The sequence below is a fragment of the Triticum aestivum genome, chromosome 3B (genome assembly GCF_018294505.1).
Source record: "Triticum aestivum cultivar Chinese Spring chromosome 3B, IWGSC CS RefSeq v2.1, whole genome shotgun sequence".
Classification (NCBI taxonomy): Eukaryota; Viridiplantae; Streptophyta; class Magnoliopsida; order Poales; family Poaceae; genus Triticum; species Triticum aestivum.
Genome location: NC_057801.1, coordinates 784970898 through 785042986, shown reverse-complemented (window position 1 = coordinate 785042986; position 72089 = coordinate 784970898). Strand labels below are relative to the sequence as shown.

General features: G+C 46.1%; 2 protein-coding genes and 1 long non-coding RNA gene across 4 annotated transcripts; all 3 read right to left on the bottom strand.

Moving 5' to 3' along the window:
* Positions 1-8127: 8127 nt before the first annotated feature.
* Positions 8128-8705, bottom strand: LOC123067903 (glucan endo-1,3-beta-glucosidase, acidic isoform). Its single transcript, XM_044490489.1, has 2 exons — positions 8546-8705; positions 8128-8450 (listed from the first exon to the last, which is right to left on the bottom strand). The coding sequence occupies exons 1-2, from the start codon at positions 8616-8618 to the stop codon at positions 8128-8130; spliced, it is 396 nt and encodes a 131-aa protein (XP_044346424.1). The 5' UTR covers positions 8619-8705.
* Positions 8706-56734: 48029 nt separating this feature from the next.
* On the bottom strand, positions 56735-57916 carry LOC123066564 (uncharacterized). The gene is made up of 2 exons (XR_006431373.1): positions 57678-57916; positions 56735-56964 (listed from the first exon to the last, which is right to left on the bottom strand). It is a non-coding gene; the product is annotated as an uncharacterized lncRNA (long non-coding RNA).
* Positions 57917-58052: 136 nt separating this feature from the next.
* On the bottom strand, positions 58053-60660 carry LOC123066562 (uncharacterized). 2 transcript variants are annotated; one of them, XM_044489615.1, is made up of 5 exons: positions 60248-60660; positions 60067-60160; positions 59437-59646; positions 58899-58963; positions 58053-58819 (listed from the first exon to the last, which is right to left on the bottom strand). In XM_044489615.1, exons 1-5 carry the CDS (start codon positions 60272-60274, stop codon positions 58787-58789), a joined length of 429 nt encoding a protein of 142 aa, XP_044345550.1. In that variant the 5' UTR covers positions 60275-60660; the 3' UTR covers positions 58053-58786. The 2 variants fall into 2 exon arrangements, with proteins under 2 accessions (XP_044345550.1, XP_044345551.1); XM_044489616.1 differs by having other exon boundaries at positions 58061-58819; positions 58899-58940.
* Positions 60661-72089: the final 11429 nt, after the last annotated feature.

The following is a 72089-nucleotide window of genomic DNA, read 5'->3' as shown; positions in this document are numbered from 1 at the left end:
TGTGGGTTCTCCCATGGCTACTAAATTGTGTGCACCACCTCTGAGGAGGTTATTGGCAACTATAGTTTGCTGCATCCATCGTGCTTACACACTGGCCAACCAACTCTCCGTTTAGGGAAAGTAGTGGCTGAACCCCAGCTCGGTGCACTCACGCTACACCCAAGCAATAAAACATACCAACACATTTCAAAAAATTCTGAAATTTTATGGAAATGATTATGAAAAAATGTTATTGTTGCAAAATTTGGTGGTCAAGTGACATCCGAGGAACTCTGCACAACAATAAAATAAAATTACAAGTTTTGCTCAAATAGTGCACGTATTATTTGAGTAATTTTCAGTCATTTTGTTTTTTCATACAGATCTCTCCGATGTCATTTGACCACCAAACTTTGCAAACATCAATAACATTTTTTATATCATCATTCCCACAAAATTTCTGATTTTAAAAAAATGTTTTGCTATGTTTTCTTGCATGCGAGTATCCAGGCCCGGCCCTGAGGCAGCCGCCCCAGGCCGTCGGTGCCAGTGGGGCATCAAAATGCTGAAGTTTACATATTGTCCTTGACGAATTCCTCCTTTTCCTTTTTGTTGCAGTTTCCTTCCATAATCTATGGTTTTCTTCTTTAATGTACGATCCTATTTAGTAGGTTACTGTTTAATCCTAATTTTCTTCCTTAGGGCATGTACAATGGTGCTATCTTAGGAGTGCCATGTATGATAAATGATGAGGTGAAGGAGAGAGAAAGGCTTGTCTTCTCTTATTTAAGAGAAGACAGGAGATGATCTCTTAGCACAATATGTCTCATCATGTTTTTAGGAATAACTAGTTATTGAAGATAAAGGCTAAGACATAACCCATTGTAGACGTTTTTTTTGTCATATCTAAATTACATGCAAGACTTAAGATAAGACTATCTTATCAACCGTTGTACATGCCTTCACTAGCACATGCACGATTTGGGAAACATGTATCAATTATTGTATGCGATTAATTAAGTGTAGTCATGAATAAAAAGCTTTTGATTTCCTCCCTTTAATCCATGCGACTACTAGCTACAACCATGTGAACAGACGCCAAAAGCAAGGCAACGGATCGCCCCCTGCGTGGCAATTGATATTCATCTCCTGTGCGTGCATGGCGCCGCCGCCTAGTATTAGAGCAAGCCTGAGTCAGAGGAGTACATGACTGCCGGAGATAACCACGCCGCTGCCTCCCATGTGACCATGCTAATTCTCCGGTGACGATTTACAAAGACCAGGGAAAAAAATTACAAGTTACAAAGAAGAGAAGGTATGGCTCTTATCTCTATTTATACTGGTAGTTTATCCCCTATGAGATTTTACCATGATGATTGATCAAAATATATAAATGATTATCAACATTGCCTCTTCACTGTCGCAACTGGATGCTGATAATTGTTTTATTAGATAGTGTTTATACATTGGCATTATTGGGGTTATTAATTTTTTTCAGTTCGGCGGCATGCTGACAGTTGAAATGAAGGAATAACACGAGAGGCTTTACAAATCAAAGCAGTGATCATGGGCATTTAAATCATCTGCTAGTCTTGCCGATGGACCCGCTTCTAGATTGTGATTCAAAAATTAGGTTAATCTTTAGTAAAGAAAGTGACTTATAAGAGAAAAAAAACTATATTTTATTTGGTTGACAATTCAACATATTTTCTCGTATTTTTTCTATGTTCATGTTAAGGACTTTGAGATTGGGATCAAGGTCAAGTTTGATAGGGTGAAGTGGCCTATTAGATCCCCGGCTTACCATTAGAAAGAAAGTTTAGCCGCCGACATCAATGTGTTAAGCATATAGGATATATTCTAAGAATGTCACTAAGTAGAGTGAATTATGAAACTCCAGCATTTAGGCCCGGATAGAATGGGTTCTCAAGCTTGGAATCATTTAGCCTAACCTTTAACAAAGTCAGCATCTTTTCATCACAAGAGTGCATTTCATCTTCTTGGAATTTCGGAACTAGAATCCAAAGAAACAGGTTTCGCGCCTCCCCGGCAAAAGCAGAAGAAGTTGTTACCAGATTCAAGTAGTTTTACCCCGGCCCCCCTTAATCTCAGGACCGGCCCTGGGAGTAGCGTGGGTACACTGAGCTGGTGTGTACAACAACCATTCTCCTCCCACTATTAATGAATGGAATGAGACAAATTTCTTGTCTCGGTTTCAAAAGAAAAGCACCTGCAAGCTTAGATAACTCAGTCGCTCACTTGATTCCCCACAACCAACCAAGCAACCTGTAGTGATAAAAGCAACAAAAAAGTGAGCGGTGAGCAGCAAGGCAAGTCCATTTCTTGAGTAGAGCGTGGTCTCTCTTACTAATTCATGGCTTCTCACACATCACAATCCACGGCTGAGATGGTCAAGTCTGCCATTGTTGGGGAAGGAGTAAGCTGGATATTTTCTAGTATTGCAGCTACCAGGCAAACCAAGGACAAACCAGATTTAGAAGCAACAAGAAGTGGTGGCCTAGAGAGGCTAGAGATGGCGCGCATCAAAATGGAGGCCGCCCTCCAGACGTCCAACAAGTGGCAAATCACTGACACCTCGCTACTCCATTGGCGAAAGAAGCTGAAGTGCGCTGCCCAGGACTGCGACGATGCAGCACACAGATGCAGGCAACTTTCTCGTGAAGAGGACGAGGCGGAGCAGGTGGTAAGGAAATCCTCATTTCCTAGACGGGTTGCTCATGCCACCAAGGCATTCATCTCCTCTCGTGTTGGCTGCAACAATGATCATTCCTCTGCGGGTAGTGCCACCGCGGCGGCCATCAGAAGATTTGAGTGGTACGCGGAAGGTGCCGGAGAATTCATCAGGTACATGCAACTCGGCGGAACACCGCATCAGCACTTATTCTTCGACCCTCTCATTGGGCATATCTTCGCCGGCAAAAGACTGATGTATGAGTTGTTGCATCCGGGACGACAATATCACTTCTTCGGCATACGACCGATGAGTTCCGAGGAGCGAGGGCTGGAGGCCATGCTATCCTTCGTGTATGAAGATTACAAGATGCCAGAGAAGAGTTTTTGCTTGGGATTGATGATGCGCCTTTCGAAGAGTACAAACATAATTGGAACTACCGTCAGGTGCTTGCAACTGGTGAACCCTCACTTCAAGTCCACGGCCGATGCCATCATCAAAGAGATCACCCAGCTGCCGACGCAAGATTTCTCCTTGGTGCCGGCAGAAGTTAAGAATACCCACACAGAGTACTGGAACAACATCCAACGAACTTTGACTGGATTTTTTCGCCCAGATCCATTATGTTGTCAAGGATACAATCATGAGAACGTGCCTTCTTGTTCTGGTGGCGTCCATGCCAATGGCGACAACGGAAACAAATATATGCTTTCAAGCAAACTTCCAGAACCGGTATGCCAAATGTTTTTGCAACATCACATCTCACTTTCCGAGTATAATAACCTGCTGCCGCTGGGACCAACCACAATATCTGGCGATGAGGACACTCCTTCTCCACATAATTTCCCACCTTTGAAGTTAGGAATCTTATTCATGCCTCATGACTCCCTAGGGGAAGGCTCCAAGTCTGCTGGCAAGGGCTCTGTGATAGAGGTGGTAGATGGAGAGAAGCAAGGCCTTACACATGTGAATGCTCACCCAGAACAACTTGCTGAGATCTTGCTTCCCAAGGCGATAACTCATCTTTATCATAACACTCAGGCTACGACATACCACATATGTTGGACGTCTAACCATGGCAGTGCACGCCTGTTGGTGGAGAAGACAGGTATACTCCAAGGATGCGGTGCCATCAGATCGACACGACGAGGTAAAAAAATTAAGAGTATGAGTACTAGGGTGCATTATCAGGTGCAGCAGATTGAACAAATAAGGGAAGTGCACTGGAAAAAGCTAGTCGGAGATTTCCTCAAATTATGGGCGGTGCGTTCCTCGGAGAGGCTGCAGAGCTTGTTTTCAGCATGGACCGACCAGTACTGAGGCAAGGAGTGCACTGGACTTTACTGGTCTCATTTAACATGTTGTTTGTTGAGTTGTGTTCTCTGGAGTACCGTTGTGGAAAATAATTCATTTCATATAGTGGAATAATATACAGATCAAATATGCGGTTGTTGGACTGTTGTTGTGATGTGCTAATTTAAAATCTATTGTGCACAATTCGCTAAAAAGATAAAAAGTTTCAAACAAACACTGAAGTAGGTAAACTTAATTTGGCAAATGCGATGACCATAATCCACCTTAACTCAAAACATAACCTACATCATGAATTGATTATTAGTTTTAAGTATAACCAGCTTAGCTTATTGATCAATTTTCTGCAGGGATACAACCTACAACCAATGGTGAAAACACATCATAGTGCCCGATAGCAAGTAGGGGTGTGGCCTGCTTTACTAAACTATGTGCCTCTTTTGTTCATGGCTAAAGCGTGCGTGCTGGAAAAAGCTCAGTAGTTTTAGCCACCATTGAACGTTCCACAATTGTTGGGACCATCCTTTTTTGAAGCTCATACTGTAGAACAATTGTTGTATGGTATTTTGATTTTATAATCAATCAAAAACATATTTACAAATGGAACAAAAGTAAATAAAAGAGGAGGAATCCTCTATCCCATTCCAGGCCTTTCTAACATAGTGAACCTAATTAACCAGAGAATACTTTTCACGGTGTTCATTCTAGATGATCACTAACCAAAGAATCCTGGAGCAGCGTGCCAACTTCGTCGGGGAGGAATAGCCAGGGATTTCCTCAAATTATGGGTTGTGCTATCCTCAGAGAGGTTGCAGAGCTCGTTTTCAGCATGGATCGACCGATACTGATGGAAGCAATGCAGTGCACTAGTGCTTCATGGCCTTTTGAGGATTAATTTCATAGGAATCCGTCCTAGTTCTTTCCATGATTTTCGTTTAAAATTCACGTGGAACCGGATTCAACAAATCTGTCATAGATGGCACGCTGCTTCGTGATAAAGTTGGGGTTTGCCGCGGCCATGGCTGCCACAGCCTCCCCGCGCGTGCACTCGCCGTAAATCTGGCCTTCCGCCAGCCGGTGCTGCTCCAGGAGAAACATGTTGTACCGATGTTCCTCCTGCGCCAGCTGGAACACCGACAAAGGCGCCAGCGCAGGCTGCACCTCCGCCATGGCGGCATTGACACTACCACACTCAGCCCCTATGGCGACGGCGCCCGCCGTCGGCATAGGCCTGATTCCCGTCGGGATAGGCCTATGCCGTCCGCCCCCGTCGGCAACATATACATCGGCGTACCCCGGGATGCCATCGGCATAGATGCTATCCCGACGGCGTTCGTACATCTGTGCCGACGGCAACGTTCCACGCCTAACGGTGGATGCCGCCGCCGCCGTCAAGTGCTGCCCAACTAGAAGGCGCCACGTGGCAGAACTATGCCGACGACCAGGCCATCAGCATAGATTCATAGCTCTACCACGTGGCGCTCGCAGGTGCCTCTTGGGGCAGGACTATGCTGACGGCCTAGCCGTCGGCGTATATTCAAACCTACACGGACGGCCTGGCCGTCGGCATGGTCCTGCCACGTGTCGATCACTGGTAGCTCCTGGGGCAGTACTATGCCGACGGCTAGGCCATCGGCGTAGATTCAAATATGCGCCGACGCCATGTGTCGCTCACTGGTAGCTCGCAGCACCCCTATGCCGACGGCTAAGCCGTCGGTGTAGTTTTTGTCTGTTTTTTTTTTCTTTTTTATGTTTCAAATCAATTTAGTTCAAATCATATCAAATAGCAATTATATAGCAGAATCACAGCACCAGCATCACAACCAAAACAGCACCACCATCAAACAACATCACAACCAAAACAGTACCAGCATCACAACCAACATCACATGGTCACAACGAGCAACATAAGCATCTAGCTAAGATCACAAGTCACCCGAAGCCGAAGTAGCAGAACATACACACAAGTCATATGTAAGCAACATAAGCATATGAGCATAACATCCGAAGCCAAAATAGACTCTCACAGCCGAATAGCTTAAGCGCCACTACGTCCACGACCACCGCAAAGGTTGGCACCGCCAAGTCCGCGAAATCTGAGGTCGTCACTGCTACCCCTAGCGCTACTGCCAAGACCGCCACCGCCTTGGTGGATCGGAGTGGCCGGGCTCCGTGACTCGAGAGGGATGCAAATACCGGCACCACCACCAACAGTAGATCCATCGGTTTCGTGGATGTTTGAAAAGAAAAGTTAAGGGGATATATAATTGTGTTGAATAAATGGTAAGCAGCACTGTTGAATAGTTTGGGCCTGTACTAACCGGTGTAGTCCCCGGTTGCTGTGCCAGAAACTCCTCATAGGTAAGCAGCACGACAGCCGGTCTAGGTGGTGGTGGATCCATTTGAGGAACCGTGCCGGTCGCCATGCACTCAATAACTCGCTGCATCATGCGAGTGTTGTGCTCCTGCGCTGCCTTAACTCTCGCGTGCCACGCCATAGTACTTGGCATCGCCAGGCTTGGGCTTCCTACACACGTATGGGCGATCTCCCACGCCTCCATGTGTGAGAGCGGCTACTTCAGTGTCTCCTCCTGCAACAGCAAACAGAGGTTAGTCATACATAACAAAGTGACCGTAAAAAGAAGAAGAAGAATGTTTAATGAGGTTAGTCATACATGAAGTGTCTTGTGGAGAAAGTGGTTCCGGTTTTCCTGAGCATGTACTCCCTCCTTTCCTCGGTTAGCCTTGTTTTTTATGCTCTTACCTGCCCAGGCTTCATCCTGACCACACCACATATCCACCAATGCCGCCCAGGACTCGTCTTTTCCATAACACCAATTTGGACAGACCTACATAATGAAAGCATAATGGCATGTCAACATGAAACGATGAAATCTACCACAAACATCGGAATGAAAAATCTTTTATACTTACTGCCAAGTACTCGTGCCTCTTCAAGGTAATGCCCATCCTCCGCGCTTCGTCCTTGGTCATATTCACACCAAGAGCATTGTGATAGTATGTCGAGATGGCCACCCAGCGCACCTCGTACTGCATCTGGCGGGCCTTCTTCTTGGCTTGGTGCAACACGATCTCGTCGGCAGTGGCCTTATGCTCCTGAAGAACTCGATAGTATTTCTACAACATATATGAAACCAGAATGGAAGAAGCCATGAGTTAAATCATTCATGAAACCAGAATGGACTTGTGCTCCTAAAGAGAACTCACCCAAAAATTAGTGATCACGGCCTTAGCATGGCTCTCATAGTCCGCGTGGGGGCCCGCTACCCAGTGGTCCAGCTCGTGGCCAAAACCAGGCGGTCCGGGTGCCTGACTGGATCCGGATAGTACAGCCCCGGCAAGTATATCTTCAGCAAGACGGTGATGAGGCCGTTCGGAATACGGGCCCCTTTAGGATATGTCCAATTGCTGCAAAAGAATGAAATATTAGCATGTGACAAGCAAAATAAAGAAAAATATAAGCATGTGACAAGCAAAGGAATAAAATTATTATAAAGTGGCACTTACTCTTTCCCCATGGGCTCAATGAGCCAGTTCTGGTCCTCGGTGGCAGGAATCTGCTTTGGGAGTTTTGCATTACCATGCAGCCACCCCTTGTTGTTGCCAACCCCCTCACCGCCAGCACCATCATCCCCGCCACCACCATCAGCCCCCCCACCACCATCCTCCTCGCATGCCTCCTCCTCCTCCTCGCCCCCCCCCCTCCCCAACCTCCTCCTCGTCCTCGCCACCATCTCAAACCTCCTCCTCCTCCTCGCCCCCATCCCGAACCTCCTCCTCCTCCTAAACCTCCTCCTTCTCCTCGTCAGAGGGTACCTCACCAGAGGAGGGTACCTCACTAGAGGAGGGCCTCTAAGACAACGCCCCTAAGTCGGTGAGGATGCGCTCTTTCTGGCCGCGACACCCTGTAGTGGCTCCCCCCCCCCCCCCCCCCCCCGCGCCCTCTAGGGCTCTCCCCCCGCCCCCTCCTCCCTCTACGGTCATTGAATGCGCCGTCGGAGGGCGGCGAGGAGGACACGAGCATGCTCATCTTGACCGCGGTGGACACCTTGACGTCCTCGCGGCGACGTCAAGGTGTCCACCGCGGTCGCGACGTCAAGGTGTCCACCGCGGTCAAGATGACCCTAGAGGATGTTCCGCGTGTCACCGCCATCCACCTTGTTGCCGGCCGCGACGTACTTGACGCGGACGCTCGGGTAGGCGAGCACGTTGTCCCGGACCCAGCCGGCCGCCGCTGCAGGGTCGGAGGCGAGGGCGGCGAGGTCGCCGTTGCCCACGTCCATGATGAGGATGATGCCGGTGCCATCGAGCGCCCGGAGCGTCTCGGGGTCCGGCGCGTAGATGCGCATGGCGCCGATGCCCTGGCACTGGTAGAACTGCACCACGTCGGCCGGCGACGGCAGGTTGTCGCCGAGCATCCCGTTGCAGACGCCGATGGATTGCACCTCTGCACACGATCGATAACATTGCGAATAATCAGTCATAGACTCCTAGCTAGTCTGACACTGGTGATCAACGGAGTCGTGCTGGTTGGTTGCTTACCGGTAAGGATGGGTGCGAAGACTCCGACGACCAACGCCACGGCGAGCGCCGAGGCAGCATTTTGCCGTGCCATATTCGAGCAGCTGACTGACTCTCCTTAGGTAGCTACGAAACAGTTGGAGCACGTACTCTACTCCTTTTGCATGCAACTGTACCAAGCAGACGCGGCCTATATATACATACCGGATTCGAAGAAGTTTGGCGAGTTGCAAGTTCGTAGTTGGTCAATTCTAGTTCCCGACTTCAAAGCCGGTTCCACTCTATAGGTAGCCAGGTGCCCCCTGAGGTGTGTGGCGCGACCGTGCGTACATGTACATGAGTTCCAAACTTCCATCTGTCCAACGCAACCAGCTGCCTTTGAGACCCCTTCCTCAAAAAAAAAAAAAAAAAAAGAAAAAAAAAGAAGGTGCCTTTGAGATCCTGCACCAGTCGCGCCCTGAAGACTTGTCACGTTTCTTATTTTCCCACCTCATCGATCCGTTCGTAACGCAACTTTTTTCTAACACAGTACATACATAGACGATCATAATTCATACATATGCACATATATCTTTATCTTTGCCTAATAATAAAGTGTCTATCATTTCTGGCGGTCCGTCCAAAACAATACCCCCGAAGTTCTTATAAAGTACCCGCTATGCCATCCATTAGTGAAGAAACCGATTCGATTTTTCAGATGAAAAGTCACCGTCCTATTTCGCTGTTTTATAGAGGTGAGACCGATATAAGCCACAGATCCACAAGCAGCAGAGTACTTGACGCATATCTCCTTCGATCCCCATCTTCCACACTTTTTAACTCGCTTTTTTCACGCATGCCCTCCCCCATGTATGCGCTTTTGGGCCGGCCCATGTGCGGGGCTTCTGTCCTCTATATTTTTTTTCATTCTGTTTTGTTGCCTTTTCTTTTCTCATTCTGTTTTCTTTCTTCTTTAAGTTAATTCGGGATTTTCAATATTTCCAGTTTGAGTTTTCAAAAAAAAATGTTCGAGAAATCATAAAATATACATAAATTCAAATAATATTTACGAAATCATAACATTTTTGCAGATTCAAAGAGTATTGGTGGTTTTGCAAAACTGTTTGCAAATTATTAAAAAATCATGATTTGGAAAAAATGGTCGGGAAATAAAATCATGTTCATGATTTTGGAAAAATGATTATATATTCAAAACATATTCAGGAATCTGAAAAAAATATCAATCAAATTTTAGAAATGTTCACAAAACTAAAAATAAACAATTTTTAAAATTTTGTCCCTATTGTAAAAAAGTTCATCGATTCAAAAAAAATTGTTTAGTCAAAAAATGTTAATGAATTCGAAAATAGTCATTCATTTAAAAACTGTTCGTAAACAAAACTAATGTTCATTATTTTTTTCAGAAAATCCAAAATTTCAAAAAAAATGTTGTCGATTCGAAAAATTGTTCCACCAATTCAAAAGTCTTTTATGTCTAGGATTTGATTCATTTTTTGAAAGTCTTTATATTTCTTGGCGTTGGCAGTAGTTCGTGGTCGATGAGATTTGTTTTTAAAGTTTTAAACATTCCCTTCCACAACAAAGCGACAAGTGGGGCATGCATTGGTGAGCTCATAGCCTTGGGATTTACCACGTCGAATGTATTGTGATCATGTGGACATCGCAACCATCATCTGCGAGGGTGAGAAAAAAAGTAAGTGGCAACATGGTGAGCCACTGTGTTAAAATAGAGTATGCTCATATATCAGGGTATTGAGTCATACTTATTTGGTTAGCGCATAATTTTTTTTGTCTCTTGTTCCAACGCACGGGTAACATAATGACAAGTGTGTTATGCACCGGCAAGCTCATAGCCTTGGGATTTACCACGCCGAATGCATTACGCTCACGTGGACATTGCGATCATCATCGGCTAGGATGAGAAAAAAAGTAAGTGGCAACATGGTGAGCCACTGTGTTGAAATAGATGCTCATATATCAGTGTATTGAGTCAGTCATATTTGGTTAGTGCATAATTTTTTTTGTCTTCCTTTGCAACTCATGGGCATATTTGCTAGTTCATACCTATAAATGCGCGCACGTACGTCCTATCCATATGAGCACATCCGAGAGACTGAGGCGGCACATCATCTTGTGATTGATGAAGTCATCACAACCGTCTTCATAGTCGACGGTAACGTCTCCTTCCACTAAATGCACATCACGAGATGGTTTAGAATAAATCCAGAAAATACGAGCATCAGCGTCAAGTCTACGACTTGAACACTGATGGATGGGAATACCATTGTTCCCGTAATCATCCAACCAAATGAGTTGTCCATGTTGTTTTCCATTTTAGTCTTGTGACCCGGACGTACGTGTACACCGGGTATGTATGTAGGCAAGGACGTAATACCGGTCCAAAGTTGTGGGTTGTCCAAAATATGGTGCTTCAAGAGCTGTTTTTTGCTGACTAAAAAGGTTTGTAAAAGCCTAACCGCTTGCATGGCAAAATGTTCACCGATAAGAGAGATCATTTCATTTGGTTTCTTGGGAAAAACTGGCATCACAAGTGCAAAGGCGGAAGAGATTTGCATTTGTATAACTTGGCCCTGTTGGGGAAACATGGTTGGCGTTTCATGACAAATCCGAATACCCTATGTGCCAGAATTGTGATATAAAGATAATTTTCACATTGTGATTTTATGCAAGCGTGTGTACCCAATCACCCTCAGCAACTTGGAGGGCTATTGTTGCTAGGTGCCAGGCATTGCAGGCGGGGCTCATATAGAGAGTTAGGGACGACTCAAACATCGATGCGTGAATGGACAAAGATAACCTCCACTTTAACCATATCTCCCCTGATCCCCTGATCGTCGAAGCACTTTCCGTTTGTGGAAGCTTTATCTTCACAAGTCTTGGGGGGTTCAAGAAAGTGGTGATAGAAAACGATTTCATGGAAGCTTTATCATCGAAGCACCTGTTTTTTTTAGAGATAGGAGAGCTAGCTAGTAGTTTTGATTCTTTTGTTATTCAACATGTGATGCGGTCAGCTAATGGTCCAGCACACTTGTGCGACAAGCATGCTTGCAGTTTGCCTGTGTGTGAAAGCTAGCTGCTCGAGACACTTAGCTTCCTGACTAGTAGCCTTCGTTTGAATAAACTCTAAATATTTCCGTCGAAATATTACCAAAAAGTATTGTATGTTTACATACATAAGGTCATCTAATTCATGGTAACACATTGCCAAACTATTGTCTGTTTCACGTACTGTCACAGTAGTGGCATACCACACTTCCTTAGCAGCATGTCCCATCTGTCATATATATATATATATATATATATATATATATATATATATATATATATATATATATATATATATATATATATATATATACTTTTGTCAAATCTTATTACAGTTGTGACCTAATTTATTCATCACACTTTTTATGGCATGCCACAACTTAGTAACAAAAGTGCGGTAAAGTTCGGTTAACAACCAAACATGTCCATAGCGCACACCTAGAGTGAGCAAGTGAAGTAAATGTGTTGACCCAAAACAAGCTCCCCGCAGACACTGGTTTTTAAAAGCTTCTAGAATCTTCTGGACAGTTATTTCGTCTTTTTCATCCTTTGTTATTTCCTTTTACAGTTTTTCGTTATATCATTTTCATTTTTGTTATCGTATTTTTTATCATTTTATCATTATTTTTATTTTAAAAATTCATGAACATTTAATTCTTTTGGTTTTATAAATTTCATAAAATACGAAATATTTTAAAATTTTAAAATCAATGATGTTTTTAAATTTGGGAAAAACTAAATTCCTGAGAAAACCAAATTCATAATTTTTTTCAAATCCATAAACACTATAAAATTTGTGAATATTTTTATCAAATCCGTAAATTTTATTTAAAAGTATGTTTTCTTTGATCTATAAAATACCGGAACTTGGTTTCTTCTTTTAATATGGTGAGCAAACCCACGCGCTGGCACCCGCTATAGGCCTGACCCACTTACAAGTTTGGTGATTTGTTTCATGATTGTCATAGAGGTAGCTACTTGGGTTGAGCTGAATGGTCTTTGTTTTCTTTCCTAAAAACAGGCGACTGCATCCATTAAAAAAAGAAAAATGCGAAAACTGTTTGTGAACTTTGAAAAAATGTTCCAAGATCTAACCAAATTTCACTAATTTTCTAATATATTCAATAATAAAAAAGTGTACAAAAATTTAATATATATACATGGAAAATATATTAAAATATTCTAGACTGTTGAAAGTGTTCTGGAATTTTAACAAATGTTCATGAATTTAAAAATACACATGGATTCAAAAAAGCTCATGAATTTTAAGAAGTTCACGAATAGAAAAAAGTGCATGTGTTTTAAAAAGGTTCATCATTTGAAAATGGAATAAAATAAATAAATGGGGAATAAAAAAGGAAGAGACCAAAAGTAAACTTATGAAACCTGTAAACAAAAGAGGAAACAACACTATTTCTATATCTACATGGGCTGGCCTATTCCGGCCGCTGGAGGAACGTGATTGCTGTCTGTTCCGTGCTCTTCCTGCATACTGAGATAAGAGAAAAAGCTCTTCCCTTCTCCCACCACTGTTTTTTTCTCTAGAATAAACAAGTAGGCCGTTTTGGTGTCCAGGCTCATCTGCACCCGGTTAGAAAAAAATCATAAAAATTTGAAAACAAATTCCAAAAAACAATTGTGCGGTAGAGAATTTGTTGCGTGAGGCCCGCTCCAAATTTCAAGTCATTTGGACATCTGAGAAGCTCTCGGCAAAAAAGAAAAATCAGGCCAAAACAGTATATGAACAGTAAATATTTTTACAGACCCCCAATTTGTCTTTTTTGTTGAGAGCTCCTCAGATGTTCAAATGATGTGAAAATTGGAGCGGACCTCACGCATCAAATTGTCTACCACACAAAAAAATTGGAATTTTTTGAATTTTTCTACTATTTGTTTTGGGTTTTTTCGTGAGGGCTGGTGCAGATGAGCTCGGGTGCAGATATGGATTTTCGAGAATAAACGAAATTTATTAATCAAAATGCTATGTTATAATCATTGATGATTGTACTAGCGAGCTTCTAGGCACGTTAGCAGACCTACGTGGTGAGTGATTCAAGGTGAAGGCGGATATTGTTGAGGTCCTTACTGGCGGTGGCAAATTCAGTGGCGCCGCGGTCTCTCTCTGTACGAATTGAGCGAAGGAGAGAATAGAGCACACACGTGAGCATTTTCTTACCAGTTTTCTCTCCCCGACGGCGATAGCCTAGGGTTTCGACATACTCCGGCGCCGCGGCCGGATCTTACCTTCTTTTCCCCGATCGAACCTGCTGGTGATCCCCTGGACTCGGGCTGATCAAGGGAGGCCCCTCGTGACCTTACCCGGCCTTGGTTATAGTGGTTTCTCCGGCAGATCGATCTAGGGTTTTCGTTGGCGGCGACTAGACTGCTCGGTTCATGGCGTCGGGATCAAGCTCGCAGGGGCGGCATGGCAAGTAGACGACGGAGGAGCTGCTAGCCAGGTTGAATTTGCAGGAGGAGGAAGATGATGATTTCGTGTGGGAGGAGGAGTTGCCGGATCTGGGGGCGCCGGCGAAGTGGCTAGCCATAGCCAGGGTACACACTACAAGGACTTTCAGCCCTAATGCTCTTTATGGGGACATGCGTGCAGCCTGGAATCCAGCGAAAACGGTGGTCTGGAGGAAGGTGAAGGACAACTTGTTCACATCGCAGTTTGGTTGTCTAGGGGATTGGAATAAGGCCATGCTAGAGGGGCCATGGCTTTTCAGAGACCAAGCAGTGATTTTGGTGGAGTATGATGGGTTCAAAAACCCTGATAGCATCAAGTTGGATAAGTTGGCAGTTTGGGCACAAATCCATCGTTTACCTGACAACTTTTTGATCGAGCCTGCAGTCAGGGGGATGGCATCGCGAATTGGCGAGGTGGAAGAAGTGCAGCTCAAGCTACCGGCAGGTTTCTTTGGTGAATTTGTCCGGGTGAGGGTGAAAATCGATATCAACGCAAAAATTAAGAGGTTTGTCACTGGAAAGAAGGGGGATGAACGAGTTAGATATCAAGTAAAATACGAGAAATTACCCGTCTTTTGCTTTAACTGTGGTGAATGCGGGCATTGGCACGAGGAGTGTGGTGATGGTGTTCATGATGAGACAAAGTTTGAGTGGGGTGACTTTGTTCTGGCTGACAATATTCGCTTCAGGCAACCTGGCAGAGGTGGTTTTGGTAACCAGAGGGGACGAGGCGGCCCAAGGAATGCAGGAGGAAGAGGTAGGGGGCGAGAGCAGTATAACCCCAATCAAAGTTGGCGCTTCAATGCATATCAGAATGAACCTCGCAGGGAGGCGGGGAGGCAGGATGAAGGAGAGGACAATGCAATGACCACAGAAGTATCGAGGCCAAGCGAGCCCAAGGGTATGATCGAGGAACCGACTGCTGCAACGCTGGGGGTAGTGGTGGCAAGTAACAAGAGGCAATCTTCGGACAAGAACCATCCAGAGACAGTTCAGTCGAGCGATGATGGAGAAGGGGACGTGGTCCCAGTGAGCTCTACAGCTCTTGTAATCTCTGGAAAGCCGGATGGGGTTCCACCGATGCCGCCTGTATATGTGTCTCCAAGGAAAGAGGTGAAGCGACGGAAGAAAGATGTTGGCAATAAAGGAGCCCTGTTTAAGGAGCTGTCTGATGCAGGGACACCGAGTATGGTGACAGATGGAGTGGAACGTGGCAAGGACCAGTATGATGGATCGGCGGGGTCCTCCGAGGAGTGCCGCCGGACGCAATGAGTTCATTTTGTTGGAACTGTCGCGGCGCGGGTAAAGCCGCGACAGTTCGTGAGCTTCGCGACTTTGCGAAGAAATTTACCCCTACCGTGTTGTGTATTGTTGAAACTCAAGTAAAGGGTGCACGTGTAGAAGCTTTAGCTAACACTTTGGGCTATGATAATGCCTATGCGATAGATAGTCAAGGAAGAAGTGGAGGAATAGGGATTTTTTGGAATAATACAATAAATGTTGAGATCTTGGGTGATTCTGTTTATCATATTGATGCAAAGGTGGTAGAGGAAGGGAAAGACCCATGGAGGTTGACATGCGTGTATGGCAAGGCCCAGACACAACTGAGACACCAAACATGGGATCTCCTAAAGGGGTTGGCGTCTTTTAGCAACCTCCCTTGGCTGTGTTTGGGCGATTTTAACGAAGTTTTACGTCCGGATGAACATGAGGGAGCTGCTAATCGGAGTAATGCACAAATACAAGGTTTCCGGGATGCGGTTGACGTTTGTATGTTGATGGACTTGGGCTATCATGGCAGATTTTGGACCTTTGAGAAAAAAGTGACCGGGGGATCCTACACCCACGTGAGGCTTGACAGAGCGATGGCCACAGCTGATTGGGCGGCAGTTTTCCCTATGGCCAAGGTTACAAACTTAACTTCGGCGTCCTCGGATCATGGACCAATACTCGTACAGTTTGAAGAGGTTTTACCACGCCCTAAACCGAGCTTCCGGTACGAAGTGATGTGGGAGTCACATGAATCATGGCGTGACACTATCAGCTCAGGATGGAGCGAACTGCAAGTGGATCAAGGAGTTGAGGGGATTCGCAGAAAATTGGAGCTTCTGTCAAAGAACCTCTCGGCATGGGAGGATGCAACTTTTGGAAGTGTTAGGAAGGAGATCAAGAAGGCAAAAGCGGAGCTAGAGAGGCTTCGGAGTGTTCCGTCTAGGACTGCTCCAAATCACCTTGAGCAAAAGTTGAATGAACGACTGGTTGAGCTCTATCATAGGGAGGAGTTAATGTGGAGACAAAGATCACGCATACAGTGGCTGACTGCGGGTGATCGCAAGACAAATTTTTTTCACATGAGAGAAAATATGCGGCGTAGGAAGAATATGATTCGAGCTCTACACAATGCGCTGGGTATAAGAGTAGAGGACAAGGCTGAGATGAAACAACTTGTGACAGATTTCTATAAAACCTTGTACACGACGGAAGGTGTACAGGGGGTAGATGATGTATTACAACATGTGCCTCGGAAAGTGACACCAGAGATGAATGCTTCGCTTTTCGCTCCTTACACAAATGAGGAAGTAAAGCAGGCCCTGTTTCAGATGTTTCCTACGAAGGCACCGGGGCCAGATGGTTTTCCTGCACACTTCTATCAGCGCCACTGGGACATTTGTGGGGATGAAGTAACTAAAGTGGTGCTTCGGATCGTCCGTGGAGAGGAGACTGCTGCAAGCATTAATGATACGGTACTCGTGTTGATACCCAAGGTACAAAATCCCACTCTACTTACCCAGTTTAGGCCTATCAGCCTTTGCAATGTGATTTATAAAATAGCTTCTAAAGTGGTGTCGAATAGATTGAAGTTGATATTGCCAGATATTATCTCAAAGGAGCAATCAGCCTTTGTTCCCGGGAGGTTGATCACGGATAATATTATTTGTGCGTATGAATGTTTGCACTTCATGAAGAGAAACAGATCCAAGACAAACAACTTTTGTGCACTTAAGCTTGATATGATGAAGGCATATGACAGACTAGAGTGGCCTTATCTAAAGGCAATTATGGTTAAGCTTGGCTTTGCACCAGATTGGATCCATACAGTTATGAGCATGATCACTTCTGTTTCATTCTCGGTCTTGTTTAATGGAGAAAGATTAGAGAGCTTCTCACCTTCCAGGGGTATCAGGCAGGGAGATCCTATTTCCCCTTACTTATTCTTGATTGCAGCGGAGGGCCTTTCGTGCCTTTTAAAACACAGTTCTCAGTCATTAGTGCTCGGTGGCATAAAGGTGGCGCCCACGGCTCCGGTAGTGAACCACCTTTTGTTTGCAGATGACAGCCTGCTGCTTTTCAAGTCTAGTGTCCAGGGGGCAAATGAGGTTTCAAACCTACTTGATGCATATTGCTTGGCTTCGGGCCAAAGGGTAAACTATGATAAATCGTCCATATTTTTCAGTAAGGGATGCCCGGAGACCCTTAGGGTGGAGATAAAGAATATACTTAATGTGCAGAATGAGTCTTTGAGTGAAAAGTATTTGGGTCTGCCGACCGATGTTGGACAGTCCAAAAATGGCACCTTCAAATATTTACGAGACAGAGTTTGGGAAAGGATAAAGGGATGGATGGAGAAACTTTTATCAGTGGCAGGAAAGGAGGTTCTCATAAAATCTGTGGCTCAAGCTTTACCAGTTTTTTCGATGTCTTGCTTCAGATTACCTCGAGGCCTTTGTGGAAGAATTACGTCACTCATTCGTCAATTTGGGTGGGGGAGCAAGAGAGGCAAGAGGAAACCATGTTGGGTAGCTTGGGATTTGATGACCCGACCGAAAAGTTTGGGAGGACTTGGCTTTCGGGATATAGAAATCTTCAACTTGGCACTTTTGTCTCGGCAAATTTGGAGATTATTGAGTGATCCCTCCTCTCTTAGTGCACAAATCCTTAAAGCATCATATTTTCCACAATGTACAGTCCTTGAAGCTCAACTAGGTCCACATCCTTCTCAGGTGTGGCGATCTATACTTGATGGGAGAGATATTATCACCCAAGGAGCTATCCGGCGTATTGGTGATGGAACTACCATGAACATATGGCAACATAGTTGGATCCCAAGGGACGGAATGATGAAGCCGGTGGCCTCCTTAGTTGCTGACCCACCGCAACTGGTTTCTGATCTGATCGACCACACTAGAGCTGCGTGGCGAGAGGACTTGCTTAGACAGGTGTTCATACCCATTGATGTGGAGGTGATCTTGCAAATACCGCTCTGTACACGGCGTGTGGACGATTTCTGGGCATGGAATGATGATCCAAGGGGGCGTTTTTCTGTACGGTCAGCTTATAAGATGATTGTCAAGATCAAGATTGGGCGCGAGGCATGGCTGGAGGAAAGGGAGGATCCTTCCAACTCTGAACATGAGATGAGGGGGTGGAACTCGCTATGGAACATGTCAGTGCCACCGAAACTGCGCTTTTTCACTTGGCGATTGGCGCAACACTCACTCCCTACGGGAGATGTCCTAAACCATCGTCATATGGCCACTACGAGTGCTTTCTCCCTATGCGGAGGGCAGGATAGCTGGCGGCATTCTTTGCTGGAGTGTAATGTGTCTAGGTGTGTGTGGGCACTTTCAGAAGCCGAGATGGTCGAGCACATGTGGGCAACCTCAGAACCTGACGCACGGCTGTGGCTCTTTGCCATGAATGACTCTCTTCCACCGGAGCAATTTCAGTTGATGATTGTTACTTTATGGGCGATTTGGAGTGCAAGACGGAAAGCTATACATGAGGATATATACCAGACTCCGTTTGCCACTGACAACTTCATCAAAGCTTACTTATCAGACATAGAGTTTTTGAAGAAGAAGGAGAAAGCACATGGGATAGCAGTACCACGACCCTGTACGTGGATTCCACCACCAACAGATTACTACAAACTCAATGTGGACGCGGCCGTGTCACGCCCAGGTACGTTTGGCGCAGTTGGTGTGGTTTGCAGGGATGAGAGAGGTTTGTTCATGGGAGCGTCAGCTCTCGTTTTCAGAGGACTGCACAACCCCCAAGTGCTAGAAGCACTAGCTGTTCGGGAGGCATTAGCACTTTCAGAAGATCTCTATATCAACCATTTACTTGTTGCCTCCGATTGCAAGGTGGTGGTAGATGCAATCAGACAGGGAAGCTCAGCAGAATTTGGAGCCATTGTCGAGGAAATCAAGACTAGAGCAACTACCTTTATTTCATGTTCGTTTACTCATGAGTATAGGACCTCCAATACGGAGGCCCATAATCTCGCAAAGCATGCGTTATCTTTAGGGTTTGACCGACACACTTGGCTAGGACAACCCGGCGATCTTCTTTTTGTACCTATGAACATTATGATTCAGTAATAAAGCTTTGTGAGATTCTCAAAAAAAAAAAAAAACGTGAGCATTTTCTTGGAAGACCTGACGTTATAGAGAGAAGAAAAATCAGATTAATCCATTTTAAAGTTTTTTTTGCCTTGGTTACATGTTACATGGATACATGTCATATACTAGCACATGTGCACAACACACACCACACGCCTAGAGAAATTTCCGAAGCCATCCGAGGTATGTATGTAGGCCTATGGCCAATAGTACTGCAGTCTGACGAACGGGAGTATAGGAGACGTTTGTTCTCAGGAAAGGTAGCGAGAGATCCTCAGGAAAAAAGGAAAGATAGCCAGCAATCAGCGGCTGGATGGTTTCCTTCCTGTTACGTTTGACTATTCCATCACGAAGAATCCGGCAACGATTCCCACGTCCCAGCCCTAGCTGCTAGCCGCCGACGCCGTACACGCACACACGCACAGATGCACTCCCACCTCGCCGTCCTGGTAATCTCCTTCCTAATCTGGTTATGTTCGCCGCCGGTTTCAATTCTGAGGCCCCCATCTTCACGCTCCTTTGGCCTTTGCAGCTTTGCTCAATTGCTCTCCTCTCCTCTCGGTCATCTGTAGACTTCAGAAACGTACAGACTACAAAAGTTCGACATCATCAGGATTCTGGACATCAGGTTTGAGGTCTATTATTCACACAAGAAATTCTTTTGTTCAGGGCTAGCGCCGTTCAACAATTGATACATTTTCTTTTCAGCATTGTGTTTGTTCTCATGCCACCCAGCAAGAGGAAATATCCATGGGGCAGCGACAAAAGGAAAAAAGAAGTTAGTGAATAAACTGATACACTCACAGCGCGGAGGTATTCACAAATTTCTCAAGCCAAGTAATATTGGTGCTTCCACTACTTCGCCAAACCCAGATGATGCGTTGGCGATTGTTGCTATAGTGAAAGAGCAACAAACTAATGAAAATTTGGACTCTGATCTGCAAGAAGAAAATATCAACTCCAACATAGGCAATAACAATGTAAGTGGCTCCGAGAATGTACGTAACTCATTAGATGGCACTGAGTTAATGTCAGCTTTGTCTGAGTTACGTCATGCTTCTGACACTGATCCTAAACAGTTTTATTTGCTTCTCATGGTGTTTTTAGCTGCTACGAGGAAGAAACAGTTTGACGAAAGTGATTGTCAAGAAGAAATTCTAGAAGCTAAGAAGGCTTTCTGAGTTAAATATTTTAGTGTTTTGGTTGATATGGCGACCAATTCTTTGAATGATAGATTCAAAGAACTCGTGGAGTTTAAAGATATATTCGGATTTGTATTGAGCTCTGGCACCCTGACATCATTAAGTGATAATTAACTTGAATGTTGTACAAAATTTGTACAAACTTCCTGTCTTAATGGTTCATCTGATGTTGAGGTATACGATCTTATTTCTGAATTGAAGATTATGAGATTCACTTTGCCAGATGGGGTAATGTCTGCTATGGAGATTTTCGGACATGTCAGAGAAATTGATTGTTATCCTAATATCTCCATTGCCTATCGCATCTACTGTGGCTGTGACAGTCGTATCGGCCGAAAGAAATTTTTTGAAATTGAAATTATTGAAGAATTATTTGAGGTTAACATCGACTCAAGATAGGTTAAATTGTTTGGCTACATCATGCATCGAGAAGAAATTATTGGATGAGATTGACATCAACCCCATCATAAGTGACTTTGCATCGAGGAATGTTAGAAGTGAATTTTAAGGTAATAAATTATTTGATGCGCATACTGATTTTGGATCCATTCAATTGCTACTGATAATAATTTATATTTACATTTTTTACACAAAAGTATATTACAATGACTTGTATATTAAGGGCCCCCAATTTTTAGTTCGCCCCGGGCCCCCGAAATCTCAGGACCGGCCCTGGACCAATAGATACGTCATTAATCCTGTGGCACGTAGACCCGTGAGATACCTGAAGGAGAAAATAACACGGATGAGACACCTACATCCATCCAAGGAATCGATCATTGGTGGGTTCGATGGCCACTGCCAACCCCAACCATCGAGCCACGACTCATCCTTAATCCATCTCAAAGTTGTATTATGAATGGTTGTGACACTTGAGCCAAAGTACAGTTGAGAGTTGTAAAGTGAATCCTAAGGACCAGTGGCGGAGCTAGCAAAAGATCTAACCCTTCAAAAAAATTCCTTCAGTGATTAGGCCAAGGCTGGGGGGCAATGGCCACCCCAGGACTACATGTAGCTCCGCCACTGCTAAGGACCCAGTTGGATTGATGTATTCCACTCGAATACACATGTACAAGGGTTTCTCTGCCTCCTGCCAGCGTCGCCGCCTATCCGCCTCGCCACCGGTGGCCTTAGGGCTATGGGAGAGGAGTGGATACCGGCCCTTGCCGGTGGGAGGGCTCTGCTTTCACATTTTTCTTCGAGTTTTTGTTAGGGTTTGTGTCCTGCTCAGGAAGGCGAGACGGTGGCGGCTACCTTAAAATGAAATAAGGTTCTCCCCACCTAGCCCCCATTCCGGTGGTGCATCTAGCATCATCGGTAGGCATGTAAAGATAAGTCTCCGACGGATCTATTTTGGGTGGATTTGCTCGGATCTGGTCGTCATTCGTCTACATTCGAGTGTCTTCAGATTAGATCAGTTTGATCTACGCTAGTCTTCATCGACGATGGTTGTTTTTTCTTATGCGTTGGTCCTATATATGGGGCCTTAGCATGACGACTTCCTCACTATCTACTACAACAAATTTTGCCCGGCTCCGGCGAGGGGTGGTGGGGGGTGGGGGGGGGGGGGATGATAGCGACGTGCCTTCGGCTCGCTTTAGTACTTGTAGTTGCCGCTAGGTGGTCTACGGATGTGGATATAATTTTTATTATTTTTAGTATTCATTGTACTATCATAATTAAAGATAAATAGATCAGTAATTTTTTTGCAAAAAAAAAAGAATACACCTGCGCAAAAAACCTGTCCGCAAAAAAACTGTGTGACCCTTGATTAAAATATTCCATAATAAAGACCTGCGATACCCACCATGAATGACAACAGCAAGAAGGATGTAGGGCATTGCTCATCACAGGAGGCCCCAACATGGGTAAAACCACCGTGTTCCCTCTGATCTAAGACGTCTAGCCATGCTAGTAACTCTACCGAGGGTACTGAAGGATTTCTGCATCGTCACTAGTCTTTCTGTGTGTACTAGCAAACACATTAGTCCCTCACTGTTTCTATCCAACAATCTCCACAACTCTCGGGGAACTCAATTGTACCAACACATACAAATCAAATAAAAGGCCAAAACCTACCAGAGTAGGAGTTTTACATAAGAATATCATTTTGTTTAGTTAATCACTGAATTAAAACAACAAAATCGCTGGACCTAGATAGAAATATTTTTCATGGTCGCAAGTAATTAATTAATAAATATTAAATCCACAAATGAATGCAATGCATATTAATGGGGATGTAGCTCAATTGGTAGAGCGCTAATCTATGTTGGATAGAGGCACGGGGATCGATACGTCGCATCTCCATTGGGTTTTTTATTTATCGCTTTTCCTTTTTCTGCAAAAATTAGTCGGCAAGAAAGAACACTACGCGACGCTGCATTGACTGCTGATTGCATCGTCAACTGGGCTATAAGTTGGATTCTCAGCTCAAGGATGGATAATTGGGTAGATAGGAGAAGCTCCAGCGTTAATTTAAGCGATGTCATCGTTTGCTTTGTACGTACCCAATCTTTCTTGTATGGGAGCTTTTGTACCCGAACTTTCTTTTTATGGGAGCTTTGTACCCAACCTGATTTTCTGAGATCAGTTGACAATTAAAAAAATGATCTTGTGTGATCGATAGTAGCGAGCACACAAATTGACTTAGTTTGTGCCCTTCGGTGGCTGAACTAGCCATGTGTCGTCATGTCTCGGCTGACTGTTTTGTTTGTTATAGGAAGAAACTAGTTTAAGTACAGCCTGCTCAACGGCATGGTGCATATATAGCTTTCACGCCTGCATAAAAACAAACTCACGTTTTTATTGGGATATATTTATGGCAAATATTTTCCTTGATTGCAGTCAGTTAATTAATATTATTGGCTTGAATTAATGCAATGCATGTGAAAGGGGATGTAGCTCAATTGGTAGAGTGTTAATCAATGAGGAATAGAGGCATGGGGTTCGATTCCTCGCATCTCCTAATTGGGTTTTATCCCTGTTTTCCCCCTTTTCATATATAGCTTTCGCGCCTGCATAAAAACAAACTCACGTTTTTATTGGGATATATTTATGGCAAATATTTTCCTTGATTGCAGTCAGTTAATTAATATTATTGGCTTGAAATAATGCAATGCATGTGAAAGGGGATGTAGCTCAATTGGTAGAGTGCTAATCAATGAGGAATAGAGGCATGGGGTTCGATTCCTCGCATCTCCTAATTGGGTTTTATCGCTGTTTCCCCCCGTTTTTTAGGTGGTGTCGCTGTTTTTTCCTGCTAAATTTAATCATCCGTCAACAAGAAAAAAGGCTATGCGATTGAGCATGGGCTGATTCGTCGGCCCATGATTCGGCAGCATCGCCGCCTAAAGTGAGACAATCAGCAAGTGGAGCCTGCGGCCTTTTGTCATTCCAGTTTTTTTTTTCTTTTTGCCAGGCCTCAAGGTTCTGTCCAAGACAATAGTAGCAGAAGTGAACTGATAGCCTCGCTCAAAAAAAAAAAAGAGCAGTGAACTGATAGTACCAAAACTTCCCCCTCCTATAGTAACTTGAGCGACGACTTGGGCGATTTGCCCGCGACAGGCGTCATGCCGCTTTCTCTTTCTCCTAATTCTGTCTTCTATTCCATATCCTTCCCTGATCTTAGTTTCTAGCTTCCTCGATGCTCTCTCTGGTTCCCACTTCTCCCCCACTCAAGTTTTCTATTCTCCCTTCCTAATTCAATGCCTTTCTTTCCAAAAATAAATAAATTCCATACCTAGTTCCTTACTTTTCACCGAGGTATTTCAAATCATGTGCAAAAGTGCTGTAGGTGAGGATACGGGAACAGAGGATCATAGGTGGGAGGGCAAACGCAGAAGATTAATCGAAAATTAGATTAATCCATCTCAAAGTTGTATTATAAATGGTCGTGAAACTTGAACCAAAGTACAATTTAGGGTTGTAAAGTGAACCCTAAGACAAATTTAGGCTGTAGTATAAACTTCTCTGTATAAAAAGACAAATTGTCTAAAAGCTTGTGCTATTTTAAAGTTATGTGTCGGAATCATGATGATGTTTTCATAGTGTTTTAGAAGTACTAGGAACGTGCTCGTGTGTTGCAACGGATCCAAAGTAGAATAATACATGTTCACAAACTGAAAGAAGACCACTCTAGTTTTGGTGTGTACATATAAATAACTGCAGCATCGCCGCCTAAAGTGAGACAATCAGCAAGTGGAGCCTGCGGCCTTTTGTCATTCCAGTTTTTTTCTTTTTGCCAGGCCTCAAGGTTCTGTCCAAGACAATAGTAGCAGAAGTGAACTGATAGCCTCGCTCAAAAAAAAAAAAGAGAGCAGTGAACTGATAGTACCAAAACTTCCCCCTCCTACAGTAACTTGAGCGACGACTTGGGCGATTTGCCCGCGACAGGCGTCATGCCACTTTATCTTTCTCCTAATTCTGTCTTCTATTCCATATCCTTCCCTGATCTTAGTTTCTAGCTTCCTCCATGCTCTCTTTGGTTCTCACTTCTCCCCCACTCAAGTTTTCTAGTCTCCCTTCCTCATTCAATGTCTTTCTTTCCAAAAATAAATAAATTCCATACCTACTTCCTTACTTTTCACCGAGGTATTTCAAATCATGTGCAAAAGTGCTGTAGGTGAGGATACAGGAACAGAGGATCACAGGTGGGAGGGCAAACACAGAAGATTAATCGAAATTAGATTAATCCATCTCAAAGTTGTATTATAAATGGTCGTGAAACTTGAACCAAAGTACAATTTAGGGTTGTAAAGTGAACCCTAAGACAAATTTAGGCTGTAGTATAAACTTCTCTGTATAAAAAGACAAATTGTCTAAAAGCTTGTGCTATTTTAAAGTTATGTGTCGGAATCATGATGATGTTTTCATAGTGTTTTAGAAGTACTAGCAACGTGCTCGTGTGTTGCAACGGATCCAAAGTAGAATAATACATGTTCACAAACTGAAAGAAGACCACTCTAGTTTTGGTGTGTACATATAAATAACTGCAATGCATGTGAAAGGGGATGTAGCTCAATTGGTAGAGTACTAATCAATGAGGAATAGAGGCATGGGGTTCGATTCCTCGCATCTCCTAATTGGGTTTTATCGCTGTTTTCCCCCTTTTTTTAGGTGGTGTCGCTGTTTTTTCCTGCTAAATTTAATCATCCGTCAACAAGAAAAAAAATCTATGCGATTGAGCATGGGCTGATTCGTCGGCTCATGATTCGGCAGCATCGCCGCCTAAAGTGAGACAATCAGCAAGTGGAGCCTGCGGCCTTTTGTCATTCCAGTTTTTTTTCTTTTTGCCAGGCCTCAAGGTTCTGTCCAAGACAATAGTAGCAGAAGTGAACTGATAGCCTCGCTAAAAAAAAAGAGCAGTGAACTGATAGTACCAAAACTTCCCCCTCCTACAGTAACTTGAGCGACGACTTGGGCGATTTGCCCGCGACAGGCGTCATGCCGCTTTCTCCTTCTCCTAATTCTGTCTTCTATTCCATATCCTTCCCTGATCTTAGTTTCTAGCTTCCTCCATGCTCTCTCTGGTTTCCACTTCTCCCCCACTCAAGTTTTCTAGTATCCCTTCCTCATTCAATGTCTTTCTTTCCAAAAATAAATAAATTCCATACCTAGTTCCTTACTTTTCACCTAGGTATTTCAAATCATGTGCAAAAGCGCTCTAGGTGAGATACAGGAACAGAGGATCACAGGTGGGAGGGCAAACGCAGAAGATTAATCGAAATTAGATTAATCCATCTCAAAGTTGTATTATAAATGGTTGTGAAACTTGAACCAAAGTACAATTTAGGGTTGTAAAGTGAACCCTAAGACAAATTTAGGCTGTAGTATACACTTCTCTGTATAAAAAGACAAATTGTCTAAAAGCTTGTGCTATTTTAAAGTTATGTGTCGGAATCATGATGATGTTTTCATAGTGTTTTAGAAGTACTAGCAACGTGCTCGTGTGTTGCAACGGATCCAAAGTAGAATAATACATGTTCACAAACTGAAAGAAGACCACTCTAGTTTTGGTGTGTACATATAAATAACTGAAAATATATTTGGATTCATTCAAAATGTATTCCGCGTGGCTCTTTTGATGAGCTGATGGAGGGATGTGGCTGGTTAGTACTTGGTGGTGTTCTGCAAACTGGTGTAGTGAAGCGGGGTCTTGTTGCAAAAATGCCAAAACTTATCTCACAATTGTTAGATGCAGATGATGGTCAGAAATGACGAAAGGCAGGTATATCATCATCACCAACCGAGTCTTTTATACTCCCTCCGTTCCTAAATATAAGTATTTCTAGAGATTTCAATATGGACTACATACGGAGCAAAACGAGTGAATCTATGCTTTAAAATATGTCTATATACATCCATATGGTGACTGTATATATTAGAATCTCTACAAATACTTATATTTAGGAACAGAGGGAGTAGAAGTAGAGAAGTAAGTGTTTTAGATTAGGCTATCAATACATTGTGTATGTAAATGTTGTCACCCTCTGCTCTAGGGTCCATTCCTGCCAGGATGTAAATTGTGAGCTTGTGGCACCCTCTAGAAACGAATGCTCGGTACGTATCTTGAAGATAAGGTGGCGTGCTTCGATCGATATTCAAGATGAATATTAGTTGAGGCGACAAGTATATTGTGATGAGGTGAGGAGGTACTGCCGGTACCTCTCATGCAAGCATAGTACAAAAGATAATGGAGTACCAAACGCCATGTCCGCTGCCACCACCTCCAAGGAGCTCGTCTCCAAATATATTTTGTCTCGCCAAGTTTGCTCCGCCGGCAGGCAGCAGCAGACCAGCTCTCTCTTAGCTAATGGAGTGAGACAAATCTTTTGTCTCCACTCACCCAGAAGGACACCGTCAAGCTTAGATGTTTCAGCCGCTCACTTGTTTTGTAAGCACAGGCTTCGATATTTCAGCCGCTCACTTGGATCACCACACCAACGAAGCAAGGAGAAGTAACAATAAGAAGCAATAGAACTTGTAGAAGTGAGAGCTATCCATTTCTTGAGCTGGTGCGTAGTGCAGGGTATCTCTTAGACTCTTACTGGTTAGCCTGCTACCCACAAATAACTATCCATGGCTGAGATGGTCAAGTCGGTCATTATTGGGGAAGCAGTTAGCCGGATTATTTCGGGTATTGCCCCCACCAGCAAAGACGAGGACAAAGCAGATGAAGAAGCGTCAGGAGGTGGTGGCCTAGAGAGGTTGGAGATGGCGCGCATCAAAATGGAGGCCGCAATCCAAACATCCAACAAGTGGCAGATCACTGACACGTCGCTCCTCCGTTGGCGAAAGAAGCTCAAGCGTACTGCCCAGGACTGTGACGATGTAGCGCGCAGATGCAGACAACTTTCTCGGGAAGAAGACGAGGCGGACTGGCGGAGCAGGTGGTAAGGAAATCCACATTTCCTAGACGGATGGCTCATGCGACCAAGGTGTTCATCTCCTCTTTCGTTGGCAGCGACAATGATCATCGCTCTGCGGGAAGTGCCAGCGCAGCTATTGTTCGAAGATTCGAGAGGCTTGCGGACGGTGCTGATGAATTTATCAGGTATGTGCAGATCGGCGGGACACCACGCCAGAACCTGTTCTTCAACCCTCTCATTAGGCATCTCTTCACGGGCAAAATGATTGCGTATCAGTTGTTGCGTCCTGGAGGTCAGTACCAATACTTCCGCATAGGGCCAATCAATTTTCAAGAGCGTGGGCTGGAGGCCTTCCTATCCTTCATGTACGAAGATTGTAAGGTGCCCAAGTACAGTTTTTGCCTAGGGGTCATGCTGCGTCTGTCTGAGAGTACAGACATAATTGGAACCGTTGTCAAGTGCTTGCGAGTTATGACACCTCACTTCAACTCTATGACCGACGTTGTTATCAAGGAGATCACTCATCTCCCTATGCAAGATTTCTCCCATGTTGCACACGAGAAACACTGGGTTCACGTCCACAGAACTTTGACTGAATGGTTCCGTCCAGATCCATTATGTTGTCAAGGATTCGAGCACGACATTGTGCCTTCTTGCCATAGTGGCAGCGACATCAGTAATGGAAGCGGAAATAAATTGAAGTTTTCGAGCATATTTCCTGAACCAGTCTGCCAAGTGTTTTTCCAGTGTCACACCTCACTATCCGAGTACAAAAACCTGCCAGGATCAACCGTATTTGCTGGTCATGATGACAATTCATCTTTGGAGAATTCCCAACCATTGAAGCTTGGAATACTACTCATGCCTCATGCTTCTTTGGAGGACCCTAAGTCTGTTGGTTCCACAATAGAAGTGATTGATACAGAGAATCGACGCCACCTCACACATGTAAATGTTCATCTGAACCAACTCGACGAGATGATGATGCCTAAGGCGATAGACTATCTTCATCTTAATGCTGAGGCTATGTCGTACCAGGTATGCTGGAGGTCTAACCATGGCAGTGCTCACCTATGCATGGAGAGGACAAGTGCGGAAAGAAAGCTTGGAGCACGCAGAGCCACACGACAAGGTAGGAACATTAAGAGTGCCAAGGGGCTTCCTCTAGCGCAGCAGGATCAGCGGATACATATGCTGAATCAGGTAGCTCGTTCATTCTTAAACCGATGGGCTGTGCGATCCTCCGAGAGGTTGCATAGCTCGTTTACTACGTGGCTCAATCAGTAGGACATAAGTAGTGATAAATGGTATAATTCCATACACCCTCCTTTTTGTATAGAGGATCACATGTATTCCTAGGAATTTTTGTCAAAAAAGGACATCTGCCCAGCTAAATTGTCAAAAAGGACTACCTACAAAGGAAAATGTAAAAAATGACCACCTGTGCCACGGCGGCGGATGCGCCAGACGACATATGGCACCTGTTGCCATGTTGTCTGGCAGCAAAACCTGCCGCCACCGGCTCAGGCGGCAGCCCCAGTTGCACAGGATTTCGGCGGATGGCACACGCGAAAACGGAATGGATTGGCACCGTGGCACGTGCCGCCATGCATCCTGGCGGCAGCCTATGCTGCTTTTCTGCCATGCGTTGTGTCTGAAAAGACGTCATGACACGCCGCTGCTCCATCACTAAAAGATGTCAAAGGCCGTCCGTTGCACACATGCTAAGGCTAGACTATGATTACTTATTTCTAAAAGGAAGTACTACCATTAAGGACGGCTTGTAATCTTGTACAGTAGCACATTTAGATATCACTAGAATCTGTCACTAGAACCTGCTGCGTTTCGCGCGGAAAAGCAGCACAGGCTGCCGCCAGGATGCGTTGCGGCATGTGCCACATCGCCACTCCGTTCCGTTTTCCCGTGCGCCATCGGCCGAAATCATGTGCAGCTGATGCTGCAAGAGTTGGTGGCGGCAGGTTCTGCAGCGAGACCCTGTGGCGGCAGGTTCCACGTGTCGGCTGGCGCACCTGTCACCATGGTACAAGTGGTTCTTTTAGACATTTTTGTTTGTAGGTAGTTTTTTTGACAATTACACTGGGCAGATGGTCATTTTTGACAAAAATGCGTATTCCTAGCTAGATCATCAATTTGACAACTAAATATGGGAAGGCTTTTTATGATAAAATTTACTAGTGGTAACAGCTGGTCTAGGTGGAATCACGCTCGAAGAACAAAAACAAAAGAAAAACAAGAAAATAGAGAAGAAAAATGGCGAAAACAAAAATATAAAAAATGGAATTAACTGCAAGGAAACTCCGAGCCTAGCCAGCACGTGCCTCTCCCGCACGTTCACTAGGGAGGGCACTCTCCGTTTAGGTGCTCCCACTGCAAAATTGGAGGAGCCCCATCCAGTGCGAGCTCAAGTAGTTAGTGAAATCTTTCAAGAGAGTAAATACATACAAAAGAATTGGGCTAGGTTATCACATAACCACCATGGGGGACTAAAACCAAGGAATCCACCAATATTGGGGTAGGGTTGTAACACCGAACACCGATGTACGAATTTGCTCATCCTAAACATTTCTCACCGTTGGCACACTAGTCAAGCTGACGTGGCACACATAGACGACTCGCAGGTGAGGCCATTAATTCAATTGCTTGGGTGGTTAAAGCAGACGGAACAGTCAGTCTCTCTCCTGTGTCCCCCAATTCTATCTGTTCTTTTCCCATTGCCCTTGCGTTCACGCAACAGTGGACTGACTACCACAATTGTGTCGCCGCAATGGTATCATGGGGAGATGGGTCCGATTCTTCTGAAGGGTTCGGCGACGATTCGTTGGGTAGGGATGTGAGTGTTCTGTTCTCAATATATAGGGTTAGGGTTGATTTGGGCATTTTTTTCTTAATTTCAACTCAATTTAACATGTTTTTTCATATATGACGTGATGTGTTAGGTCCTGAACAATATCTATATATGTTGTTTTATAATTATGCGGGAAGGAATTACTTGTGAATTTTGTGGAATGGGTTGATTTGGAGTTGGCAGAATCACTAAAGGACAACATTGTCAAAGCCTTTGAAAATGTATGAAGAGGAGAACGGAGGTAGAGTTAAGGGTAATCTTGTGAATGCTGAAAGAAATTTCAACATTACTAGAGAGAAAGGAAGCTATAGGCTGAGCTCGTTAAAGTGAATGATGAACTTCTAAAAGTGGTGAAGGAACAACCGAAATTTGCCCCAAAGGCCCAAAATGAAATGACTTTTATTCAGGTGAAAGCAGAATTGGAGCAAAAGAAGTTTCTTGATGGGACAACTATAAATTCCCACAAAGTGATGAGAATGAAATTATAAAAATAAAGGGATATATAAGCAGAAGGATGAGGAGAAGAACCTTAAATAAAAGTAGGTGTGCAGTTCAAACGCAGAAAAAGACATGTCAAAGTTGAGAAAGATTAAGGAAATTTGTGATGGATGAACCAGTGCAAGTGTTGCTAAGTTCAGGTCGAACCATGTGGTGGCACGTGCTCCCAAAACCAGTTGGGAGCGACCCAACAAAAATAGAAGACTAAAGCCAACAAACTTGAATACAGACGGACAACAGCGTGAAGAGGCAATTGCCATTGGGTACTACGGATATTAGCTACAGCTAAGAAAGAATATCACCATGATTGGGGGCACACCAAAGAAAACAATGGAGTCGGAAAAGGGCCACACCTATCGCTAGAAATTTGCAGGAGTGGCGATGAAACCTTGGAAGCAGTTTCGCTGACGAGATCGCTGCCATCCGAACCCAGTATTCATCCATAGACCCATGTATGTCTCTCTATCTCCACCTGGTTCCAAATGTGCTCCATCTCCAAGGAGTATGTCCCCAAATATATTCTTCCGCGGCCATTATGTTCCGCCCGAAGCAAACCAACTCCCCTTAACTAATGTGGGAATGATCATCAACAAATGTTATGAGTGCTTGGAAAGTTTGATGGTCAAATAACATTCATGAAGCTCCGTACAAAAAAGACAAAATTATAAAATCTGCTCAAACAGTGCACTTATATTTTGACTAATGTTCAGTGATTTTGTCTTTTTTCTACGGAGCTCCTCGAATGTTATTTGACAGCCAAACTTTGCAAGCGCCCATGACATTTGTTGGTGATCATTCCCACAAAGTTTCATTTTTTTGAAATGTTTTGCTATGTTTTATTAAGTGGGTGCACACTCTCTAATCATAAATTAATCATAAGGTTTAGCTAGTAGAATCTTACTGTTGTGGGAAGGGATCTGATAGTAGAGATAGGGGGTTACCTAGGAAATGGCAGAGTACAGGTATGGCGAGATTGTACACTTGGATTTACGAGTTCAGGCCCCTCTCGGAGAAGGTAAAAGCCCTACGTCTCAGTGCTGCGGGAGCTTTGTTTCTTGGAAGTGTTGAGTTACAGGGGGTGCGAACCCTTGTGCAGGAGGGGAGGAGCAGCTTATATAGAGTGCACTGGCCCCTCGTCGCCCTCAGTTACGCAAGGTTTCAACGAGATGGTAACGTCGAGTACGTTACCGGTAAAGCCCGTAGTTAATGATCTTTACAACGATGAATTGATCGTCTGACCATTGCCATCGGGGGGGGGGGGGGTTCTAGGTCTTCTGTTCATCAAGTGAAATCATGTACTTCTGAGTGAATTACGGCGGTCGAGTGGCGGTGGTGTTTAACCGAGTGGATCTTCTGTTGAGTGACTTGCACATAATGTCATTCCAGTCGGTATCCTCCTCTTAACTTTGTAGGTCTTGGGTACTTTGTGAAGTGTCCTTGGGTAGGGCATCTGGATCAGGTCTAGGACCCTACCCTAGGTACATGTCATGGTCATTATCCCCCGAGTGGATTAAGGTTCGAGCAGGAGGAGGATGAGCTGATTTCGACCCAACTCAATGTCTCGGAGACATTTTCTAAGAGTCTGAAGATACGTGAGCTACTCCCTCCTCCGCCAGTCGCCTTGATCGATTCTGGCTTCTTGAATGTCCGAGTGAAACATGTAGAAGGGTGTAGACCCGATTGAATATGGATATCTTCGATGCAATCGATTGACTTACCGGGTCCGGATTCCGCGGGATTCGAAAATTTGGAGAAGCGTGCGGGCCGGACGCGACGCGGTAAGTGTGGCAAGTGGGGAGGGACTCCCTGATCTTCGCGCCCCTTTATCACCATGTATCGAGCGGACGTCAGTTGCGGATGCACTGAGATTGTGTTGGCCCACCAGTTAGTCACTCGAAGACAAGGATATAAAGGACAACGCGGCCGAGGCGTTCTACAGTATTCCCCACTTTCCCCCTCTTCCTCCTGCCTCTCCGCCTCGTTCTCCCTTGCGTCGCCCTGCTCAGCTCTGTCAACCACCACGGAGATGGAGAAGGACAAAACAACAAAGTTGGAGCGCAAGAAGAAGGCGGCGACAGGGAAAAAGGCTTCGACCTCTTGGGCTGCACTACCGCCCGGATGGATCCAAGGGGACTGGCTGCGCTCGACGGTCATGATGGAAGATCTCGAGGGGCTCGGCGTCGACGACCTGATAGCTCCCGGATCCTGGAGGTTGTCAAAGGGGGAGATGAGCCTGCGTCGCGCGACGGCGAGCGGGTTCTTCTTCTCACCCACGTGGAGAGAGGTTTTTCTTTGCCTCCTCATCCATTCTTCCGCGGTTTCTCGAACTTTTTCGGCGCACAAATCCATCACTTTTCTCCAAACACCATACCGTATCTTGCTGCCTTTGTTTCGATGTGCGAGAACTTCTTGGCATGTCCCCCACATTGGGGATCATTCAAACATATCTTCACCTGTCGACCTCAGTCGTTTAAAAAGCCAATGATACTGACGAGAGGACTCACGTGATCCAGATGTGTGGGGGTTTAGGCGTCCAAATGAGAGGTAGAAGTGCCTTCCCTTTGACGACCTTTCCCGAGTCAGTTAGGGGTTGGCAATCGACCTGGTTTTACTGCACTAACATTCCGACTCCCGGTGCGTCGACTGGCCTTCCCCCCTTTTCACTGGAGAGACTCAGTGCGCCTCACTCATTGATTGTGGATGAGGAGGAGAAGGCTGAGGTGGCGATCCTGGTGGAAGCGGTAGTTGAACTGATCCGGGGTGGAGTGACAGGCTTGGATCTGCTGGAGGTGTTTCTCAGTCGACGCATCCAGCCTCTACAAGAGGGTGAGCACCCCATGTGGTTGTATTCGGGTGCAGACGACACCGCTCGGATCCACCCGGAGGAAGTTAGTGAGGAAGTCATGGCACAGTGGCCCAGGAGCATCACCGGAGCCTACGACAACCCACATGGAGCCAAACATATTCTGCCTTTCGACGCCGAGCATCTTCCAGGAGAGGGGAGACATAACTTGTCGAGTGTATTATCCCTGTTTTCAATATGTCGTCAACTGATTTTGGAATCTGTGTCTTGCAGGTATTCACGAAGATGTACTGGCCCGTGCCGAATGGGGATTAACTCACTGAAGGTTTGGAAAGTGAGGGTGGGAACGCCGACATTGATTATGCTGATGATAGTGAAGATGACAGTGATTCTGAAGACAGTGTGGAAGTCGAATCACCACCACGCACCGAACATCGCACCAAGCAGACCCAAGATCCGGTGGCTGGCCACGGGAAGGATGTGGTGTCGAGTGTAAGGAACCCAGAACGCACTCGGACGCCGACTGTCGGTGTCAAAACAGGCGGATCTCAGGTAGGGGGTCCCGATCTGTGCGTCTTAGGCTGATGGTAATAGGAAGCAAGGGACACAATGTTTACCTAGGTTCGGGCCCTCTCAATGGAGGTATACCCTACCTCCTGCTTGATTAATATTGAAGATATGAGTAGTACAAGAGTAGATCTACCACGAGATCGTAGAGGCTAAACCCTAGGAGCTAGCCTATGATGGTATGATTGTAAATGTGATCGGCCTTCTAAGGACCATCCTCTCTGGTTTATATAGACACCGGAGAGGGCTAGGGTTTACACGGAGTTGGTTACAAGGAAGGAAATACAATATCCGGATCGCCAAGCTTGTCTTCCACGCAAAGGAGAGTCCCATCTGGACACGAGTCGGAGCCTTGAGTCTTGTATCTTCACGCTTCAATAGTCTGGATGATGTATATAGTCCTGCTGTCCGGATACCCCCTAATCCAGGACTCCCTCAATAGCCCCTGAACCAGGCTTCAATGATGATGAGTCCGGCGCGTAGTCTTGTCTTCGGCATTGCAAGGCGGGTTCCTTCTCCGAATACTCCAAGGTAATTATCGAACACGTAGACCGTGTCCGGATCTGCTACGACGAATAGTGTCCGATTCCGCAAGATGATCTTCACACACCGTTGTAGGGAACATAGCATAAATCCATTCTGCTGGCAATCTTTGTACATCACGCCCTTGCATCGTGGCCTGGTCCAACATGAACTGGTGTTTCCTGCCCCACCTCGACTCGCGTTGCGAGGCGGTTTTATTAGCATGTCCTGCCAAAGCAGAGATCGTGTTCCTCTTATTACAGGATCTTTCATCAATATGGGTGTGTGTGACCCCATGGCGACCATTGGTATGACTCCGTGTATTTTAGATAAGTCTCAAGCGGTCACGCCGAGGACTCTTGATATTCATCCCCTTTATAAAGGGGTCAAGGCCTACGCCTCTTTTCCACCTCCCTTGATCCTTCTCGCACCTCGAGTTCTAACACCCAAGACCTAAGCTCCAACACCCCATATCCTCCAACATGTCCGGATCCGATGCAAAAGGCCGGTGGGTGGCCTCCTCGATCTAGGAGGAGGACATTATGAAGCTTAGGGAAGTCGGGTACCTGACCGCCGATATCCAGCACAGGCTTCCTACTCCAGCGCAAGTCATCCCTACGCCGAAGCTCAATGAGAGTGTTGTGTTCGTTCCTCACTTCCTCCAAGGCCTGGGCCTCACCCTCGACCCTTTGTGAGGGGGCTCCAGACGCCATCCTCCATATCTCGTCGTTCATTATTGTGTGCGAGGCTTTTCTCCACGTCATCCCACACTTCGGCTTATGGCTCAAGACCTTCAATCTGAAGCCGAAGATGATCGAGGGGCGACATGCAGAGTGCGGAGGTGCCACAATAAGCAGGAATGCCGATGCCCCATGGCCAGAGGGTTCTTTCCCAGAAGTAACCGATATATGGCAACGAAGGTGGTTTTACATTACAGCTCCCAGAGGCACAAAGTGGGTAGCCGCCCCCGAGTTCCGCTCGGGCCCTCCGTCACAGTTGGCATCTTGGACCGACGTAGGATGGAATTATGGTCCCGCTGGTGATGTACCAGAACTGCAGAATCGCATCCACGAGCTTATTGAGAGGGACATAAATTGTGTCAGCATAACTCAAGTGATGCTAATCCGACGGATGTTGCCGTGCAAACGTCGGCCTCTCCGGATGTGGGAGTTTAATCCGGAGGGTCCGCGGACTATTAAGCACTTCTTCGGCCTGAAGCTTGAAGGGATGTGTAAATTATTCTTCGGACCACAAGTAAAGTGTCCAGACACCACCGAGGATGCGGGCCTAAGCTGCAATCACCTAGATGCCCAAGTAAGTAACCTTAAAGCTGGACACTTCATTTATATTTATCATAACTACTATTCTGAAAATCCCTCCGTGGCCAGGAATGTCTCAACAAGGCGGAGAGAATCAGGTGTCCGGCGCCACTTTCTGAAGGTTCGCCTGGCCCAACCGTCGCCAAGATGCTTGGCCGGGTGCTCAGCAAAATCCCCTCAGGGAAAGGCGAAGGAAAGGGCAGTGAAGCCAAACTTCACACACTATGCATCCAGATTGGGGGAATCGCTACCTATCCTACGGAGGATAGTCGGGAAGTGGAGGTTAAGGCCTCCTCCCCGCGCGGGAGGAAGAGGGCCGCCTCCGAAGACTTGGAGGCGGAGATGCCCAAACAAGGGAAGAAGGTATCACCAGGGGGCTCTGCCGGGACGGGCACCCTCACCGTGTCGTGCCCACCAATGGGCCAGCCCTCCACCGAGTTGTAAGTTGATCGTTAATTCGAAGGCGGGGTGTTTCTCCGAGATTCATAACCGGGACTTCGTCTTTTACAGTCCGATGAGCAGCTCTTCTCAACAGAGTTCATCTTCGGGGGATCTTCCTCAGGAGATGATGGAGAGTGAGACCCCGCCCATCTCTCCGCCTCATGAAGCGGGCGACAATGAGGTGTCGTCATGGAGGAGTTCGGATCTGCAGAAGCCGGAAGGTAACACGTCAGTCGCCCTGAGCCCGGAGCGTTTGGCTCCCCTGGGGGGCGATGAGAAGGGTCCGGCACAGTTCGATGTCCGGCCAGACGTACTGACAGACCTTCTGGAGCAAGCCGCACTCTTAGAGGAGCACCATTCTTTAATGAGCACGGTGCTCACGGAGATTTCGTCCGCTACAAGCGGTTTGAATGAGCCATTTACAAGCCTGCTCAAAGGCTTTGAGGTATGTAGTGAAAAATGCACAATTTTTTGGTTATGAAGCACGCGCTAGGTGTGCTCCCTATGGATAGTAGCCCCTGAGACTCTGGTTGCCCGCCATAGGTGGCAAACAGGGGATCATATAGTAATGGATGCACCGTACATGTGCGTAGGTATATAAGGATCCGGCAGCCGACCAGTCTGTTGAAGTTGCCGAACTGAGGAGGCAGATCAGATCTATTGATGCCGATATCACGCTGGTAAACAAACGACTGGAAGAGTCACAGGGTATGTGCTCTGCTTCCCTTATTATGATGCATAGGAAAATGCAAGAGGGGTATAATATTAATGCAATGTGTTGGCACTGCAGATGGTGCTCCTGCCATGGAGGCCCTGAGGGCGGAACTTGCTCAGGCCAAGGAACAAGCTTGGGCTAGCAATGCGGCTGCCCTAAAGGCGGCCGAAGAATTGAGAGCCGAACACGCTGCTCATCGCCGAAGCGAGGAAAAGATAGCCAAAATGGCTGGGGAGTTGAAAAATGCCGGTATGTACTCCTTGAAAAGAAGAATAAGGCTAGTTCGGCCGAGCTAGACAAGGCACTTAATGCCGGAAGGAGATAAGGACCAAGGTCCGGGGTATGCGGGAGGAGCTCCAACAGGCCGACAAAATCGTGGCTGGGGGCTCCTACTTACTGCGGACGAAGTTTTTGGATCCGAAGTATGCTCCCCTGGCTGGGCGCTGGAGTTCTGCAGACGCACACTACTAGGAAAAGGGCTATAGATAGGACTGATTCTAATGGCGCACTAGGTAAATAGTGCGCCACTACTATATACTAATGGCGCACCGGTTGCTCATGCGCTATTAGTGTGGAAGACACTAATGGCGCACCGTGCTCACGGTGCGCCACTACTATTGATTTTTTTCCCATTTTTCCATACAAACTAATGGCGCAGGATGACAAAGTGCGCCATTACTAGTTAGAACTAGTAATGGCGCACGACCAAGACACTGCGCCATTAGTATATTTTTTTTTACTTTTTTGCAAACCTACTAATGGCGCACTATGCCAAAGTGCGCCATTACTAGTTTAAACTACTAATGGCGCACTTTTCCACAGTGCGCCATTAGTATACATATGTTTTTTTTACTTTTTTGCAAAAAATACTAATGGCGCACCACCTGCCGGTGCGCCATTAGTAACCAGGGTTACTAATGGCGCATTTTGTGGTGGTGCGCCATTAGTAACCTGGGACCAACAAGATATTTTGGACAGCCCACCTACCCACTCACTTTCCCCACTTCATTCTCTCCACCTCCTCCTCCAAGCTTGTCTCGGCTGCCTCCTCCTCCTCACCTCATTTCAACCATAGATTCATCAAAATTAAGTGGTGAAATTACCTTTTTTTGATAGGTAAGTAAGGGGAAAGCTATCTTCATGATGTAGATCTACTTTTTTTCTCCCTAGCTCGCTCCAACAACGTGCACATGCACTTTTTGTGGCCTAGCTAGATCTATGTATGTTTGTGGTGTTGCTTGTGTTTGTGGTGTTGCATATATGTTTGTGTTTGCAGGTACCGGTATTTGAAATGCGATAGTTGCCAATATTTTGCCGGAATGTTGATTCATTTCCGTTTCGGCGAGAATTTTGGCACTATGCATTCTTTTTGGTCCTATTTTTAGGGAAGGTCATGCCAAATTTTTCTTGGTTCTAAAATATCGTTTTGCTCTACCCCGCAGGCGACCATGGTCCGCACGATGACTGAAGGCATCGTGAATAGGTTTTTGAGCTCCGCGAAGGCCGAGATGCTTCAAAAGAACGAGACGGAGATAAGATGTCCGTGTCGAAGATGCAAGCTGAAGAGCCTTATTGCGGACCCGGATTCCGGGCAGGTGCGGGACCACCTGCTCTTGCGTGGTTTCATGGATGGCTATCGGTGGCAAGGTGATGAAGATGACTATGAAGTCGTCCATGGGGGCCGGGCAAGAAATGAGGAAGGGCAACAAGACAACCACCGCGGCGAGGGCGGGCGAGAAGACGAAGAATCTCCAGGACATGATCACGACGGTGATGATGTACACAATCATCATGTAGAAGATGTCGTACATGATGATGAGGAAGATCAAGACGAAGGGCATGATCATGAAGATGAAGATGCCGGAGCAGACGACGATGGAGGATGGGTGCAGGACCCTCATATTCAAGAGCTGCTTCGCAAGCAGACGGATAACGCAAGAGCTACCGCCCGAGAGAAAGCCAAGCTGGATCAACTGGAGATAGACGCGGTTACTCCATTGTATGAAGGATGCAGGCCCGAGGATACCCGCCTGAAAGTAACGCTCATGGCTCTGGAGATGAAGGTAAAACACAAAATGACCGACGCATGCTTCGACGAGAACATGTCATTCTGGCACGAACGTCTTCCCAAGGGGAACAAGTGCCCGACCAGTTTCGAGGAGGCGAAGAAAATTGTGTGTCCTTTGGATTTACCGCACGTGAAATACCATGTGTGCATGAACAATTGCATCATTTATCGGGACGAGCACGCGGAGTCTACCATATGTCCGGTGTGCGGCGTCACTCGATACAAGAAGAGGAAGAAAGCTCCTCGAAAATCGGTGTGGTGCTTTCCGATCACTCCTCGTCTGCAGCGGTATTTCGCGGACCCTAAGGTAGCAAAGCTCCTGCGTTGGCACGCGGATAGGGAGGAGAAGAAGCGGGAAGATGACGGAAATGATCCGGAGATAAATAAAAAAGACAAGATGCTGAGTCACCCTAAGGATGCGAGCCAGTGGCAAGCGTTGAACTTCGAATACCCAGAATTTGGGAAGGATCCAAGGAACATCGTGCTGGGCGCGAGCACCGATGGAGTCAATCTGTTTGGTAGCCAGAGAAGCACACATAGCACCTGGCCTGTGTTTGTGTGGATGTACAACCTTCCCCCCTTGTTGTGCATGAAGAGGAAGTACATTCACATGAGTATGCTAATTGAAGGGCCGAAACAACCAGGGAACGCCATCAGTCTGTATCTGGGGCTGCTGAAGGAGGAGCTAGACATGCTGTGGAAAACGCCAGCCAATACGTGGGACGCCGCAGAGAAAGAATATTTCCCTACGAGAGTCGCACTGCTCACGACGGTGCATGACTATCTCGGTTACGGATATCTCACGGGGCAGGTAGTCCACGGATTCTCTGGATGCGTAAGGTGCATGGATGACACAACGTATCGCCAGCTAGATAGAGATCCCGGGTCTTCGAAAACCGTGCTCATGGGACATCGAAGGTGGCTTCGCGACGATGACCCGTGGAGGAAACGCAAGGATCTGTTCGATGGTGAAACCGAACCCCGAAAACGCCCGTGTACGAGGAGCGGCGAGGAAATAGACGAGCTGTTGAAAAATTGGAAAGACTGCCCACTGCCGGGAAAGAAGCAAAAGGCGCCGGAGCCGGGAAAGAAGCGAAAGGCGCCAGAGCCGCTGCTGAAGGTATTGAAAACAAGGTATATTTTCGGGGACTTGCTGTACTGGAAGATCCACCGTGTGCCTCACAACCTTGATGTCATGCATATCACGAAGAACGTGTGCGAGAGTCTGCTTGGTACCCTACTCAACATGCCAGAGAGGACCAAAGATGGGCCGAAAGCAAGGGCAGACTTGAAATCAATGGGCATCAGGCAGGAGCTTCACGCTAATGATGATGATGATGATGAGGCGAAGCAGGACACAGAAAGTCGTCGCAAAGGCAAAAAGGCCAAGAAGAGCGGAAATGACTACCCTCACGCGTGCTTCACTCTAAGTCAGGAGGAGATCGAGCAGTTTTTCACCTGCCTCCTAGGAGTAAAACTTCCTTACGGTTACGCGGGGAAGATAAGCAGATACCTAGACCCAGCGAAGCAGAAGTTCAGCGGGATGAAGTCTTACGACTGTCACATGCTGATAACGCAGATACTTCCAGTTGCAATCCGTGGGATCATGGACGCGCACGTCCGTGAAACGCTATTTGTCCTATGCAACTTTTTTGATGTCATCTCTCGGAAGTCGATTGGCGTGAGGCAACTCAGAAGGCTACAGGAAGAGATCGTGGTGATACTATGCGAGCTTGAGATGTACTTCCCGCCCGCATTCTTTGACGTTCTGGTGCATCTGCTTGTCCATATCGTGGAGGATATCATCCAACTTGGGCCGACGTTCCTGCACAGCATGATGCCGTTTGAAAGGATGAATGGTGTCATCAAAGGATACGTTCGGAACATGTCACGTCCAGAGGGAAGTATAGCCAGAGGCTTTCTGACCGAAGAGTGCATCTCCTACTGCACGAATTATCTAGGCATCGAGAACCCCGTTGGTCTGCCCGTCAACAGGCACCTCGGCAGGCTCGCTGGATGGGGTCACCGTGAGGGTCGCCGCGAAATGCATGTCGACTTCGAGGGTCGACTCGCCGACTTTGAAAGAGCAAACCTAGTCGGCGCTACAACACATAGACATGGTCGATCCTTGGGTGGTAGAGCACAAAACCTTTATTGAGAAGACGTACCATGACCGAGGCGAACAGAGGACGGACGGAGATATACTCAAAGAGCACAACTCATGTTTCACGCATTGGTTCAAGTAGAAGTTTCTGTCGTACCCTTTACATGAAGATTCTTCCGCGGAAGAACAACTCATATTCGCCTTGTCACAGGGCGCCAAGCACAACCTGATGACCTATGAGGCGTACGATATCAACGGCTACACATTCTACACCGAGGACAAGGACATGAAGAGCGATGGTTATCAGAACTCCGGGGTAACAATGGAATCCTACACCGGTAAGGACAAGGACAGATACTACGGAAGGATCGAGGAGATCTGGGAGCTGAGCTACGCTGGAGAGAAGGTGCCGATGTTCCGTGTCAGATGGGCCAAGAGCGTCCTACAAGAAGACCGATATTTCACCACCATGGTTATACCCGAAGCCAAATCCAAGACCGCGGGCGCAAACGTCACCGCGAAAAATGAGCCATGGGTACTGGCTTCCCAAGTGGACCAATGCTTCTTCATTACCGACCCGCCAAAGCCCAGTCGTGTTGTCGTGAGGAGAGGCAAAAGGAAGATCATCGGAATGGATGGAGTAGCCAATGAGTAAGACTTCGACAAGTACGGCGACCCGAAGATCGAACATGATGACGACGATGAAGTAGCAGCACACACCACAAGAAGAAGAAGGACCACCCTACCTAAAGGACGTCCGTTCCACAGAAGAACTCTATTTGCGAAAAAGAAGGGCAAGAAGATTGTGAACGGATAGCTAGCTAAGATCGATTGTATTTAAATCGTAGTCTTCATTTCTCGATTGTATTTCATGGGCACTTTTTGATATCATGAATATTTTTAAATTTCATGGGCACTTTTTGAATTCATGAGGACACTTGATCTCGATTCCCCCTCCATCTTGAAATATTTAAAAAAAATTATTACTGTTTTTATAAAAAAAATATTACTATTATGATTTAAACAAGTTTGAACATATTTAAACACAATTAAATATAAAAAACAACATTTAAAATGCATAAAAAAATATTGGGGAGCCTGGGAATCAAACCTAGGACCTCCTGGTGTGTGTGTTGTGTGCTGACCAGTCGGGCTAGTGGGTGGGTTCTGTTGTAGATAGGGTTAGGTTGTAGATATGGTTAGTGGGCTAGATTAAAACAAAATTCTAATGGCGCACCGAGGGGAGGTGCGCCATTCGAATAGTCATACTTATGGCGCACGACTGGACGGTGCACCATTAGAACCCTCCCCCTAGCTATCCTCCCTCTCTCTTGCCAAATCCCCTTCGACCTCTCTCCCTCGCCACCAGATCCACCCGCGCGCTACCCCGACCTACGACGCCGCCGCCCCGACCCTCACCGGACTCCACCCCCGCCGCCCCCGCGCCCCCGCGCCCCCACCCCCGCCGCCCCGACCTTCGCCGGACTCCTCCTCGCCATCTGCGCCTTCTTCCACATCCTCCAGGCCTCCGCCGCCGCCGGCCGCCAAGGCACCAACCACCTCCTCGGACGGGGCGCTCTTCCTCGCGCTCTCCTCACCAACCACGACGCCGGCCACCTGCTCCTCACCAACCACGACGTCGGCCACCTACTCCTCGTCTCCGGCAGAGGTTACTCCACCTAGCTACAACACTCGTGCGCTTGGCGGCTAGGGTTTGCCTCCAGCCTCTCCCCTCCCCCATCAACGAGAGGAGCATCTGGTGCCCCCGCCCTCGAGTTCGTCGACGGCGCCGTCCTCCAGCCGCAGCCGCCGCAGGTACAGAGCCCCCGATTCCATCTTCCCCCTCGCCCCCGATTCTTTCAGATGCAACTCTGTGATCTCCATTTTTCAGATGTTATAGTGTACAGGAGCAACTTTGCACCAATGCATGATTTCAGATGTTATCGATATATGGCCCGTTGATAAATTTGTACTCCAGCAAGTTTACTCCAGTACTTAGTTTAAAATTCAGTTTACTGTTAAATGACAGTAATTCAGTTTACTATTAAATTTCAGTTTCACAGGCTAGTTTCCAACAAACAAAGCCTATGCTTATGAAGAATAATTCAGCTGAAATGAGATATTGATCCTTTTTTACTTTGTTTGTTCAAATTGTTGGAAATTTTAAGCTCTCAATCACTGAAGGCCACTGTAGTTCTTTGAATTCAACCATTTAGGTGAGCTACAACTAGGAGGATTTTGGAGTAGTACTCTAAAACTGTTGCTGTTAGAACATGCTGTTACTTGCTGTCAGTTAACTGAATCAGTACAAAACTCTTCTATGGAGTTAACCGAAGATCAGCAAGCAAATCAAAATCTGCAACACATTTTCTTCAGTCCCTAACTGACAACACAATTTCTTCAGTCTAGTGATGCAGCAATTTCTTCAGTCTAGTGTAAATGTAACTGACTACTGGTCAAATACTCTAGTGTATTTAGTGTAAATCTAGTCTGAAACTAGTAGAGCTCTTGGTGATTTGCATATTCAGTTTAAATAAAAATTTGGTACATGACTACTGATCATGTATGAAAGATGTTGCTACTGGATGAGCATAAGAACTACTCAATAGATAATTGATTTTGTAGAACAAGTCTTGTTGCCAGTCTTGAACCAATAGATAATCTTAATTGAAATTTGACCATGTCTGGTTGCCATCCCTAATGAAAAAAGCAACTGAATTTCCAACAACCTGCTAGGTAGAACAATCCATTTCCAACAACCTGCTAGGTAGAACAATCCATTACTACATGATTGCAACTGAATTGTCAACTCTATGTACTATGTATGTTGTGGCATGTGGTGTGGTCCGAGTGATCAGGTTTCAAGTGATTTTGAATTTTTATGATTTTTATGCACATATATATGTGTATGATGATCCTCCTTTCCTGCAGTAGTATAACTAGGATATATACCAAAAAAGATTGTTATATTCCTCCCAGGTACAATAAATAATAAACTAAAATAGTTCCTGGTACAAAAAGAATAAACTATACATAGTTAATTTCTTCATCTTTGAATTGTTTCAGAAATTGGTATGACCAAAGATGCTATTGCATATAAATGGGCTGCTGTAGAACTGTTCTTCATCTTTACAGTGCTGTTGTATAGAAATATGCTGAATTTTCTGCTCTGATTGTTGCTCAAAGAAATTTAGCAAAAAAAATGGGGTCCTGGGAGACGCCGCTGCTGCTTGAGGGCCTTGAGAGGCCCTTCGTGTCGTGATGATTTTGCAGGTACCCCGAGAGGCCCTTTAGTTTGCCGGAATGTCGATTAACTTCCGTTCCAGCAAATTCAGGTACTCCATATGTCCTATTTTCAGCAAAGGTCATGCTGAAATTTTCCGTGAATTTTAGCATGATTTTGCTAAAAATCGAACATATGAGGTACTTGCTACTAATGCATGGGCCGGGGTATCTTAGTACTTAATTAAGTAGGATCAACTGCCCCTTTATTCTTGCTGTATTAAACCATAGGTGGCAATAGAGCCAAGTGATTAGTGCCAAGTGATTAGGCCCAACCTAGGGTGCCTCGGCATCGATAAACCCTAAATGATGAAAACTTAACTTGGCTGCCCCGGATGCCTCGGTGTCGATGAGAACCTAAATGATGTACGCTTAGGCTTTTAGGGTGCCTCGGCGTCGACAAACCCTAAATGATGAAAGCTTAGGCTTTTAGGGTGCCTCGGTGTCGACAAACCCTAAATGATGAGACCATGATCTTGTTCCTTGACAATAAACAACTTTTTGACCAAACTTTTTTCCTATTTAGAGCGAAACATGGCCCACAACGATGTGGCCGGTGGTTCGGGCGGCAAGCAATTCTGGGAGTTGTCCCAGGAGATGGAGGAACAAGCTCACCGCAATGAGGACGCCGCGGAAGACACCGATCCTGGTTACACAACCCCTAGTGGCGTCGGGGATGACATCACTGATGGTGCCGCCGAGGATGCCACCACTGATGATGGCGGCGCACACACAGATGGCAGCCAATCGAAGAAGCAAAGGAAGGACCGGCGTCCGAATGCGCTCCTCATCGTCAAGGAGGAATTCACTCAAGTGGACTCCGACGAGAATCCAACGGAGCCCAAACATATAGTCAAGGGGTACTCGATTCAGCTCGGGTGCATTCTCCGGAGCACCGTCTCGGTCAACACCGAGAACCTTAGGCATAAGGACCGAGGGAATTTGCGCAACCTCCTCTTCACAAAGCTGCACGAACGATACAAGTTCCCCGCCGAATTTGAAAACACACGCCTCTCAGGGAATAAAGTGAACAGTGCCGCCCTCACGAAGATGAGCACGTCCCTGTCTACTTGGAGAAGCATGGTGAAGAAAATGATTGATAAAGGTGATAGTTATGAGAAGATCAAGGCGAAATATCCTTTGATGAGCGAAGATGAGTACAAGGAGTTCAAGATCAAGTGCTCGACCAGTGCAACCTCCGAATCAAGTCAGTGGGGGAAAGAAATGCGGGAGTTGAACTTAGGGGAACACAAACTCGGTCCCGGCGGTTACAGAGTGGCGGAGCCTATATGGGACAAGGAGGACGTGGAGCGTGCCGAGCAAGGCCTACCACCCCACTCCGAGAAATACAGCGGTAACAAGCAGACCAGGAACTATGTCAGGGCCCGGTACAAGGAGGACCCGATAACAAAGGAGCTTACCACGGATCCGAAGACCAGGGCGCTTGAGCTTGTTCTGGTAAGGAATACACCCCCGCGTAATTAGCTCCATATGGTTGAACTCTAATTAATCCCCAATATTTCTAAATGGTTCATGTTCCTTTCACAGGAAACTGAAAGCAGTAGCGCGGGGTCGTCTCAGAGCTCCCCTTTCGACACCCCTTTAAATAGGGCGTTGAACATAATGAAAAGCAAGGATAAGCTCACTAAGCCGACGTCAGCTGGTCATGTGGCCGGCAAATGCTTGTCCACAAAATGGGGGTCATACTATAACATTGGTGTGCAGAAGGAGAAAAAGGCCAGCTCGGAAAGCCAGACGCGCGAGGTTGAAGCACTCAAGGCACAAGTGGCGCGGATTCCGGAGCTTGTCCAAGAGCAAGTGGAACAACTGGGAACGAAGCTCAACGCCATGGTGCCTACGTTGATTCATGGGCTGACGACGTGGATTGCGGGCGGCCAACAGGGGCCTCCCCCGGTTCCCAGCTTCACGGCTGACAACTCGCACAGTGCACAGGCGGTGCCATTGGTGTCTCCGGCGGCGCCATTGGTGTCTCCGGTGGCGGCGCCATTGGTGTCTCCGGCGGAGGCGGTAGTCGTGTCTCCGGCGCCGGCATGGGCATTGGAGCTTAATGCACCCGGGTGTACGCCCACCGTTGGCGGTGCCTCAACATTAGCCAAGCTCGACGGCATCACAGTAACTAAGCCTCTCGGCCGATGACTTCATCTCCTTGCCTTTAACTGGGCATCCCTGACGCCCTATACATGTTTTCGCAGGGCACCGCCGACATTCCTTGCACTCTTCTGCACTTCGTGGGCGCCGAGTTGGTCGATGTCGCCAAGGGCAGAATCGTTCAACCGGGCAACCGCATGTTCCACGGTAATCTGATGCCACCCACAGTGTATAGGGTTGAAGTGGTTCGGGTGCTGCCAGGCTGCGACGAGCTGTTACCTCCGGTTCGACCCGCTGGGGCCGACGAAGAAGATGAGATGACCCTCAGCGCCTGCGTAAACTGGCCGCTGCTTTGGCCGAAGAGCCAGATTCGTTTGGGGGCGGGGGACACCACCCCACAGACAAGACCGCCAGTCGTGCCGGCGCCAAGCCATGGCAAGAACGCCGCAACGCTACCGGACCTGCCGGACATCCCTATGTCGGACATCCCTATGGCACAGGATTCGGACAGCCCTATGGCACAGGATCCGGACGACGATGACAACGACGACGGTACATTTACCAAAGTCAATATGTACTTTGCCGAACATGGGTACGCTGACGAGTTCTGCAGGCCTCTTTCTCAAGAACCCAACCAAGAGGACCGCAATCTAGCTGGTACGGTGGAGAAATCCAATTGCAATAGGTGTCGTCTGGCATTCAGTTCTCAGGAGACGCCTCCAGCTCCCGCCTTCACCGAGCCTCAGATAGCTGAGGTGCGAAATATTATCAGCCCCAACACGCTCAAGAAGGCAGTCTGTGAGCAGAACTCGGTCCCATTACAGGAGATCAAGAAGAAGGGACGGAAACGAAAGACTAACAAGGGCGCCGGTGCGAGCCAGCCGGCACCGAGTTCGATCCGTGCTCAGGAAGGGCCACCTTCACCTAAGGATATCTCGAGGAGGGTGCATGTGGCGGGTAGGGCGATGCTACCGCCAAATATGCTGAATGCTGCAACCGGTGCTATGCGGAGTCTGCACGACAGTGTTCTTTCTTTGGAGAAGCGGCGTCTCAAAGAAAAGGATGTGGCATACCTGGTTTTCGTGGCCAAGGTGCCAGAGGGCAAGGGCTTTGTGGATGGCGACATCGGGGGTACGATCGTCCTGCAGTTTGATGACATCTTTGCTATGTTTAACCTTCATCCGCTGCACTACACCTTTGTTCCGTTGTTTTCGCTGAGTATGGAGATGCGGATCATTAGAGACAAGACCCCGGACATCGTGATAGTCGACCCCTTCTACATGTGTGCCAAGCACTTGAGCAGCGCTGGGGACCGCCAAGTTGCGAGTTCACACCTCGAAGGCGTCATTCTGGCAAACCCAGATAAGGATAACTTCCTTGTGGCTTACTTTCCCAAGTAAGTCATCCCTTAACCGCCCCGTAACATATGATTTCTTAGATTTCGATCGTTCTTTTTTTTTCTAACATTCCGTGTTCTGTGCAGTGACACACATTGCACACTCATCCTCTTAAGCCCGAAATATTCCATGGCCACGTATTTTGACCCGAACCGTAACTCCAAGATAGACTACACAAATGTCAAGAAAGTTCTTGATGATGTTCTCCCCGGCTACGCCAAATCTGGAGGCACCTTCACCAGGACTGTTCGTAAGTATGGCAAGCACATGTTCTCACACAATACGAAGTTCTACTGCGTCAAGCAGCCGCCTGGCGGTCATAAGGATGCCTACTACGCCCTCCATCACATGCGGGCGATCGTAAGGGACCATCATCAACTTCTGCTACCAGATAATCTCAAAGATTGGGCCGCGAACTTGTTGGCAATCCAGGACGCGGACCTCAGACAAGAATTCTTTCGCATCCATTCGGACTTTGCGGACATCATCCATCAAGATGTCCTTCATACCTCGGGGCAGTTCTACCTCAGATATCAACCGTCCAACAATGAGATAGATGGAATGCTACAAATGCAGGGTGACAACGACCGCGATTTCATGACCATCACGACAGACGGCGGCTTCATTCATGCTCCTGTCCGATGAGTCGAGTCGAAAGTAGTGATGTGTAGTTCTGAAACATTGATTGGCTCATGTTGTAATTAAACTTTAATGAATTCGTATGTCTCTTTGGTTTGGATAGTCATTCAACTTAGATGTAATCGACTCTGTTTATTAGTAGGACCATGAATCGTGCTATTAATGTCTTGCTTTTCTCTTCTGATCCTTTTGTTGCATACTTACATATTGCTTATGTATTGTCTGTTGTTTGGCTTGTGCATAGAGATGCCATCATATGTCGTGTACAAGGGTAAGGTTCCCGGAGTCTACGACGACTGGGAGGAATGTCGGAGACAGGTTCATCGTTTCATCGGTAACAGTTACAAAGGGTACAGCACTAGGGCGGAGGCCGAATCTAGATATGCCCGCTATCTAGCGGGAGAGAGGAGGGAGCGTTGGAGGAACCAGATGAAGACCAGTTTGATCGCGATGATGCTCATCGTGATGACCACAACTCTCTTTTATGTGATGGTAGTTTAGATGATCTATATCGACTTGTAATGTGAAGACAAACTCGATACTCGCGGTCTGAGACTTGTAATGTTTTATCTTTGTTCGGTCTTTTGAATTCGGAGACTAATATGATGAATTGTATTCGGAGACTAATCTTCTATTGTATTCGATGAATCTGATGTTGCTGTGTGCTACTGTCTATATTCTGTCCAATAATATATTTTGTAACCTGTGCAAAAATCAGAAAAGCAAAAAAAAACCAAATATTCATACTAATGGCGCATCAAGGCAGAGTGCGCCATTAGTATGCCAAAGGATACTAATGGCGCATCAAGGCAGAGTGCGCCATTAGTGTGACAAAGCACATGGTTACATATGCCCCCCCGGGAGGCATACTAATGGCGCATGGAGTTACATACTAATGGCACACTGCCAGGTGCGCCATTAGTATACCAGATACTAATGGCGCAGCAGTGGTGCGCCATTAGTAAAAAATTCTAATGGCGTGCTACTAATGGCGCACTGGTAGTGCGCCATTAGTAGGCAAAACCGGTGCACCATTAGTAGGCCTTTTCCTAGTAGTGGCATATGCGGACTTGGCGAATAGTACAGCTGATGCTGCTAAGTTTTTCGAGGGTCAAGATGATAAAGAAGTGGAGAAACTTTTCTGGTCGCAGTTCAATCTCCCACTCGCCCGCTGCCGCTAAATGACAAGGTGGCTGCTGTGGCGGAGCTCCACAGGCTATCCGGCTTGCAATGTGGTCTGTAATAGACCATCTTTGGCCGAAGGGGCCTAAGCCGGATAGCTACTTTGGTTTGGTGCAGCAATTCCTTGGGGTCGTGTCTCGGATTGACGCCATGAGGAGGTCGGCATGCATAGAGGGTGCGCGGATGGCTCTTGCCCGCGTTAAAGCCTATTGTACGGACATGGAGGCCACCATTATAGCGACCCAGGATCCGGCGGGAGGACAATATCCGGCCGAGCACTACTTGGCACAGGTCACAGAGGGTGCCCGCCTAATAGAGGCGCAGTGCTCGAAGAATGTATTGTTCGAGTGATAAGTCGAATCATTGTAAAAAACAATGTTTATTTTGATTATGATGCTATGTTTATACTTTTTGCCCGGAAGTATGATTGTGTCCCCTTTGCGGCCGTTTTTATATAGATATGAGTAGTCCGAAAGTTAGCAGTCGTTGGCTTCAGCCCCCACGCATACAATGCGGGGGTATTCGCAAGAAATATTCTTAATCACACTTGATCCAACGTCTTGGTCCATTAAGGAGGTGATCGCACGTCGAACTAGGCAACCAAACTATATAGCTATAACACTTTCGCTTAGCCATGGGAGTCTAACTGTGGGGCTACTATATAGCCCCTGGTACATTCGCATGCATCCGAATACGGGCGCGTATGTACATGGCCGGGAAACGGCCCTTCCTTAATGCGTAGGAATCCTTAAAGATTTCGGTGAGTCTTCGAGTGGTTGAACAGTCTCTCGCTGTATCATGATAGTCAGTTTTCGGCTTTCTCTACTAAGGTGCTCATCCGGAATAACCAGGGCACAATCGCAGTATTTCTCCTTTGGCCGCCTTAGCCGATAATAACGGAACATAAGGCGGCAAACCCAGGAGCCGGGAAAACCCAACATTTGACCAAAGCATTATTCGGAGCTGATGCATATAAGGCCAAACTCGTGAAGCCGAACACTCCCAAAGGTATTCGGTCTTTGTAAAACAAAACAGGCTGACGAAAGCCTGTTATAAACCCTAAATTTCCAGGTACGTGCGGTTAATCTGTCATGGCGAAATGCCAATAACGGCAGTATCCTCTGTGGGTATGGAACCCATGGGATGGTTAAACAACAAGAGGCAGTAGAAAAGGTTTACACAAGGGCTTAATTTAAAAAGAACAGGGCCCTACTGCACGTCTGCGCCTTTGTCTCCATTGTGCCGTATCCTGGAAGGGTATCGCGCGAACGTTGTCTGTGGAAAAAGAAAACTCATAGGAGAGTACAATGTAAGTATGTGATTGATAATAAAAGTGTTAGATATTGGCTTGCCAGTAAGGTTGAGCCAGATGTGGGGCTGCATTAAATATTTATAGCCCCCGGTATCCGTTATGGGATTACATATACGGTGCACTGGTTCAGTTTTATTCGGGCTATCAGACTCGTCTAACCGTGTCTGTGGTCGTAGTGACCAGTTATGTTTTTTGATATTGGAGTCCACTTACAATCCGGCCGCTAGGGTCATAGCGTGTTCCTCTGCGCGTGAAGAGAGCTCTGAGATTCCTCTAATGGTGATGACGCCACGTGGACCGGGCATCTTGAGTGTACGGTAGCCATAGTGCGGCAATGCGTTGAAGCGGGCGAAGGCCGTTCTTCCAAGCAATGCATGATAGCTGCTTTGGAAGGGGGCGATGGTGAAGAGTAGTTCTTCGCTTCTGGAGTTGCCTGGGAAGCCGAATGTTACTTCCAGCACAACGGAGCCCCTGCTGTAGGTTTTAACGCCTGGTATCACCCCTTCAAAGGCGGTGTTGCTTTGGCTAATTCTGGATGGGTTTATCCCCATTCTACGGACAATGTCCTCGTATATTAAATTGAGGCTACTGCTGCCATCCATGAGGACACGGGTGAGACGGTATCCGTTGATTATTGGGTCAAGCACCAAGACCTGTGATCCTCCGCGCCGAATACTAGTTCGGCCGTCCATGTGATCCAAAGTGATCGGACGAGACATCCAGTAGTCAGATGTGGGTACGATGGGATCTACATCGTGCGCGTCTCTAGGCGCGCGTTCATGCCTTCTCGTGAATGTGTGAGTCGTGTGGATCATGTTTACTGTTTTAACCTCTGGCAAATTTTTTTTCTGTCCCCCAGTGTTCGGCTGGCGAGGTTCATCCTTGTCTTCACTTGGTGTTTCCCTCCCCTTGTGTTCGGCATTTAATTTGCCGGCCTGCTTGTAAACCCAGCATTCTCTATGCTGTGGTTCGCAGATTTCTCCGGGGTGCCATGAATTTGGCATAGTCTTTCTAGGACTCTGTTCAGACCAGACGGTCCCTCTTTATTGCCTTTAAATGGCTTCTTTTGCTGATCAGGTCGAGAGCCCCTGAATCCGGCATTGACCGTTGTGTTGTCTGGGCTCTCTTCCTTGTTTTGGCGTTTGTGTTTATTACGCCGTGGCTTCCCGTTGCCATCCCTTATTTCGGATGTGTTTGGTTCGCTGGTGCCTTTACGGGCTAACCAGCTATCTTCACCCGCGCAAAAGCAGGTCATGAGGCCTGTTAGGGCTGCCATTGTCCTTGGCTTTTCTTGGCCGAGGTGCCGGGCGAGCCAGTCGTCGTGGATGCTGTGTTTGAATGCTGCTAAGGCTTCAGCGTCCGGACAATTGACTATTTGATTCTTTTTAGTGAGGAATCTGTTCCAAAGCTTGCGGGCGGACTCTGCGGGTTGTTGGATTATGTGACTTAGATCGTCTTCATCCGGGGGACGGACATAAGTCCCTTGAAAGTTGGCCCTAAAAGCGTCCTCGAGTTCCTCCCAACTCCCGATTGAATTTTCGGGGAGGCTTTTCAACCAGTGTCGAGCTGGTCCCTTCAACTTGAGGGGAAGGTATTTGATGGTGTGGAGGTCATCCCCACGAGCCATGTGAATATGCAGGATAAAATCATCGATCACGACCCCTCGGTCTGTCGTTCCGTCGTATGCCTCTATGTTCACAGGTTTAAAGCCTTGTGGGAATTCACGGTCCAGTACTTCTTCGGTGAAGCACAGAAGGTGAGCAGCCCCTCTGTATCTGGGCGCGTTGTGGCATGTGCTCGGCTGGGGTTGTGTCCGGTGCATATTCCGAACTGGAATTTGGCTTGTATGAGCGTTTGCGTGACCATAGTCCCTCGCTGGGGTGTGTCCCTTAGATCCGTAGATTGACCTGGCTGCACCGGCTTTCTTATCCAAATGCTCATGTAGATCGTGCGCGGTGTCAGTAGCCGCCCTGTTGTGGTTGTGAAGTGGTACGCCTGGTCTCCTGGTCGTATTATTCTTTGGTGGGATGGCCTCATCGTCGAATTCTGGCAGTAGCTTGCGTTTTGGATAGCTTTTTGTATGGGGATCGTCGCCATATCTTTCTTCAGTGTCTAGCACTTTATTCCATCTGCGACTGAGCTTTTCCTGTGCGGCTTTGAGCTGTTGCTTCTTCTTCTTTAGACTTCTCGCTGTGGCCATAAGCTTTCGATGGAGGTTGTCTCGTTCCACTCGTTCTTCCGGATTGATGAATGCATCATCGTCCGGACTGTGTTCCTGTCTTGGGGCTGTTTCATGAGCTTGTCCCTATGGATCAGTGTGATTGGGTATTTTCTCCGAACTTGGTTTGGCATGACCTGGCTCATCCTGCTCCATCGCTGGGTCCATGTGGTCATTATTGCCTTCGGGGTTTATTGGTGTATCGATCCTTCTTGCGCTCTTGTCGCTATTTTTACTGATGCTGGACTTTGAGCGGCGTCTACGCCGCCGGTTTTGGCTTTTTCCCCGGTGTTTTATCATCCGGATTATCGCCGTCGTCCTTCTTGGGCGTATCTACCATGTGTATATCGTGTGACAAGGTAGTAGTCCCGCGCCCCAGAGATTCTGAAGCTTCTCCTGCATCATCATCCATACTGTCGATGTCTTCGGAGTCGAAGTCAAGAACTTTGGTTAAATCATCGATCGTGGCAATGAAGTAGGTGGTGGGTGGGCAGCGAATTCCTTCGTCACCTGCTTCCCACTCAAGCCGGACATAGTTCGCCCCAGAGCCTCCTGACAAAGAGAGAGACTTTAATGAGTTCAGCATGTCGCCAAAGGGCGAGAGCTGAAAGATGTCCGCAGCGGTAAATTCCATTACCGGAGCCCAACCTTGCTCGGCTGGCTCGGGGGTGTGCGGACCGGGACCAACAACCGGATACGAGTCCGGGGGCCCGAGGTTACAGGCCTCCACAGAGGTGAGACCTGTGCTCGGCTTCACCGCCGATGAGTATGCGGCCTGCAGGGCGGGGTCTACCCCTCCGTCCTTGGGCGACGCAACCTGCACCGGATTTAGATCCGGGGCTACTGCAGGGGTGATGTCCCGAGCATTGTCCGACGGCAAGTCTAGGCCGTGCTCGCCGTGACTGTCCGGCGCTCCTGGCACAGGGCCGAATCCGTTAAAGATCAAGTCTCTGCGAATATTTGTCGTGTAGTTCAAGTTTCCGAACCTGATCTGATGGCCAGGGGCGTAGCCGTTGATCTGCTCCAGATGACCAAGCGAATTGGCCCGCAGGGCGAAGCCGCCGAACACAAAGATCTGTCCGGGGAGTCAAGTCTCACCCTGGACCGTGTTGTTGGCGATTGAAGACGCCATCAAGCCTCGAAGCGACGACACGGAGGAACTCTCAATGAAAGCACCAATGTCGGTGTCAAAACTGGCAAATCTCGGGTAGGGGGTCCCGATCTGTGCGTCTTAGGCTGATGGTAACAGGAAGCAAGGGACACAATGTTTACCCAGGTTCGGGCCCTCTCGATGGAGGTAAAACCCTACTTCTTGCTTGATTAATATTGAAGATATGAGTAGTACAAGAGTAGATCTACCATGAGATCATAGAGGCTAAACACTAGGAGCTAGCCTTCTAAGGACCATCCTCTACGGTTTATATAGACACCGGAGAGGGCTAGGGTTTACACGGAGTCGGTTCCAAGGAAGGAAATACAATATCCAGATCGCTAAGCTTGTCTTCCACGCAAAGGAGAGTCCCATCCGGACACGAGTCCGAGCCTTGAGTCTTGTATCTTCACGCTTCAATAGTCCGGACGATGTATATAGTTTGGCTATCCGGATACCCCCTAATCCAGGACTCCCTCACCGACCCCATACCCGACTGAAAAAACTGCCAAGCAAGCCAAGACTGTTCCACCTAACCCTCAGAAGGCCCTGCCAAGAATAAAGGTTACTGTTCCCGTTGCCTCAACGTGAGTGCTTCTTTTTTTTGCATTTTCTATCTTATTGCTGCAGTCTTTCATGTTTTTGTTGACCGAGTGAAAAAATTGTGTGCTAGGGCTGCCACTTCGGTGACGTTGCCCGTGCAAATTGACGGGGAGCACGCGGAAGCAGACACTGTAGATGCAGCCACCTCTCAGCGAGTTACGAGCTGTTTGCACTCTGTTCTGTTTCTTTAGTTGATTTGTCAATTGAACGGACTGTTATTGTTTGAATGATTGCAGAGCCAATAGAAATCATTCGCCGTCCTTTCTGCCCTGACGATGAGGACGAGCTTCAAAGAGGTGCAGGTGTAGAAAGGACGACCTCGAGCAGTCCCCGCAGCTTCACTCAGAGAGTGTCGTCGAGTAGACCACCCCAAGCACCTCCCATTCACTACAAGAAATATGCTATCTTGTGACCTCCACTATTGGTCACTGAAAGGTCATAGTTTTTCATTTGCGACCTTTTTGTGACCAAAAACAGAAGGTCAAAAGCCGAGGGTCGTAAACTGACTATAGCGACCTTCTCTGTGAGAAGGTCGTGGACGTTTACCACCAAAATATGTCCACTGTGGCGTTTTGGTCACTAGCAACCTCCCCAGTCCACGTAGGCATCCAGCGTGGCAAGTTGATGTGGCACAAGATTCAGCCCGGTCCAATTCAGTTTTCTACATGGGCCTAGCCCATTAATTCGGCCTTTTTAATGTATTTTTTTCTTGTTAATTTTTGCTGGCTACATGGGCTTGGGCCATTAATTCGGCCTTTTTTTCTAAGATGCAGCCTTTTACAATCTACTGGTTTTTTATTTTCGTCCTTTTTTTGCCACTGGTCCCACCAATCAGATTGGTCCCACTTGTCATGCTTATCACAAAATTGATCCAACACATCAAAAATTTCAAAATCTGTCAAACAACCATTATAACTTGTCAGGTTTCCATTTCACGGGTATTCAAAGCACATACACAATCATTGTTTCGAATAGACCAGAGAGCAAATGAAATTGGTCCAAACCAATACTGCATTAATCTATTACAATCGTTACAGTATATTACAACCCAGATATGCCTACTATTGCCTACAACTACAACACATAATATGCTACTCTTTGCTGATATTCTTCACAGCTTCGGACATGGATTCGCGCTTCACCTATGCAAAAAATAAGAATGAACATATAAGAATAAGAACTGGTACAGAACATCAAACAGTAGCCAATGAGGGATCCAATAACTTATAATCAAGAATTGACAGCAAATGCCATGTACATAAATAATATGACTAACACTAACCAGTATGCGTTCATGGAGTGACTAAAATGTTCTCACTAGCTAGGAATTTTTTTGGTATATAATATACTGACATGTCCAACTCTCTAAATTGATCATAGAAATGAAAACTGTAAGAACAAGTTTTAGAATCCAGGCATGTCAAATTTTAAGCACCAGCAGAATAGGTCTAACAAACCAGACCATGATCATCATGCGCATCAGGATTTATGGTTCTAGCAAAACAGTAAAGAGATGGACATACACGCATCAAGCATACCAGCTACTACATCACCATTCTCGTGACCAGACATCACCATTCACTAATAATTCCCATTGGGAGATCAAACTATGCATCCAACAAGCTACAGCAATAGGGAATGCAAAAAAATTTATGACCCGAGATGATGAATCAACTGGGTACATCTCAGTTTGAACAACCACGGCGAGACAACAACCGCATAATAATGCAGCGAATCAAATCTGCACGCAGGAGCAGCGCCGTTCGTGGCATCCACATGAGGTCGCGCAACATCAAGAACATGGCGCATGACAGCAGCAGACCTAGAGATCTAGGACGGAGGAAGGGGAGCTTACACTTGCGGATGCGGGCGGACGGGTAACCGCACGAGGAGCAGGTGCTCTTCTGGAGGTGGAAGCTGCGGCGGCCGTAACGGATGCAGAATTGAAGAGGGTCCTCATGTAGCAGTAGCAGCAGTAGCATGAAGAATTGAAGACCGACCAACAGAGCCTGCAATGCAAACAGAGAGGCATGAGGAAACTGAATCCAATCACATCAAATCAAATCGAGCTGTTGCACCTTGACCTTGAGGAAAACAAACCTCATCTCATGTCATCTCAGGGAAGAATAAGAAGAAGAAAAAATATGGCTGCTGCTCCATGACCATGACCTTGAATTGTTGCTGCTGCACAGATCGAGGAAGAAGAAGACCTGCAAAAAAAGCAATAACTAGCAATGCACAAGCATGAATTCATGGAAGGACGGATGCAAGGCCAAACATCCAGCATACTGTTTCTTAATGCCCCAACTACTTAAAAAACCATGATAGTTCTAACCATATTAAATTAAAGACAAAGTGAAGTCATGATATTGAGAGTTCCATCTTATAAAGCTTTCTGTTTAGCATATCCTAAATCACAGTCTATCTACCAATATATGAACTCTTTAGTTTTCAGAACCGAGGCTCACATATTTGGGCTGATTTGTACACTGTATTTTCAGTATTTTTTTAACTTGAGACAAACTAAATGCTAACATCAGTGACAACAAGAATTGAACAGAAATAGCTATTGAAGAAACACGTTTATAAGATAGAATGAAAATGATTTACACCACAACATATATTTCACATGTACTGGAGCTAGAGACTACAGAACACACATAATCACACATATGCGAACAGGGTAATACTCCATGGTTCAAGTTACACTAATAAACAAAATTATACAAGCAACTAGACTAGTATCACAGATCTACAGAGTAGTACTAAACAACTAAAAATAAGTAGTAGAAGTAACTAGTATAGGGAGCAAGTACTCCTTTCATTCACTTTAAACTGAGACAACTGAAAAGGAGTACTCCTTTCATTTAACTTACTTTAAACTGAGACTACTAAAAAGGAGTACTCCTCTCTTGAGAAGTTGATGTAAATGAAATCCAGGAGTATGTGAGAATATGGCCATCTTTATTTCTTTCTGTAAGCTTTATCTTCAGTGCCCTGTAATCACCAAAAGGCAATATCAGAAATTATCTGGTAGGCTAATAATATCAGAAAGCTTGGCAGCGACTGCACATACCCGCAGTGTTCGCTCTTCCAGGCCTTCTTGTTGTCGCCGATACTGCATGAACATTAAGTAACAATCTGATCAACATACATAGAGTATAAATTTGACCTTGTAAGAGAAATGCTCATATCCTATCAGCATAAACATTTCACAAATCAACATCCATGCTCATATCCTATCCAACCAGCACAAACAGTTCACAAATCAACATCCATGCTCATATCCTATCAGCATAAACATTTCAGAAATCATATCCTATCTATCAGCATAAACATTTCAGAAATCATATCCTATCTATCAGCATAAAAAGGTACTCTTAAAGCTTAAGTTTCCTATAACTAGGAGCACCCTGTCAGAACTTAAAGCTTAGGAAGGTAGGTAGTATGTTATATGACACCTTGAAGAGTAGGACTTAAGGATGTGCTGCTGTTATACATGATGCAATTCAGCATTGGCCAGCAAGAGAAATGCTTAATCAGGTGGTATATTAGAAGAAACAACTAGAAGTATATTAGAGATAAGCTGCATCAGGATGTTGGATATCACATACCATAGGCAGAAACAACTAGCTTGAACAACGAGAAGCTGGCATCCACCACGCCTTTTGCAGAACTAGTGATATACTTGTGAAGCGTAGGACCGGCACCGATCATGCTTCCATGACAGGCCAAAAGGAAACCCTGCAGGACGTTGAAATACGCAGCAATGTTCTCCTTGAGCGTTTCCACACCAGGCAAGTCTCTGCTCCAGACCATCCCAGCTACATCGAAAACAGGCATAACAACAATAAGTGAACACGGCCAGAGATAAATCACCAGCAAAAAATCAGTATCACACAACCATAAGGACTGCATGAATTGCAGCAGTGGGCACTAGACAGAAACAAAATACAGCGGTCAGCAGTGAGCACTAAACATGGCCAGAGATAACTTACCTCGGCTGCATACAGCGGCCAAAACATATGTACTGCAGCTAATTGGCTTCTCGAGCAAGTACAAAATACTAAATTGAGATAAAACACCTAAATTTTCCCTAATTTGTGATCCTATCGGGCATGCCAAGCAACTGAAACGAATCAATGGTCACCCAGAGAGACCCTAACAGCTCTGAATGCACGTGAATGACTGTCAGCCCAGCTCACAGAATTAGTCTAGGGAATTTAGTCCGGTTTCAGACTCACCGATGGTGGCCTGCCTGGACACCACATTGCCGAGCGCGACGACCTCCAACCACTCTGTCCGCTCCAGTCCACCGGGAGCCGCCTCCAACATCATCTGCGAGAGCAGGAGAGCAAGTCAAACATGGGAGCTCCGAGCAGGATTAGGGCCGCCCCGTGAACCGGGGATTCACCGAGTGCCTACCTGGAGGGTGTCGATGATGGTCGTCATCCCGCGCGGCTGCTTGTCCGGGGCCTAGCCGAGGCCAGCGGGTGGCTCAGGCCCACGCCGTGGGATTGGGGGAAGCCATGGCGCCGCCGACACCCTGTTCGAGTTGCCGATGGAGGGGCCACGCTGGTGCCGGATCCAGCGCCCGCTGGCCTCAACGTTGTCGGATGTGGCAGACCGGCGGCGAGGGGAGAGGTGGGTGGCGGAGAGGGAGGCGGCCGCGAGGGGAGAGGTGTGGCAAAGAGGGAGGCGGCAGCAAGGGGGATCTGGATCGGGAGCGGAGTGGCGGAGGCAGAAGGGATCGGGATCCTGGGAGGCGGCGGTGGAAGGGAGTGCGGCATCGCCATCGATTCGATCTGAATCGGGGGAGTGGGAGTTAGGGTTTGTGAGGAAGGAGCGGAGGGAGGAGGTCACCGTGGTGTGGGATGGATGGATGGATGTGGATGGATGGATGGATGTGTGCCACGTCATCGATCCGTGGCACACACCTTTCCACCAATGAGAATTTAAGTTTATTTTCTGAGTGTAAAAATGGTTCTTTTAAAAAGTATGAAATCTGTGATGGAAAATTGGATCATATTTTGTGAAAATGACCCAATATTGTGCACATGTGTGTATATTGCGATGGGGTTTTATTTCTTTGCACAAAAAATCATTTTTCAATTTCTGGAGTGCCAATAATCGGGTTTTTTGTGAAGGACCTAGTAAATAGTTGTTGCAAAATTGGACCTGATCAATTTTCTAAAATATTAGGCCATATTTAATGTACAATTGACCAACTGGTTGGGTGTCAAAATGTTTTGATCCACCTCTCATGAAAAAGACAAATTTCTGCCCATTCAGCTGGAAGCGGGTCAAATTTGAACTGCACCTGCCTCATAGTTTGCTATTTATTTTTTCCAGAAATCATTTCTAGTTACATAAGTACCTATTTAATCAGAGAAACACCAAAAAAATTCCAAGATTCAACCACTAGCTAAAAACGGTCATTCCCGCTGTTTTGACCGCATTTTGAAACGGGCATAAAAAATTCAAAAAAATCAAAAAATTGGGAAACCTTCGCATTGTGTCATTATATGTGGCCAAGTTCCCAGGAAAAATAACAAACTTGTAATACGGCAATTATTTTAAAAAAGTGTTCATAGAAATGAGCTATCATCTCTGAAGATTCATGGCTTCAAGCCAAATGATCAATCTTATGGCCACATTCATGGCATAGTTTGTTCAAATGATCTCATATTGTGCACAAGGGTGCATATTGGAATGGCAAACAATGTTCCTAAGGAAGTTTTCATTTTCTTTGGACGGAAAAATCATTTTCCATTTTCGAGTGCCCAAATGAGGTTTTTTTGTGAAGGACCTACCAAATAATTGTTGCAAAATTGAACCAGATCAATTTTATAAAATACTAGACCATAATTAATGCACAATTGACCAAATGGTTGGGTGTCAAAAAGTTTTGATCCACCTCTGGTGAAAAAGACAAATTCCGTCGATTCAGTTGGAAGCGGGTCAAATTTGAACTGCAGCTGACTCATAGTTTGCTCTTTATTTTTCACAAAAATCATTTCTAGGTACATAAGTATCTATTTAATCAGAGAAACACCAAAAAAATTCCATGATTCAACCACTAGCTAGGAACGGTCAAGCCCGCCGTTTTAACCGCATTTTGAAACGGGCATAAAAAATTCAAAAAAAATCAAAAAAATGGAAAACCTTCGCATTGTGTCATTATATGTGACCAATTTTCCAGGAAAAATAATAAACTTTTAATACGGTAATTATTTTAAAAAAGTGTTCTCAGAAATGAGCTATCAAGTGTGAAGATTCATGGCTTTCAAGCCAAATGATCAATCTTATGGCCACATTCATGGCATAGTTTGTTTAAATGATCTCATATTGTGCACAAGGGTGCATCTTGGAATTCCAAACAATGTTGCCTAAGGAAGTTTTCGTTTTCTTTGCACGGAAAATTCATTTTTCATTTTCTTTGTGCCCAAAAGGAGGGTTTTTTGTGAAGGACCTACCAAATAATTGTTGTAAAAATGGACCAAATCAATTTTGTAAAATACTAGGCCATATATAATGCAGAATTGACAAAATGGTTGGGTGAAAAAAGTTTTGATCCACCTCTGGTGAAAAATACAAATTCCCGTCGATTCAGGAGGAAGCGTGTCAAATTTGAACTGCAGCTGCCTCATAGTTTGCTCTTTATTTTTTCCAAAAATCATTTCTAGGTAAATAAGTATCTATTTAATCAGAAATACATGGTTTGATGGCGAGACATCGAGGTTTGGACGGTGGCCGAGGACCCCAACTCTAGAGCGCGTAAGCTCGCATGCCCGCCGCGTGGTCACCGTGTGACCGTGGAGTTGCCATGTGTTCTGGGCGGCCTAGGAATGTCTAGTGGGTTGGGCACTCCCCAGGTAGGTGCTAGGAAGAAAATCACAACATAAGATTCTCACGAGGAGACCGATCGATGCTCAAACATGAATAAGCAGCCAAGTGTTTGATTTGCGGTACGGGAAATGCACATGGCTAATGGGTGTGAGTTTTGGCTGAGAATGATCAGTTACTAAGAAGACCGTCTTCACAAATTTTCACCTCAAAAGGAGGAGCCTAGGTGGTACTTGCTTTACAAACTACCACACTGGACATAAATACAAATGTTGAAGCTCGGCTCAAAATAATGAATGGATTGAGCTGGCATTTGGTGGAGGATGGTTATTTGGGCATAGGAAAGCACTATAGAAAATGGATACTATTTGGACATGCCAAAGTGGTACTTCCTTCACAAACTGCTGCTCTGAACAGAATAAGAAAATGAATATTGTTGAGTTATTTTTGAACTAGGCAAGGAAGGTTTTTGACATATTTGATGAAGATATGATCCAAACAATTTATGAGATTTTTTTGGGAATTTTTGGAATGACAGAAATTTAGGTTGCTTCACAACCTAGGGCAAAAACTTCCACATGGACATGACACATAGGCAAAACTGATGAGGTGGCGCCTAGTCATCACAACCAACCACAATCTACAAGGCTGTGACCATCTATTTTGGTCGTTAACAACTAGAAATAAGGCAGCGGCCAGCCCTATTTGCTTTGTGACCATTTGGTGTAATGGAATTACGACCTTGCTGACCAAAATGGTCGCAATGGTTTAGGGTTTGGAGCCCCCCGAACAGCTTTTGACCAATTGGTCTCAAATGGTCATAGATCTATGACCATTTCTTCCAGGGTCACTGACAAAAGGTCACTAGTTGACATATTTCTTGTAGTGGTTGTTACGCCTCAAGAGCCTAATGGTTCATCACAAGCTGGTGTTATTTCCACTGCTCACTATCGACTGCTCTGCCCTTGGTGTCGACTATTCCCGCTTCAGGGCCGTCTAAACAATCTCAGATGCTGGTTCCTTCGACTTTGTTACCAAACCTGCCGGCTCATGTCTTCACTCTGCATCGCGTTCTGAAAGACCAGACCAGAGCCAGCAAAGAAGCTATGATCCCAGCTGGACTGATGATGTCACGTCTAAAGGAGGTGTATGAAGGCAGCAAGGTAGCCTATGACGCCATCTCAGCCCTTCAGGCGAATGTCCGAGTAAGTGTGATTGTAAGTTGATTTTCGACTGAATTTTTCCTGTTCGACTTGCTCCTGTACACCCAGTGGGTGTTTTGTTTATTCTGTAACTCACTACTTGGTCTGATAAGGCCATGTCGAATGGGAGTTATCCAGTGGGGGCACGCTGAGTGCACCCACCGGGTGTAGTCCCCGAGACTGCCGTCGAATGTTTGATTCGGCGGGGATCTTTGAATGTGTTTAGTTGTAGCTCTTCACTCAAACCAGTTAGGCCGGATCCGAATGGAAATGAATCCAGTGGGGGCACACTGAGTGCACATGGGTGTAGTCCCCGATATCGCCGTCGAATGTTTGATTCAGCGGGGGTCTGAGAAGTCTCTTTCACATTTTGTTTTGAAGCCAGTCAGGCTGACTTTGAGCGAAAATGAGTCCAGTGGGGGCACACTGAGTGCACCCACTGGGTGTAGTCCCCGAGGCCGTCGTCGAATGTTTGATTCGGCGGGGGTCTGAGAAGTCTTTCTGCTTGTTTGTAACATCCGGATTTTCTTGTTCTACTTGGAAGCGGAGTTTAAATTTGAATATCTTGGTCATTTTTGACTGAATTGTTTCCTTGATGATCTCAAAAGACCTGTGAGCTCGGAGCTCAATACGTTACTCTGGAGAAGGAAATGGCCCAACTTCAACTAGATCTGGCAAAAAGGAACTTGAAGCAAGCATAGGAGGAGGTGAAGTCCATGGGACATAACACTTCATTGATAGTGTGCTTCATCGTTCTTCCTTTCCGTCCTTTGAACCGAGTGATTCCACTCGAACAGATGTGCGTAGTGAGAACCGTCAACTCCAAGCGCGACTGAAGAATGTTATTTCTTGAGACACTATGAAGCAGGCGCTGGAGAGGAAAGACAACGAACTTGCGGGGGCGCAGAAGGTGGCTCGGGAAAAGACTAAAGAAGCTGAGAAGAAACTAGCCTCGGCCAGTAAGCTTGAAGATGAGAACGCAACCCTGAAGACTGCCATCGAGGAGGTGAAAAAGGAAGCTGCTCAACTTAAGGAGGAGAAGACTGTCTTGACTGACAAGGTGGACCAGCTCACCCAAAAGAGGGACGAGTTGGAGGAATACTTGGGGGGCCTTGCAAAGAAGATGTACATAATGGTTGAAGGTATTTTTCCTCGTCCGAGTGAACTCTTGAGAGTTTTGCCAAAATTTTGCCAGAATACCACTGCTCACTCATTCTTTCCTCCTTGTGCAGAATTTTGCCAGAATTTCGAGCAAGAGACAGAACAAATTGATACAGGCATGGACCCCACCAATTCACTCGTCGGAGATGCGGCTGCTATGAATGTGCCGCGACTGGAAGCCCATCTTGATAGTGTATTGGGGTACATCGCCCGACTGAAGGTTGCGCTGGCAGGGATAGACAAGGAACTGTGGCCAGAGGATACGCTTCAGATGACTTTGAGTCAGTGATGACTCGGCTCAATGAGATCCCAAGTCGAGTGCAAGCATGGAAAAAGTCGGCTGCTCGCTGCGGAGCCATTGTGGCACTCTCATTCATTCGTGTCCATTGCAAGGAGGCTAAGGAAGACAAGTTGAAGGCTCTTCGGATGGCAAACACGAAGAAACTCCAATTTCAATCTTTCATGGAGACTTTCATTGAAGCAGCGACCCAGATTGCAGATGGCATAGACCTGGACACGTTCGTCGAGCTAGCGAGTCCCACCGGGCCTTGAAAGAAAACTTTATCTTCCAGTCGGAACTTATTCACCTCGGTATGCCGAGTGATTTTGTAACCATTAAACTTGTTCGGGTCTGCTACCCGAGTACTTTTGCCTGCAAGCCTGAAATGAGCATGGGTAAGAAGGATAAGAAGGATAAAAGGCCAAAACCTAGCAGAGTAGGAGTTTTACGTAAGAATATCACATTTGTTTAACTAATCACTGAATTAAAACAACAAAATTGCTGGACCTAGAAAGAAATATTTTTCTTGATCACAAGTAATTAATTAATAAATATTAAAACAACAAATTAGTGCAATCCATTTTAAGAGCATCTCCAAAAGATTGTCCAAATTTTGACGGTTCAAAACCGAGATGTATAATTTGGACCGCCAAAAAGTGCGTTTTGGAGCTCCGAAAAAAGGAGAACTCCAACAGATGGTCCAAATTCATGGTCCAAAAGAGCAACTCCAATAGATGGTCCAAATTCATGGTCCAAAACCGGCCAGCAGCCTTGGAGAATTCTGTCGAACACCTTGTGTGCGTGGTGGAAGAAGATGGCCGCCGGTTGGATTGGCTACTGCTAACGGCTGCGGTCGGCTCCGGACGGTGGCGGTGATAAGAAATGAGCTTGGAGGCTGGCCAAGAGGAGCTCGGCGGGCGGCGAAGAATAGTTCGGCAGCCGGGCGGAGGGCTTGGTGTGGCGGTCGTGCGGCCGACGCAACGACCGTGGACAGGCTCACGGCCAACGGGAGGAGGTTGGCGGCAGCCTAAGACCCGACGGTGTCCTATCGCGGCAGTCGGACCGTCGGAGGCGCCGAATCCCGCGCCGACTGCCTCCCGATTCGGCAGCGTCTGGGCGGCTGTGAGCCGGCTACCAGCGAGGGAGGCGACGGGGGAGACGGCGGCGGAGGGCGGCGGCGGGGATGTGGGGTGGTGGCGGCGCCGACAGCAAGGTTTTGAGCGGTCGCGGCGGCGGATTCCGGCCGGCTGGTCTTCGGGCGGGCGGACGGGCGCGGGAGGGAAGGAAATGAAGTGGCGGTTGGTCATTCACGGGCGGCGGCTGGTTTTGGACCAGATGCACCTCGTGATGTAAATTTGCACCGCGAGGTGTTGTATTTTACATCACAAGAAGGCCGCGGTCCAATTTTTTTTGCATATGGACCGTCTATTAGAGCAGCGTTTTTTGCCCCAGACGGTCCAAAAGTTAGATACTTTTACATTTGGACCATCTATTGGAGATGCTCTAATGAGGATGTAGCTCAATTGGAAGAGCGCTAATCTATGTTGGATAGAGGCACGGGGATCGATACCTCGCATCTCCATTGGTTTTTTTATTTATCGTTTTTTTCCTGCAAAAATTAGACGGCAAGAAAGAACACCACGTGACGCTGAATTGACTGTTGATTGCGTCGTCAACTGGGCTGGAAGTTGGATTGTCAAGGATGGATAATTGGATAGATAGGAGAAGCTCCAGCTTTAATTTAAGCGATGTCATCGTTTGCTTTGTACCCAATCTTTTTTTTATGGGAGCGTTGTACCGTACTCTTTTTTATGGGAGCTTTGTACCCAACCTGATCTTGTGTGATCAGGGCATGTATAATGATTGATAAGATAGTTTTATCTTATCGCGTGCATGTAATTTAGAGATGATAAAAAAATATGTGTACAATGGGTCATCTCTTAGCTTTATTTTCAATAACTAGTTATTCCTAGAAACATAATGAGACATATTGTGCTAAGAGATCATCTCTTCTCTTCTCTTAAATAAAAGCAGACAAGCCTTTTTTATGATTTCTCTCTCCTACACCTCATCATTTGTCTTACGTGGCATTGCTAAGATAGAACCATTATACATGCCCTCAGTTCACAATTAAAATGACCTCGTGTGATCGATAGTAGCGAGCATACAAATTGACTTAGTTTGTGCGCTACGCTGGCTGAACTAGCCATGTGTCGTCATGTCTCGGCTGATTGTTTAGTTTGCTATACGAAGAAACTAGTTTAAGTACCGCCCGCTCAATGGCATGGTGCGTATATAGCTTTCACGCCTGCATTAAAACAAACTCACGTTTTTTTTGGGATATATATTTACAATCAGTATTTTTCTTGATTGCAGTCAGTTAATTAATATTATTAGTTTGAATTAATGCAGTGCATGTGAAAGGGGATGTAGCTCAATTTGTAGAGTGCTAATCAATGTGGAATAGAGGCACGGGGTTTGATTCCTCACTTTTCCAAATCGATTTTTATCGCTGTTTTTTCCTGCCAAATTTAGTCACCAGTCAACAAGAAAAAAGGCTATGCGATTGAGCATGGGCAGGTTCGTCGGCCATGATTCGGCAGCAGGGTAGGCAGCATCGCCAAGTAGAGCCCACGGCCTTTGCTTATTCCAGTTTTTTCTCTTTTCCTTTGGGCGACTGATAAGCATCGGAGCAACAGTTCGGCCGGTCGCATCGGGTGCGCCAGTTCTCTTTTTGTCCACTATCAGATTAGCCTCTTCATCGTGTTTTTGCTCAACAAAAATCGCATCCAGTCCTAGACACCCGCCATGGACGCGCGAAGGCCTGCCTTGAAGCATCACCAGCTCGCCGCCGGTTGCCCTCCTCGCTGCACCGCCATGCCGTCGGCTGCAGCTTTTTTCTCACGCCCGTTGAAGCTTTTTTATGGTTGAAGCTTTTTTAGAAAACAGTTTTAGCTTTTTCCATCGACGGTTCCAGCTTTCATGGTTGCGCGGTGGCCCGTCCCCAAATTCCATCGCCTTCGATTTGAAGCTCCCTAGGAAGCTGGTTGTAGCTTTTTTTAACTGTTTGCAGCTCCCTGCATGCCATTCACAGCCTTCTTTTTCTCTCTCTTTTAGTGGTTCCAGCAAAAAAGATTGATCCAGCAAAAATATCACAAATGGGGGAGTAGCAAAAAAACGAAGACGGTTGTAGCAAAATTCAAACACTGTTGCAGCAAAACTTGGAGAGGTTCCAGCAAAATAAGATGGACTCAGCAAGAAAATCAAAAACAAGGTGGGAGCAAAAACTAAGACGGCAGTAGCAAAACCAAAGACCATTGTAACAAAATGTTTCAGTAGTTCCAGCAAAAAGATGGATCTAATTAAGCAAAAAAAATTGACAAGCGGACAAACGGAGGTAGCAAAAAGCAAAACGATGGTAGCAATTTTTTGGACTGGTTGCAGCAAAAAAATCACTCAAAAAATGTGGATCCTAGCAAAAAAAGTGGATCCTGGTTGCAGCAAATTCAGGCGCCGGTGGTATCTTTCCCGGTGCCGGTTGCAGCAAATTGCAGCACCTGTGGCCACCACCTCCAACCTCGGCGGTTGCAAAACATCCAACCTTGCCGAGGGGGAGGACGAGGAGATGGACGGCCATGGCTTCCTGGATTGCATCAGCCCTTGAGTACTCCTCGCATCAGAAAGTAGTGGACGAGCAGAGCCCCGTCTCGACCCGGTCTAGATGCAAAAAAAGGAAGGCGGGGAACAGATGTGATTTCTCCAGAGACTTGATTTGGGCACTCATGCTGGAGGTAGGGGATAGAAAGGAGTGGGATGATTGGACGAGCAGACAGATAAGAACATCGAGAGGGCGAGAGGGATGGGAAGTGGTGCTGGGCTAAGAGGCTGCGGTAGCGACGTGGCCATGTGGGCTGCCAGACGTCGTTTGATCCAGTGGGATTGTGCGACTCACACTCGACCGGCCTGCCGGACGTAAACATTTCCTTTTCCTTTTTGCCAGGCCTCAAGGTTCTGTCCAAGACAATAGTAGCAGCAGTCAACTAATAGCTTCGCTAAAAAAAAGAAGCAATGAACTGATAGTACCAAAACTTTCCCCTGCTACAATAACTTGAGTGGCGACTTGGGCGATTTGCCTGCGACTGGCGTCATGCCGCTTTCTCTTTCTCTGGATTCCGTCTTCTATTCCATATCCTTCCCTGATCTTAGTTTCTAGCTTCCTCCATGCTCTCTCTGGTTCCCACTTCTCCCCCACTCAAGCTTTCTAGTCTCCTTCATCATTCAATGCCTTTCTTTCCAAAAAAAATTCATAACCAGTTCCTTTACTTTTCACCCAGGTATTTCAAATCATGTCCCAAGCGCCCTAGGTGAGGATACGGGAACGAGGATCACATGTGGGAGGGCGGAGGAAGAAGATAATCTATCTCAAAGTTGTATTATAAATGGTTGTGAAACCTGAACCAAAGTACAGTATACGGTTGTAAAGTGAACCCTAAGACCACTAAAGAAGCTAGATAAGATGTTATCTTTGGGGAGGGGGTGGAGGGCGGGGGCTAAACAGATAAAAAGGGATGTTTACTATGTTTTCTTTTTTTCTTGGGGTTTTCTTAATCTAACCTCACTCAGAAAAATTCCCCTTATATTTTTATCAAGGCTGGGGCGAGGGGGGGCATGCAATGGCAAAACCAGCCGAAATAATCTATGGGTTCGTTGCTAAGTTTTGAATTATTTTCTTCATAATGTACAATAATTTTACCATGTTTTATCAAAAACCTGCGGGGTCAGTTGACCCCATAACTTACATGTAGAAACACCACTTGGGCCATGGTGGAATAAAAATTCGTGGAGACGGGCTGCAGATCCCATCCCGTGCCTACCCTGCGTGAGATGGTACCACATGTTCCCCCTCACCATCCGATGCTATACGCTTGTTCGCCCCTGTGCGTAGCTGTCTCGGCTTCAGCACCTAGTGTCAGCTCCAAAAAGCAGCGATTTCGGCTCCAATCTTGGGCCCGCTGTATACAATATTTACTCCAATCTTCGACTTCCGCAGCGATCTGATCGATGTTTCCATGGCCGGCGACCGGAGCCCTTCTCCATACAATCGGACTGTTGGGCGTGGATTCCTGGTTCGGCCCTCACAGCAGCGAGCGGAACGACAACCATGCCAGCAACACAGCGCGGCGAGATGGCCGCATATCACTCTGCTGCCGCTGCCTGAAGCGCTGCCGCCGTCGAGAACGACCGGAGCTGCAAACCGGAATTCGGCACTGCCGTCAGTTTTTATTTCTTTGACCATGTAAACCACGCGAATGAGGACTGTTGCTTCTCCACCTTGTACTGCCGGCTGCCCACGGTGCCCCTGCATGGGGCGACGTGCCGCAAAGCCCTCTTTACCGGAACTGGTAGCTACCGGTTAGGAATCCATCGTCCATTGACTACGCCAAGATTCGTGTGACTGCCAGTTATTAATTTTTAGTTTCTACCATGCAACAACTATACCTGACTAAATACAGTGAATGACCCCACCGAAACTATTGTTTGATTAGATGCATGCATGCATGCATGCTCCTCTCTCTCTCTGGCCTACAACAGTGCACATGCATGGCAGCAAAAGTACAGGTGCAGTCTCTCTTTTCTCTTACACAACAAATTCACCTTTTTATCTCATCTTTGTTAATTTAAATCATTTATATCTTTTAAATGAAAATTTCAATTTTGAAACTTTTTATATAGTTGAACTCCTGCCGCAGAGATCTTTAAAACAAGGTCAATACTGAATATATTTTGTCTACTTTGAGTTTTGCTATTTCAATCACATTTCCATTTCAATTATATATTGATCAGTGAAATCTATTTTTTAGAAGTTAGCGAAATATGTCTGTTAAATTGGGTGAGATTGATTATTCAAATTTATTGAAATCAACCGTTTTGAAATGAGTTAAATATAACTTTTAAAAAGAGTGAAATATGTTTTTTCAATGAGTGCAAGCTAATTTTTGGAATGAGTGAAACATATTTGTTAAAATGAGTGAAATGCATTTTTGGAATGAGCGGAATCTGGTTTTTTGAAATGAGTGAAACATGTCTGTTAAAATGAGTGAAATCACCTTTGGAAAAATTGTTTTCGAAAGAACTGCAATCTATTTGTTGAAAAAGTAGAGTGAAATTACTTTTTGAAATAACTATGAAACTGACGTGTTTTGAAATAGAAATAACAAAGGAATGCATCTTTGAAATAATTGAAATCAATCTAAAAATTATGAAATGCTTTGATTGAAAGAGAGAAGCGGATTTTTTTTCAACACGTGAAATAGAATTCTCTTCAAATTATGTGTGATATATGAAATAAAGAACATGTGATATATGAAATAGTTAAAGTGTTCTAAAATAAATGTGATATATGAAATTAACTTTTGTCAAATATATGAAAGTATTATTTTTAAAATGTGTGAAACTACTTTTTGTGAAGTCGATGTGTTTCGAAATTGAAATAACAAAGAAATACATCTGTCAAATAATTTAAATCAATTTAAAAATTGTGAAATAGATTGTTTGAAAGAGAGAAGCGGATTTTTTTAAGATGTGAAATATATTTCTCTTCCAATTATGTGTGATACCTGAAGTGAAGAGCATGTGTGATATATGAAATAGTTAAAGTGTTCTAAAATAAATGTCATATAACTTAACTTTTGTCAAATATATGAAAGTGTTATTTTTAAAATGTGTGAAACTATTTTTTTGTGAAGTCGATAAATTTTGAAATTGAAATAACAAAGAA

Bases quoted from the DNA above. Each gene is read 5' to 3' on its own strand.
- LOC123067903 (XM_044490489.1), bottom strand. From the start codon at position 8,618: ATGGCACGGCAAAATGCTGCCTCGGCGCTCGCCGTGGCGTTGGTCGTC. The intron at 8,451-8,545 runs GTAAGCAACCAA...GATCGTGTGCAG, and splicing joins CTTCGCACCCATCCTTACCG to AGGTGCAATCCATCGGCGTC.
- LOC123066562 (XM_044489615.1), bottom strand. From the start codon at position 60,274: ATGACGACCATCATCGACACCCTCCAG. The intron at 58,964-59,436 runs GTATGTGATATC...TATGTTGATCAG, and splicing joins GCTAGTTGTTTCTGCCTATG to ATTGTTACTTAATGTTCATG. The intron at 58,820-58,898 runs GTATGTGCAGTC...TGGTGATTACAG, and splicing joins TGGAAGAGCGAACACTGCGG to GGCACTGAAGATAAAGCTTA.